Below are 60,948 nucleotides of genomic sequence, written 5' to 3'. Positions count from 1 at the left end.
CATGTTGCCTTATCATTTTTTTTGATTGGCTGACATGGTAAAATCTAACACCAATAGGGAAGGGGTGTTTTTTCTTTTTCTTTTTTCACTCGCAAGCGGAGAGTGTTTGCTAGCGCTGTCTGTAGTCTTCCCGCTGTAAACGCCACTGTTTTGTTCAGAAAAAAACATTGCATGTATTTTTTATCATAACTCTGGTTTTACATAGCCCATCGACACACTTCAAAAACTGGTATATCGTTTGAAGTCTGCACTTTTGACCCAAGTTGAAATGGAGACTCTGACTTACTGTATCTTGTAGCTGTGTCGTCTTAAATTGGTCATGTGATTTTGACGCGCCGGTGCGTCCGGCGACCCCAGAGGGTTAAAAGTAGTTTAACATAAATGTAAATGCTGTAATTTGTTTATTTTAATAAACCATGTAACTTGGATGGATTCGATGCTGGCGTGACCACAGTGCACACGTCTGCTGTTGCTCACAGTGGTCCAAGGGACCGCGCAGGGAGATTGTGTGTTCGCTCAGACACATGAAAAATTAGAGGGAACATTGGCCCTGACTACAGTTACGACCTGGGGCATTTGCACTTCCATCTTTATAAGATGATTCTTCGAGTCAAGGAACCACCATGCTAATAGTCACCTGATGATCACCTGTAAGGTCTGTTGCCTCCAAAAAAGGCTCAAGCAAAGCACAAAGGTCTTACATCTGAGCCCACTCTCGTGCTGAAAACACTAAATTCTCTGTATCGCTGCACGTTTCAGTGATGGACCTATGGTCAAGTGTGATCATAGCCTTTAACTGTCTGTAGGTGCTATTCCAGTGGGTGTTGTTTGCTGCTGGGATGGACTTATTTGAGCCAAAGTGTGCCTCAAACAAGTCTTTGTGGTTACTACTGCTGTGCTGCAGGGTTGTAAACCTGCTGGCTTTGGCAATGGCTCTAGCTATTGCCTTTACCTCTTTCATCCCATCACTGATTACGAGTTGCAGTGAGTGGGCGAAACAAGAAAGACGTTCACCCGTTGACCATGGATCAGAATCTTCTGCATCCTCCCACATTGTTTCATCATCGAGGTCATTACTGCTGTCACCTTCAGGGTGCTCTACTTCTGACATCCTGACTTTAAAGGCCCGCTTCATATTGGATGCATTATCTGTGAGAATGTAGCTTATTTTATGGCCAATGCCATACTCCACAACTATGTTGTCAAATGCTGAGGCGATTCGTTCATCACAGTGCTTTTCTGTGAAACACCTACAGTCAAGCAAAAATGATTGTAAACTGTAAAAGTAAAATTTTATTTATATAGCACATTTCTAGATAAAAGATCACAAAGTGCTTCACAAAGTATAGAACAAAAACAGACAAAAGTTAACAAAATGCAATTCTAAAAAGATGTGTTTTTAGCTGTTTTTTAAAAGTGACCACTGAGTCTGCAGATCTTAAGTTCTGAGGAAGAGACTTCTACAGTCTGGCGGCCACAGTGGCAAAAGCTCTATCACCCTTGGTTTTCAGCCTTGTATGCTGAATAACAAGTAGGCCCTGATCACAAGATCTCAGGGACATACTAGGGACATAGGGCTGTAAAAGTTCAATGATGTAGGCTGGTGCTTGTCCTTGAAGAGCTTTAAATGTCAGAACCAGTATCTTAAAATGGATTCTGAATACAACGGGGAGGCAGTGCAACTGTATAAGCAACGGTGTCACATGGGGGTACTTAGATGTTTTGGTCAGAAGCCTTGCTGCAGCATTTTGGACAATCTGCAGACGCTCCAGGGAGTTTTTGTTTAGACATGTAAACAGTGAATTGCAGTAGTCCAATTGTGATGAAATTAATGCATTAATAACAATCTCCAGTTCAGTATGAGATACTATAGGGCTCAATTTAGAGATATTTCTTAAATGATAGAAGCAGGACTGAACCAGAGATTTGACGTGAACATCTAGAGTAAGAGCAGAATCAAAGGTTACCCCGAGGTTCCTGATAGACGGTTTCACAAAATATGAAAGAGGACCAAGAGCATTCATTATGTTAGGTACATGTCTGTCCAGAGCACGTACAAGGACTTCAGACTTATCTACATTAAGTTGGAGGAAGTTGTCAGCCATCCAACCTTTGATGGATTCTAAGCACTCATTTAGAATCTGCAGCTTAGAAATATCTTCAGGTTTAAAATAAATATATAACTGGATGTCATCCGCGTAGCAGTGGTAGCAAATGTCCTCGAAGGGGCTCAAAATATGCTGGAGAGGAAGTAGATATATTGAAAACAATAAGGGCTCCAACACAGAACCTTGTGGCACACCATAGGACAGGGACATGGAAGATGACCTGTACTTAGAGACCGCCACAAAAAAGTATCGTTCATAGAGATACGTGGAGAACCACTCTAAGGCAGACTCACATTTTCCAGCATCGTTTTGCATCAGAATGTCACTGGAAACTCTAAGAAGGGCTTTCTCAGCAGAATGAGCTCTACAAAAGCCAGACTGAAATTTGTCAAAGATATTATGTTTATCTAAAACTGCTGTAAGCTGTTTAGCCACAACCTTCTTTAATATCTTAGCAATTAACGGTATTTTTGAGATTGGTCTGTAATTGCTAGTAGGAGATGGGTCCAGTGTGGGTTTTTTTTTTTTTTTTTTTTTTTTTTTTTTTTTTTTTTACAGGGGGTGTATAGCAGCAGTATTAAAATAAGCAGGGACTTTACCAGACCCCAGCGAGGTGTTAACAATGGTGAGCACACAGGGACCAATAGAATGGAAGACATTTTTGAATAACGATGCGGGTAAAATGTCGAGTGAACAGGAGGATGCTTTCGTTGCATTAACTATTTTTATCAGCTCTGGTAGTGAGACGGGTAAAAAAAAGCTTTCTAAAATTACAGGCCGAGCTGGCGTAGGAACTGAGAATGCAGATGCTGATGGGGACAATTTTTCCTTACATTGCTAAATTTTTCTAGAAAGAAGGAAATAAATTTTTCACAGTCTCCATTAGAAGAAATAATGGCAGCAGGTGGAGCAGGAGTAATAATATCAGTAATAGTGTCAAATAACACCTTAGGATTACCTCTGCTCTTTGCAACCAGATGAGAAAAATAAGCAGCCCTCGCATCCCTAATTGCATTAAAAGAGGCTAAAAGATCCTTTAAGTAAAGGAGATGAACATTTAAATGAGTTTTCCTCCACAAGCGCTCAGCTTTACGACAGTCACGTTTAATGGAGTGGATACTGTCATTTAGCCAGGGTAAGGACTTAGAAACAGAAACTGATCTCATTTTAACCAGACAGATTTCATCTAAAATTGAAAAACAATAGATATTAAATAAATCTGTTAAGAAATCAACACCGTTTTTGCAGGGATAGTGTCGTGGTCCTGAGCCTGTTGACTCAGTGTTTTGTTTCTTTATGCTTTTGGTATTCTGATTAGGTATTTCATTATCATTCGCCATTTTGGTTAGGTTTCTGTTCTCTGCCTGTCCATGATGTCTTTATGCCTGCTTGTGAGTCTGCGTCTGTGTCTCTGTCTGTCGTGTGCTTCCTGTATTATTTTGTAGGTCTGTGTCCTATGTCAGTGCGTTCAGCTTTGTGCTCTCCCTGTCTTGTCAGTGTAATCAGCGTCAGCCGTGTCTCCCAGCTGTTTCCTCTTCGCTCCGTTCACCTCTTGTATTTAGTGTCTGTGTCTTCCCCTACTCGGTGTCGCGTCGTTAACGTCTTCTACCCTGAAGTTAACTGTGTGTTCCGTCTGCTAGCCTGCCTGTCTGCTTAGTTTATTTCTGTATTCTTAGTTTAGTTAAGTTTATGTTCCTTTTCTGCCCAGCAATAAAGCTGCGTGTTTTGAGTTTATATCTGCCTCCGAATCCTGCATTTGGAGTCCTTCCTCCCTGCCTGCCTGCACACAGCCATGACAGATAGAGTTAAATTAAAAGCATCCGAGAAACTCTCCACTGTGGAGAAATTTATGATGCGCGAGATAATTGTCCTGTGAACAGGAGACAAAGGCTCATGAGAAGACGTGTTAAAAGAATACAGTGATGATCAGAGATAAAAAAAATAGAATTAATATTCAAACCCAAAGTAAAAACAATGTCAAGTGTGTGTCCTTTGTTATGTGTGGGGCCTGACACATGCTGGGTAAAATGAAAAGAATCCATAATGTTGATAAAACCTCTGGCAAAGAGATCGGAGTCGTCATCAACATGTATGCTAAAATCCCCAACTAAAAGCAGTCTGGACAACCGCATAGTGGAGGACAGGAAGTCGCTGAACTCTGATATAAACAAGCTATTTGGGCTGGATGGACGATACACCACAGCACAATAGCAGCAGCTAGAGTCCTTGTTCTTGCAGGCAACATGAGCAGTAACTCCCAGGAAAGACCGAAGCCTCCGGTCAGACAAGAGGTCTGTTGTTATTGCTGCATTTGGCTGGATATCCAGGGCTTTGATTATGTCACCCTTCACTTTAGTGACAAGGTGAGGTATCAGCCTCTCTGTCAAGGTGGTCCTAGACACAGGAGTGTATTTGCTGTATTTGAAGGACATTCGGGAAGTGTTTAAAATGTGGATTCTCAACGATAGACAGGGGGAGAGAGCGTCCAACTATAAAGTCCTGTAGGATGGACTAGGTGATGGCCTGTTGCCTGGGTGAATTTGGGGAAAATAAGTGGATGCTTGGAGCAAACAATGATAAATGAGGCTGTGTGGGATTGACCGCTATCACTGATGTTGCAGATCCTGCTTTGTACTCCAAGTACCTACAAAACAGGGAAATAGGAATCTGTAAAACATCTGTTTCTATTCAACCACAACAAACTACTGTATCTTACAAGCACAGTAATTTTAAATCTATCAATGAGGGCAGATCTTTGCATACAAAATGACCTAATCCAATTTAGTGTGACACATTTATAGATCATTAGGCACAACTAGTAATAATGAAAATACTGGAGTGTTCAGGGTTGCAAGACCTTAAATAACAAGAACAGAAAAACAGTTGAATTAAATCTACAAAAGACAAAATGTCTGTGCATTAACTTTGCATATTGCATTAAGCCTCCTCATGTCAGTCAGCTATCAGACACAGCTGTATTGACAAGAAATGAACTACTCAATAAAGTCTGAAGTTACACTAATACAAAATAACTGTCTAATAATGGCATGTTGCAGCAGCCCCTACACACTGGACTGGTTTTGTAGGGCAACATAGTAGAAAACACCTAAGAAAATCATAGTCAAAGATCCTTGAGTTTGATTTTAGAACTTTAGGACTCAGTTTTGCCATCTGTGCTATCTGGACCAAAGCCATAGACTGCTCTGATCTGAGCTTCTGAGCCACTGTTGAGAATACCGCTGTTAGCCTAGCAATGTTAAAGGGACACTCTTGAAAAGCCCGTCCTTCCTTACGAGTCAGCAACCACATAAATATGCCCATTAAAGTCGACAACAAACCACACCATACCAGCTCTTAAAGTGCTCACTGAAATGGTTTCGATATATTTCTGCTCAATGAATTCACCAAAGTACCTAAAGTTAGTGAAAACTATTTAAGTAGGTGATAGCCAGTGCTAGTGCTAGCTACCTGTACATAGCATGTAACGTTAGTTACAATCTTCACAAGTTAACTCTGCAGAGACAGTTGCAAAAAATCTGTCCCTAAATAATTTATACCGCTTGAAGAACACATTATAGATAACAATAATACATGAACATGACCTGGCCATCTGAGGTTGGAAAGGTAGGCAGAAGAGTTTGAAAATGGAAAGATGGCTACTGGCTAGCTTACCTTTGAGGGTGTTTGCGCTCCAGGCGTCTGGTGAAGGTTGAAGTAGTCCCGGCTGTATCGGTCAAGGAGACTTTGCAAAATCTGCATTTTGCCAAATGCTTCTTTTTGCATTTACCGAAAACTCTTTGTGGTCTATGAACAGACGAAGTCTCTGACCTTTCTGTAACTTACTGATCTAGCATACTGCTCAATCTAATGGGTTGTATTTAGTTGTGTTTGAGGGGTGCGAAAGGCGAAATAATAATAATAATACGCCACAATATGGAGGGATTTGAGCATAGCGAGCCACTGTGTGTCGCTGTGTGAGAGCTGAGCAGCGAAAGGAAATTAAGTGAGGAGCCGGCTCTCGGTCAATGGGAGTTGACTCTTCTATTCTCTACAAAGCACTCTAAGCACGGCTCTTAGAGCTGATGCTTTTGTGCATGACCCATTATCGAATGTTACGTTGTGTGTCATGGATACTGTTGACTCCAAATCTCCCAACCACTATGTTCATCTGAGACAGCAAAACTGAGACAGCGAGACCAAGACAAGACCGAGACCAAAGTCCGTCGAGACCAGGACAAGACATGTAAAAGTGGTCTCGAGACCGGTCTCGAGACATCCAACTCTAATGACTGCCAAAACAAACATAACTGACCTAAACATGAAATGACACACAAGGGTATATATAATGGCTGATCAGACCATAGTGACACACAAGGGATAACTAAACAAAACACAATTGTAAATAACAAACAGTGCAGTATCGTCTGGTTTGTAAATAAACTAAACACCAAAGAAGAAAATCAAAAACCACTTAACCCTAAACTTTTTTTGACAAAGGTTAGTCAAAAATCAAAGTAATGAAGTGGTATGAATACATAAGCAAACTAAATGTGCACCCTTAGAAATAGAACAAATGTATCCAAACCAATCAAAGTTATTGGAAACTAAAGTGTGTTACTGTGTTCAAATGAAGAAATGAAAATACAAGAGTTACTGACTTTAGAGTGTGGCCATGGGTTTGGCCATCACATTTGGGAATATCTGGATTATTGATGGTTTGAATCCTGTGAACATTCCTGGATATCTCAGAGCCAATCATCAAAAAAACTTCCTCTTTTTAAAACAGCAGCACTTTGAATCAACAAGAAACCCAGAGTTACACGGAGTTAACATGCAGAATAAAATGTTCAGGCTCCACATGTTAGTAAATGTTGAATAAGCAGAAGAAAATACACAAGAGTAGAAGATGTTTCACTCAGAATGTTCTACTTTATTTGATCACTTTCTGCTGTGGTCAAATTGTGGAAATCAGGTCAGTGAAACTAGACATCCTTCCTGTTCACAACATTAATATGCACCCCTGGCTCTGCAGTGCAAGTGTGCATTCTTTGTTATACTTGGATACTTATCTGCAATACTCACTTGCCACCCTCTCTTGCCCTAAAGAACTCTGGTCAGTCTAATTCTCACTCACTGTTTCTCAATGGAATATACCAAGACCTTGATATTACTGCATAATTTACACCTCACTTCTGCTCTGGCTTCTTCTCTGTCCTCTCCTGATAGAAACAGCAACTTGAACAGTTTCTCTGAAATCCCATCATACTAAAGTAATTGTAACGTATGTATATCTGTGTATATATAACCAAACTCGTCCTTGACAACTGCTTCTTTGTCTTATAATCTACATAGTGTACCAACATATAACTTCTATAAGATGATTAATTAGAATATTTACTTCAAACAAAATGTATTGTTTCTGCTTCTGTGTATTCTTATATAGAGAAACCATTTATATCACTCTGATGAAGTGTTAAGATTACTGAAAAATCAGGTGTTATTTATTTGTTTGTTTAAAAAAGTTGATAGTTTATGAAATAAATGCAATTATGATAATAATACATCAGGATATCAAACATCAGAAAACAGACTATGATAATCATGTTTGATCACATACGTGTATTTTTCTAGAAGTGATAAGGAAAAAAAAAGAGCAGCAAAAGATTATTTTGGTTTGTGAAAATGAGAACTAGCTCCAGTAGCCACCATGCTGGCTAAATTGTGATGCTCACTGAGTGAACAGACCAAACCTCCCATGATGCAGCTTCTTTCTGCTAATGGGAATTATGGCTTTGTTGACCAGAAATTAGTTGATTCTGAGTATGTAGCATGAAATTATATTATGATGGTGAAAAAAACAAGCTTAAAAACAGAAGAAGAATGCTAAAGCAGGCAATGCATTTCACAGATATTCATTTGAATCTTCTAGTGAGGCTCATCGTATTATGTGAGGAGCTGCTCACCACAGGGCTGTACTTTTTCATTTAATTTAACAGCGGTGTAACACAGTAAACTCAAAAAAGTGAAAGTAGGTGGTTTTTCTATTAACAAGAGTCAAACTTGTAATTAAAAAAATAATTTTAGGTTTCTGCTGTGAGCGTAATTAAATCATGTACGATCTGCGTGAAGTTCAACAACTTTGTTACATTTATTCTCGTTGAGATGATGTGATACAATCTAGGAAGACTGATTAGTTGCCTGGACTCTTTCATTCAAATAGTTTTCAGTTTTTAAGTGTAACTTTCTGTTCCTCCAGGTGTCTGTGGGGCTGAACTGGTGTTGCTGTAGAGAGGATCTGCCTGGTTTTTAGAGAAGTGGATGCTGGCATACTGAAGATCATCCTGTTCCTGTGGCTCCTCCTGATCAGAGAGACACTGCATAGAAAAAAAATGATCTTAGATTAGAATGGTGAATGATGATTTTTTTTTTACTGCAATTATATTTCTGGTTTCACCTGTTCTTTGTTGTCTGCTCTGCCTTCAGTCTTGGATGATTCCTTGGAATTCCTCTTTTTTCTGAGGAGTGAAATGATAATGAACAAAAGAACAACACAATGACTGAAAAGTAAAAGTTTAATGCGACAGATCTGCTCACCGAATCCAAAGGAAGACAGGGAGGGATGTGACAGACAGGAGAACAGCAGCAGTTACTCCAGCAGCTTTTATCTTCTTTGCTCCTGATCAAGATCAAAGTAAAGCACTAATAGTTAATTAAGTATTCCATAACGTTCGACCTGTGTATGACCTGAACAGTGTTGGAGTTTTAGGCTAGAGAAGCCAAGTTCTTCTCCAGTGAAAAATAAAAATAGAAATCTATTTAAACACAGCAGAGTAACGTGATCTCACTCTGTTAATCTCAAACAGTGTTTTATCATAAAGTTTCTCTCATTTCAGTTGTCTCAATGCACTTTATACTGTAAAGTAAAAACCCTACAATAAACATTCCTTTACAGTGGCAGCAGTTGGCTATTGTCTCTGGAAATAGGGTTAACTAGGGTGCCCCTTATTCCACTGAAAACTGTAGCACATCTTAATTTCATAGCCTTGTCTGCATTTGATTAAAAATCACTTCAAGCTGAGTGGCCTGCAGCTTTATCTGGCTGGGTGCACATGGGCATTATGGATAAATCCCTGGTTTTTAACAGGAGGTTAAAAATGTCACTGGCTCTGCTTTCAGTATTCTGAGATCAGTTAAAATCTGCTTTTTGCATGGAAACAGGACTAGCATTAGCAATAAACATGCTTCTTGTCATCGTGATAGATAAGTTACAATGTTGATTCTTAGGACTCTTTAGCACATGAATAAGGAAAGCCTTGACAGCAGACCGTGGGACTCCTGCCATATTCTGTTTAACCAAACAGGCAAGTTGAACAGTTACAGGTGCAGCCAGTATTTTATTTTTAATATATTTAAATTATCTTTGTAAATCAAGTTGCAGGCCTGGTTTTCTGAACTCATTAATGATTATTTTGAGATATTTGGCCCTCACAGGACAGACACCATACAAACATATGCTTTTGAAGATGTTGATGGATTAGTGTAGATTCAAAAGAGTCCAAGGAGCTTGCAAAGAAAAGCATCTGGACTTCTTTAAGTTGTTTGAAGACGTTTCACCTCTCATCTGAGAAGCTTCTTCAGTTCTAAGGTCAAATGGTGGGGAGTCCCAGATTTAAACCTAGTGGGAGTATCCCCCCACAGAGGGATAGGGAAAAGGACCCCCTGATGATCCTCTAATCGCCTGAGCCAAGGTGTGAAACTGGGTGTGGGTCCCAATCAGCCAGAGTTTCAGGTGAGCTCATTATGAAACCTGGCCCCACCTTATCATGTGAATTCCTGAGGTCAGATGGCCCAGGATTTGAGTGGGCGTTAAGGCGTCTGGGGAGGGAACTCAAAACTGGATTATAGATGGCAGACAGTTGGTGTCGTAAACCACCACCTCTGTTCAAAGATGGTCGCTCACAGTGGACATGGATGGCTTCTTTCACTCCTCTTTCAAACCATCTGTCCTCTCTGTCCAAAATGTGAACATTGGCATCCTTGAAAGAGTGTCCTTTATCCTTAAGATGCAGATGGACAGCTGAATCTTGTCCTGTGGAGGTGGCTCTTCTATGTTGTGCCATGCGTTTGTGAAGTGGCTGTTTGGTCTCTCCAATGTAGAGGTCTGGGCATTCCTCGCTGCACTGTACAGCATACACCACATTGTTAAGTCTGTGTTTTGGAGTTTTGTCTTTTGGGTGAACCAGTTTTTGTCTGAGCGTGTTGCTGGGTCTGAAATGCACCGGGATGTCATGCTTGGAGAAAACCCTCCTGAATTTTTCTGATACACCGGCTACATAGGGGATGACAATGTTGTTGCGTCTGTCCTTCTTATCCTTCTTATCCAGGCTTAGAGGGAACATGTTCTGCCCGGTGGTGTAGGGTCCTAATTACTCCAAGTTTGTGTTCCAGAGGGTGATGGGAGTCGAAGAGGAGGTACTGGTCCGTGTGTGTGGGCTTCCGGTAAACTTCGATGTTGAGGTTGCCATTCTCTTCAATGTGCACATCGCAGTCCAGGAAAGGCAAACAGTTATCCTTTGTGTCTTCCCTGGTGAACTTGATATTTTTATCCACAGCGTTAATGTGCGCAGTGAAGGATTCCACTTCATGTGTCTTGATTTTGACCCAGGTGCCGTCTACATATCTGTACCAGTGGCTGGGTACTCTTCCTTTGAAAGAGCCAAGAGCCTTCCTTTCCACTTCCTCCATAATAATAATAATAATAATAATAATACATTTTATTTAAAAATAGCGCCTTTCAGAGCACCCAAGGACACTGTACAACAGATAAAAACACAAAAACTGAAAATATACACAATAATAAAAATAACAGATAAAAGTTAAGAGCATACAGAGGTTTAAACATAAGCAATTTTAAACAGATGAGTTTTGAGGGTGGACTTAAAAAGAGGGAATGAACTAATATTTCTGAGGTCAGGGGGTAAGGAATTCCAAAGTCGAGGGGCAGAGCAACTAAAAGCCCTGCCCCCCCATTGTAATCAGACGAGCAGAAGGAACAGAGAGAGAAAGAGAAGATGAAGATCTGAGGCACCGGGATGGGAAGTACATCTGTACTAAATCGGAGAGGTATGGTGGAGAGAGAGAATGAAGAGCCTTAAATGTATAAAGGATTATTTTAAAATGGATGCGAAATTTAACCGGGAGCCAGTGAAGCTGCTTCAGGATTGGGGAGATGTGGTGGGTAGAGGAAGTCCTAGTAATAATACGGGCAGCAGAGTTCTGGACACGTTGGAGCTTGTTGATGGATTTTTGTGTAAGGCCAAATAATAGTGAGTTACAGTAATCAATTCGAGAGATAATAAGATTATGGACGAGAATGGCAGTGGCATGAGGAGTGAGGAAAGGGCGGAGCCGATTGATGTTACGGAGTTGAAAATATGCTGCACGTGTGACATTATTGATATGTGAATTAAAAGATAATGTGCTATCAAGAATGACACCCAAGCTTTTCACAGAGGGAGAGATAGGGACCAGCTAATTATTGATGGTGAGAGAGAAATTGTTAATTCTGGATAGCAATCGTTTAGTGCCGACCAGGAGAAGTTCTGATTTATTGCTGTTGAGTTTAAGGAAGTTGGAGGAGAACCAGGAATTGAGTTCAGCTAAGCAGAGGGTGAGGGAGGGTGGAGGAAGAGTAGAATCGGGTTTGGTAGAGAGGTAAAGCTGGGTGTCATCGGCATAGCAGTGGAACTGAATATTATATTTACGAAAAATATGTCAGAGAGGAAGAAGGTAAATGATGAAAAGAAGGGGCCCGAGGACAGATCCCTGGGGCACCCCAGTAGATAGAGGAGAAGGCTGAGAAATGAAGGATTTTAATTGAATGAACTGAGTGCGGTCAGACAGGTATGATTTGAACCAGGCTAATGGAGTATGAGAGAGACCAATAGAAGCTAATCTGCTAAGAAGAATGGGATGAGAGATGGTGTCAAAGGCTGCACTCAGATCAAGGAGAATAAGGATGGAGAGGAGACCAGAATCAGCTGCCATAAGAAGATCGTTTGTTATTTTTATAAGAGCAGTTTCGGTGCTATGCAGAGGACGGAAACCAGACTGGAACTGTTCGTAAAGGTTATTATCAGTTAGGTGTAGATGGACTTGAGAAGCAACTATTTTTACAAGAATTTTTGAGAGGAATGGTAGATTGGAGATAGGACTGAAATTATTAAAGTTGTTGGGATCTAGACCTGTTTTTTTCAGGATTGGGGTAATGGCAGCAACTTTGAAAGAAGCAGGAACAGTTCCAGTGGTGAGTGAAGAGTGAATAATAGCAGATATGAGGGGAAGGAGAGGGGGTAAACAGGCTTTGACAAGGACAGTGGGGATAGGATCAAGCTGGCAGGTAGAAGGTTTTGATTTGTGGATGAGATCAGCAATATCAATTAAAGTCGGAAGTTGAAAAACAGAGAGGAAGTGAGAAGGGGGTGGAATTACGACAGAGGAGCTACATTGAGCATTAGGGACCAAGTCAAGGTGTATTTTATGAATTTTTTCAGTGAAGAATGGCATTAGAGCGTCGCAGAAGTTCGATGAATAGAGATGAGCGGGCAGAGAATCAGGTGGCCTGTTAAAGGAGTTGAATAATGAGAATAGGGTCTTGGTGGAGTTCTCACTTGAACAGACAATGGTAGAATAATAGGCAGATTTAGTTTGACTGATACATTCCTGATAAAACAGAACATCGTTATTAAACATATCCTTATGAATAGTAAGGCCTGTTTTCTTATAAAGACGTTCAAGCCGTCAGCCTTTAGCTTTCAATAGTCGGAGTTCAGGTGTGTACCAGGGTGCAGAGCGAGAAAAGAGTACAGTTCTGTTTTTTTGTGGAGCAAGAGAATTCAAAATACTACTGAGGCTATGATTATAATAAAATACTAGATCCTCTTGAATAGCCAAATTGCTAAGAGACAAGCAGCTAGAGAGAGCAGAAGAAAGGATATCAAGATTTATATTCTTGATATTCCGGAAAGAAATAATACGAGGATTGTTAATTATAGAGAAAGTCATGTGAACATTAAAGGAGAGAAGTAGATGATCCGAAATTAGCAGCTCGTCAGCTGTGCAGTTGGAGGGGGTAAGGCCAGAACAACAGACTAGGTCCAAAGTATGGCCCTTAGTGTGGGTAGAGAAGTTTATGTATTGTTTAAGGCTGAAGCTATCAAAGCAGGATAAAAGGTCCTTGGTAAGAGGATGATTGCAGTTATCCACGTGGACGTTGAAGTCACCCAGCAATATTATATTAGGAGAAACAGTAGCTAGGTTGGTCAGCAGATCAGCAAAGTCACTGATAAAAACAGAATTAAATTTTGGGGGGCGGTAAATGACAGCTATAACAGTTGGAGTAGGTCCTGAGAGTTGACAAACAACAGATTCAAAGGAGCTGTAGGTAGGGACAGACAGCGGCAAGACTTTCCAGTTCTCGCGATAGATTACCGCGAGGCCACCACCACGGCCGGACTCACGAGGTTGGCAGGTGTAAACAAACCCCGGGGGGGTGGAGTCGTTGAGTTGCAAAAAGTCATTGGGCTGTTGCCATGTCTCAGTCAAGCAGAAAAAGTCAAACTTACGGTCTGTTAGGAGATCCTGGATGAGATGTCCTTTGTTCGTAAGCAAACGGATATTAAGCAGGCCGAAGTTGACGGAAGTACTGTCGGACTGGATGAGAGTGTTGGCCGACCTGGGCAGGTTAGCCAAAACATTGTGGTCAACAGACCTGCCGGGGTTCCGTTGACAGAGACCAGAGGTGGACCAGAAGGACTGAATTGGCTTGGAATTATCCTGATGGAAATACCAACGGGAGCCCCGATGTACGTACTTTCGACGAGGGAGGAAGGCAATGTCCATGTGGAGATGAAGAGCAGCCAGCGGCGGAGCAGCCAGGGAGAAGCGGAGCCGGAGGAGCTCATCAGCTGTATACTGATGGAGCCCAGTACCGAGTGGGTAGATCGATGACATAAAGATCCAGACCCACACAGACATTGCATAGATCCTGAAAGGCCACATCACAGACAGGAACAACCGGACAAAGACAGAGACGCCGGTGGGCCATAGAGACAGGAACAGGACAGGAATCCGTAGCGACAGAGGTAGCGGTGAGTAGCGGCAGCAAGTAGCGCCAGCGTTCATTCAACCGGAAGGAAGTAAAAACCATGTAAAGGTTAGCTACAATAGGTGACACGGGGGGAGCCCATGGCACAGCCATGTTTTTGTCTGTAGAAGCCTTCATTGTATTTGAAGTATGTTGTGGTAAGGCAGAGGTCTAACAGTGTGCAAATCTGATCGGGTGTGAAGTTGGTCCTGTCTTCCAAGGAGCTGTCTTCTTGTAGTCATTTTCTGACAGTCTCTACGGTCTCCGTGGTGGGTATGCAAGTGAAGAGAGAGACTACATCAAAGGACACCATCGTTTCATCTGGATCCAGGGTTTCTGGACCTTGTCAGTAAAGTCGGTGGAGTTATTGATGTGGTGTGGGGTGTTCCCCACGAGAGGAGCAAGGATGGTAGCAAGGTGTTTTGCAATGTTATAAGTGGCTGAGCTTATGCTACTGACTATGGGTCTGAGTGGGACAGCTTCTTTGTGGATTTTAGGAAGTCCGTAAATGCAGGGTATGGCATCCCCTGGGTAAAGGTGGTGATATGTAAGGCGGTCAATGATTTTGTCCTTTTCAAAGTCTTGAAGGCAAGATATAACTTTCTTTTTGTAGCTGCTTGTGGGGTCTCGCTTTAAGGCTTCGTAGGTATTGTTGTCACTGAGGAGAGTAGTCATCTTTGTATGGTAATCTGTAGTGTTTAGGACCACGGTGCGTCTTCCCTTATCTGCTGGTAAAACAGTGATGTTGTGGTCTTTGCTCAGGGAAGCGACGGCCTTCTTTTCTTGTATTGTGAGGTTGGACCGAGGGACTTTGGCACTGGAGAGGGTGGCTGAGACTTTCATCCTGATTTGCTCTGCTTCTGTCTGTGATAATTTATTAATCCGTATGGCGGATTCTGTGGCTGTGATGAGGTCCATTATGGGCAACTGTTGTGGAGAAATGGCAAAATTGAGTCCTTTGGCTAATACTCTTTTCAGGTTCAGTGAGATTCCGGTCTGAAAAGTTCTTTACCCATTTCTCCTGACTGTCTTCAGGTGTGTTTTCTTCTCTGGGTTGCGTAGGTTCAGAATGAGGAGTGTGTGTTTTTGAAAGCAAGGTGTGAAATTTCCTGCGTTGTCTTTCTTTTCCTTTAGAGTGTTGGGCCAGATCAGCTAACCCAATCAGCCAGATTAAATCTATTATAAATTATTATTTATTATTTATGTTATTATAAATTCTAGTGCCATCCAATAAATAGCCATAGCGCATGAATGTAGATTGTGCCTGACTTTTTGAGTGTATCCAGTATGTATATATAAATGATTACCTGGCACAATGGTCTGCTGTAAGGTGGAGTTATGACGTCCCAGCTTGTTCTGGGCTTCACAGTAATAACGCCCACTGTGCTCAGGTCTGAACTTGGTGACGGTGAAGTTCTGTCCAAATGCTTTTGGTAAATTTTCATCCTCCTTGTACCAGGTGTAGTTAGCTGCTGGGTTAGCATCACTGCTACAGGTCAGAGTGACTGAACTGCCCTCCACTATCTCAGCAGAGGGACTCACTGACACAGAGGGAAGCTTTGGAGCATCTGGAGGAGAGATAAGGACAATGACAACATGGTTGGTTATAAATATACTCAAGCCTTTGCAGGCTTCTCACAACGCTACAAAAATTATGAAAAGGTAACATTCAGAAACCTTACTTATTTCCTTGTCAAACTTCCTCATATTGTAATAAACAGACATGATTGTGCAGTAAATCTGTTTTCACTCTCCATGATGATGAATTAAATCTTCTCTCTAAAGTTGATGTTAACTGTTTAATCGAGATCAAAGAATTTAAAACTTATAAATGTATTTTACTCACATTTCACATCAATAGTTCTGCTTTCAGATCTCTTTTGTCCCAGGTTATTATCAGCTGTACAGTAATACTTTCCAGAGTCAGAGGGCAGGATGGAGCTGAAAACATGTTGGTTTTGGTAACTGAGAGGGTTGATGACATCCTCCTTGTACCAGGTGTAGTTAGCTGCTGGGTTAGCATCACTGCTACAGGTCAGAGTGACTGAACTGCCCTCCACTATCTCAGCAGAGGGACTCACTGACACAGAGGGAAGCTTTGGAGCATCTGGAGGAGAAATAAGGACAATTACAACATGGTTGGTTATAAATATACTCAAGTCTTTGCAGGCTTCTCACAACAAAAATTATAAAATAATAATATGTAGAAACCTTCCTATTTCCTTGTCAAACGTCCGTATATTGTAATAAACAGACATGATTGTGCAGTAAATCTGTTTTCACTCTTCATGATGATGAATTAAGTCTTATCTCTAAAGTTGATGTTAACTGTTCAACTGAGAACAAAGAATTTACAACTTATAAATGTATTTTACTCACATTTCACATCAATGGTTCTGCTTTCAGATCTCTTTTGTCCCAGGTTATTTTCAGCTGTACAGTAATACTTTCCAGAGTCAGAGGGCAGGATGGAGCTGAAAACATGTTGGTTTTGGTAACTGAGAGGGTTGATGACATCCTCCTTGTACCAGGTGTAACTAGCTGCTGGGTTAGCATCACTGCTACAGGTCAGAGCCACTGAACTGCCCTCCACTATCTCAGCAGAGGGACTCACTGACACAGAGGGAAGCTTTGGAGCATCTGGAGGAGGAAACATAAGAATGACGACATGGTCATAAAAAACAAATGTAAAAAATGTATATTCTAAAAAGAAAACATTGTAAACCCCCTAAAGAAAGGATTTTGACTAAAGTAGCATACAAACACATTCCCGTAAATAAAGAAAAATTAAATATAATTCCTTTAATGAAACAAAAAGTAGTGAACTCACACACTGCTGGAGAAGGGAATGTCTCATATCCTTTCACAGCACAGTAAAGACTGTCTACAGAATCAAATGTGTTCAGCTGTAAATATTGTTCGTCTGATGAAAGTTTGTGTCCATTCCTGTACCAGATGTAGGACGATTGATCAGGTAGCTGACAGTTGTTGTGACATGTCAGCTCTGTCCAGTTAGAATAAGAGTTTACTGTTGATCTCCTCACATGTACTTGGAGCTGTGGATCTGGGAGTAAAAAAAAACAATGACATTATATCAGAAATACCTCAACGTCTGCACAAATACACATGGAAATGTTTAAAGTTCCAGTGGAAAATATTTCACCTGTGACATTCAAAGCAACTCCAGGTGATCCAGTATATTTCCCTTCTGGATTGTTTGTTATGAGCATGAACTTGTACTCAGCTGAGTCGCTCTCTCTCAGGTCTGAGATTCTCAGAGTGCAGTTGTTGTTTTCACACTGATACTGAACTCGATCTCTGTACTCTGACTCTGTTTTTAGATCGACAGGCTCATTATCTTTGACTGTAGTAAACCAGAACATTTTCTGGATTCTTGTCTTTATGTCATTTATAGTCGATAGGTATCTGAATTTGGAGTGTATTTCTGCTGTTGATCCTTTGAAGGCGCAGACCTGAGTAGAAGTGTAAGTCACCACTGTAACACAGAGCCCATTATAGAAAAATCAGAAAACAGACTAATTTATATTCACTTTCATAGATCTGAATTCAATTTCTAAGATTCCATTTAGACATGTTTCATAGAAAACGAGACAGAATACAGCATAATACTGTTATTTAACGTGAGACTGGAACCCGTCAAGAATCTCAAATATGTTTGCAAAAGGTTTAAACTGAAAAGACCCAATTACAATGAATATTGTGTCCAATAATGTCCCAAATGTCTGTGAATAAGGGAGAGAGGACAATAGTGGGATTATTTTAATCATAATTAAAAAATTATAATAAAAATTTACAGGTGCAGGGAAAGCATTGCACCTCTGTCCTCTCCTGGCCACCTGACCATCTACCAGTATATCAAAAGCCAGGATGGTCCACTTGGGAAAATAAATCTGTTGGGCATTTTTCCTGGTCTTCAGACAATAATTCTGATTGCTACAGTGCTGGAAAGGACGGGCAGAAAAAGGACAAAACAGAGAGAATTGTAGAAAGACTGGCATCTTTTACTATGAATTTTAATCTAATCCCTAATTTGCAACATTTTAACAACAAGCTATAGGATGAACATATCAAGAATTGTTATTATTCTGAAAAGAAACTTACCATCTACAACCAAAATATTTTCAGTGTGATATGAATCAGAAGATAAAGGGTCCCCGTAACCACACCTGTACTGTCCCGTGTCAGACTTGGTCAGATGTCTGATGGTTGCTTGAAGTTCAAACCCAGATCCTTTTGTGTATTCAATGCTGTACCTGCCATTCTGAACTTTGTCATTAGTTGTGTCAATGAAGATATTTCCTTCTTTCTCACACGGATTCTTACAAAGGAACTTCCTCTGTGCCTGGACAGCAGTGGGACATGGAAATGAGATTTCTTCTCCCTCACTCTGTGCACGGGAGAATCCAGAGTTTTTAGCAATTTCTGTTAAATAGATGAACATCCATGAATTATATAATAAATAAAGTGACTGAGTTTAAATAGGACTGCATTTAGCCTGAGAGCTTATGGAGGTATGAGAGTAGGTGATTGGTTTCCCAATTTTGACTTTAGTAACTTTTAGTAGAAACTCACCATTTGAAACTCTGACCTCAAAGTCTGAGTATGAATCTGGAGCTGAAGATTTACCCAAACCAAACCGGTACATTCCTGAGTCAGACTTTCTCATATTTGTGATGGTAAAGCTCAGCCTTCCTCTTCCTGAAGCTGCATCTTTGTATTCAATGCTGTATCTGCCGCTCTGAGCTGTGGTTTCATCTGTTTTAATGAGGATGTTTTCTGCTCGCTCACATTTTTCCTTGCAGAAGAACTTTGTGTTTCCAGACACAGTGAAAAGATTGTAAAGTGAAAGATCCCCTCCTTCACGTACAACCCAAATGCTGGCAGACCCAGCTGTACCTGTTGGACAAGATTTTCACTGTGAATAAATAAATAACTTAATCCAACTGGCAGATACTCATGGATACAAACACTGCAGGCTCTAAACAAATGAGGCACAGAGCAAGAGGGAGATCAAAACAACAGACAGAGTGAGAGAGCCAATATACAGGAGAGAATCAGGACAGAGAGTCTTACATTTGGGTCCTAACCTACCTGCCTGCCACATCTGGGGAACACAGCTGAATAAAATCTAACTGACGAGACTTTGGAAGCAAAATTGAACACAATGTACACGGGACAAGAGACTGTCAACATTTCAATTTCAATTCAAATCAATTCAATTCAATTTTATTTATATAGCGCCAAATCACAACAAATGTCGCCTCAAGGCGCTTCATAGATACAGAGAAAAGCCCAACAATCATATGACCCCCTATGAGCAAGCACTTTGGCGACAGTGGGAAGGAAAAACTCCCTTTTAACAGGAAGAAACCTCCGGCAGAACCAGGCTCAGGGAGGGGCTGTCACGAACGGGCGGACTACGCACGGTAATTCGGCGTGCCTGTGTGGCGTGCTGGTTAGACCCAAACGCGGGGAAGGCTAGCGATGGGTAGGAACAGACACGCAGTTAATCTAGTAACGGTCAGTGCACGAAGCGTGGCTTCGGACTGGCGTTACAGAAAAAGAATCGAGAGGAAAAACACTCACGGTTGCTGAATCAGAAGGACACTGACGTCGGCAAAGAGTTGGAGCTTCTGACATGAGGAGAACGATGTCTGAGCGGCGAACAGGTGGGTGGCGTCTCCCTTTTAAACCCGGCCCCGTGATCAGCTGGCGATCAGCTGATCACCGGCTGACAGGGGCGGCCATCTGCTGCGACTGGTTGGGGTGAGAGAAGGAAGACAGGATAAAAGACATGCTGTGGAAGAGAGACAGAGATTAATAACAGATATGATTCAATACAGAGAGGTCTATTAACACATAGTGAGTGAGAAAGGTGACTGGAAAGGAAAAACTCAATGCATCATGGGAATCCCCCGGCAGCCTACATCTATTGCAGCATAACTAAGGGAGGATTCAGGGTCACCTGGTCCAGCCCTAACTATATGCTTTAGCAAAAAGGAACGTTTTAAGCCTAATCTTAAAAGTAGAGATAGTGTCTGTCTCCCGAATCCAAACTGGAAGCTGGTTCCACAGAAGAGGGGCCTGAAAACTGAAGGCTCTCCCTCCCATTCTACTTTTAAATACTCTAGGAACAACAAGTAGGCCTGCAGAGTGGGAGCGAAGTGCTCTAATAGGGTAATATGGTACTACAAGGTCATTAAGATAAGATGGGGCCTGATTATTTAAGACCTTGTATGTGAGGAGCAGGATTTTGAATTCAATTCTGGATTTAACAGGAAGCCAATGAAGGGAAGCCAAAACAGGAGAAATATGCTCTCTCTTTCTAGTCCCTGTCAGTACTCTTGCTGCAGCATTTTGGATTAACTGAAGACTTTTCAGTGAGTTTTTTGGACATCCTGATAATAATGAATTGCAGTAGTCCAGCCTGGAAGTAATAAATGCATGAACTAGTTTTTCAGCGTCACTCTGAGACAGGATATTTCTAATTTTAGAGATGTTGCGCAAATGGAAGAACGCAGTCTTACATATTTGTTTAATATGTGCGTTGAAGGACATATCCTGGTCAAAAATGACTCCAAGGTTCCTCACAGTGTTACTGGAGGCCAAGGTAATGCCATCCAGAGTAGAATCTGGTTAGATACCATATTTCTAAGCTTTTCAGCGCCGAGTACAATGACCTCAGTTTTATCTGAGTTAAGAAGCAGAAAGTTAGTGGCCATCCAAGTCTTTATGTCTTTAAGACATTTAAGACAGTTTAACTAATTGGTGTGTGTTATCTGGCTTTATGGACAGATAGAGCTGGGTGTCATCTGCATAGCAGTGAAAATGTATGCTATGTCTTCTAATGATGCTGCCTAGGGGAAGCATGTATAATGTAAACAGAATTGGTCCTAGCACTGAACCCTGTGGAACTCCATAATTAACCTCAGTGTGTGAAGAGGACTCTCCATTTACATGCACAAATTGGAGTCTATTAGATAGATATGATACAAACCACTGCAGTGCAATACCTGTAATACCTACAGCATGTTCTAATCGCTCTAACAGGATATTATGGTCAACAGTATCGAATGCTGCACTAAGGTCAAGAAGGACAAGCACAGAGATGAGTCCACTGTCAGAGGCCATAAGAAGATCATTTGTAACCTTCACTAAAGCTGTTTCTGTGCTGTGATGAACTCTGAAACCTGACTGAAACTCTTCAAATAAACCATTCCTCTGCAGATGATCTGTTAGCTGTTTGACAACTACTCTTTCAAGGATTTTTGATATGAAAGGAAGGTTGGAGATTGGCCTATAATTAGCTAAGACTGCTGGGTCTAGAGATGGCTTTTTGAGTAAAGGTTTAACTGCAGCCACCTTGAAGGCCTGTGGTACATAGCCGATTATTAGAGATAGGTTGATCATATATAAGATCGAAGAATTAATCAATGGCAGGACTTCTTTGAGCAGTTTTGTAGGAATGGGGTCTAAAAGACACGTTGATGGTTTGGAGGAAGTAATTATTGAAGTTAACTCAGAAAGATCGATTGGAGAAAAAGAGTCTAACTTAACATCAATGGAACTAAGAGTAGCTGTAGATAATATTACATCTGTGGGATGATTATTGGTAATTTTTTCTCTAATGATAAAAATTTTATTTGTGAAGAAGTTCATGAAGTCATCACTAGTTAACGTTAAAGGGATGGTTGGCTCAAAAGAGCTCTGACTTTTTGTCAGCCTGGCTACAGTGCTGAAGAGAAACCTGGGGTTGTTCTTATTTTCTTCAATCAGTGATGAGTAGTAAGCTGTTCTGGCTTTGCGGAGGGCTTTCTTATAAAGCAACAAACTATTTCTCCAGGCTAAATGATGATCCTCTAAATTTGTGACACGCCATTTCCTCTCCAGATTACGAGTCATCTGCTTTAGGGTACGTGTTTGAGAATTATACCACGGGGTCAGGTACTTCTGATTAGAGACCTTAGTTTTCACTGGAGCTACAGTATCCAGAGTCGTACGTAGTGAGGAGGTGAAATTATTAACAAGATAATCGACCTCTGTTGGGGTAGCGTTCAGATAGCTGCTCTGCTCTGTGTTGGTACAGGGCATTGACGATGATAACAGTGGCTGGATTATATTCTTAAACTTAGTTACAGCGCTTTCAGAAAGACATCTACTTTGATAAAGTCCACTCTCCACTGCTGCGTAATCAATTATTGTAAATGTAAATGTTATCAAGAAATGATCAGACAGGAGAGGGTTTTCAGGAAACACTGTTAAATGTTCAGTTTCTATGCCATATGTTAAAACAAGATCTAGAGTGTGATTAAAGTGGTGGGTGGGTTCTTTTACATTTTGAGAGAAACCAATTGAGTCTAACAACAGATTGAATGCCATGTTGAGGCTGTCATTTTTAGCATCAACATGGATGTTAAAATCACCCACAATAATTATTTTATCTGAGCTCAGAACTAAATTAGATATAAAGTCTGAGAAATCAGACAGAAACTCTGTGTAAGGCCCAGGTGGACGATAGATGATAACAAGTAAGACTGGTTTCTGAGTTTCACAGCTGGGGTGGACAATGTTAAGCATCAGGCTTTCAAATGAATTAAAAGTCTGTCTTGGTCTTTCATTAATTAATAGACTGGTGTGAAAAATTGCTGCCACACCGCCCCCTCGACCTGTGCTTCGAGATTTCTGGTAGTTAGAATGACTCGGGGGTGTTGATTCATTTAAACTAACATAATCATCCTGCTGCAACCAGGCTTCTGTAAGGCAGAGTAAATCAATTTGTTGATCAATTATTAAGTCATGTACTAACAGAGACTTGGAGGAGAGAGACCTAATATTTAATAATCCACATTTCACTGTTTTACTCTTTGGTTCAGATGTGGATACTGTATTGTTCTTTCTTTGTAAATGTTTAAGTTGTTTGTTGCTGGTTTTTAGTTTGTTTTTTGTCTTTTTGGAAGCAGACACAGTCTCTATGGAGATGGGTTTTTGGGGGGGTAGCAGGAGGAGAGAAGCTGCAGAGAGGCGTGTAAGACTGCAACTCTGCTTCCTGGTCCCAACTCTGGATAGTCATGTTTTGAGGGGTTTAATAAATTTGTCGATATTTCTAGAAATGAGAGCTGCTCCGTCCAAAGTGGGATGGATGCCATCTCTCCTAACAAGACCAGGTTTCCTCCAGAAGGTTTGCCAATTATCTATGAAGCCCACATCATTTCTGGGACACCACTCAGACAGCCAGCAATTTAAGGAGAACATGCGGCTAAACATGTCACTCCTGGTCTGATTGGGGAGGGGACCAGAGAAAACTACAGAGTCCGACATTGTTTTGGCAAAGTTGCACACCGATTCAATATTGATTTTAGTGACCTCCGATTGGCGTAACCGGGTGTCATTACTGCCGACGTGAATTATGATTTTACTGAATTTACGTTTACCCTTAGCCAGCAGTTTTAAATTTCCTTCAATGTCGCCTGCTCTGGCCCCTGGAAGACAATTGACTATGGTTGCCGGTGTCTCTAGCTTCACATGTCTGAGAACAGAATCACCAATTACCAGAGTTTGACCCCCAGCGGGTGTGTCACCGAGTGGGGAAAAACAGTTAGACACATGAACGGGTTGGTGGTGTACCTGGGGCTTCTGTTTAGTACTATGCTTCCTCCTCACCGTTACCCAGCCGCCTTCTTTCCGCAGCTGCTTGGGATTTGCCGGAGAACAGCTAGCGGGGCCTACGCTATCTTCGGCTGCACCAGCTACAGGGGCCTGGCTAGCTAAGGGTGAGAGAAGGGTGCAAAGCCGAGTCTCCAGATCAGTAATCCTGGCCTCCAGAGCTGCAAATATGCTACATTTGTTACAGATATCATTACTGCTAAAGGAGGCCGAGGAGTAACTAAACATCTGACACAATGAGCAAGAAAGTGCAGAAGGGACAGGTGAAGTAGCCATGGTGCTAACGGGTCGGCTACGAGCTAAGCTAGCGAAACAGTACAGAGACAGTGAGTGAATACTTTGGCTATAAATTAGGTAGTGAGTACACAGAAAGTGTGCTTCGGATGAAGCACGTGAAGATTATACTGTGAAAAAAAAGAATGTATTTAAAAGTTGTTAATTAAACTGCTAAGCAAATAAGCTACTCAGAAACACCACTGTGTTTGAGCAGGAACAGGAAGCGATACTATACCACAGAGCGAGCGAACACCAAGTTCAACATAAACTAGGAAGTATGAGAAACACACAATGAGAGTCTGACTCAAAACAGAGAGAGAGAAAGAGAGAGAGAGAAAGAGAGACAGAGGGAAATATGACTGAGGAAACTAAGAAACATGGAGAAAAGACTGACTTCACAAATAACTAACACAGGAAACTAGAAAGAGGACGGGGAACACAGGGGGAGGAATGAAAACAGAAACCTCAAAACTTGACGATAAAAATAAGAATACCAATATTAAACAGAGAGATCACAACTATAATAACCAGAAAGAAAAAAGAGAGAAAGAAAGGAAAAAAATAATAAAATAAATAATAAATGTTTATAATAAAAAAATGTTAAAAGATTCAGCTCCTTTTCTAAAGGATGTTCCAACTTTTTAAAAAAAAAACGTGTTGCAAGAACCATTGGAATACTGTTTTCATTTTCATTTTCATCAGATACCGTCCTAACTCTTTTGATTTGGGGTTGTATGTAAAAATATTCTTTTTTTTTCTTTGTGGTTGTATTAATATTTTTCATGTATCACTTCTGTTTGACATTACAATAAATACTGTAAAGTAGACTTGCCTGTTAAACTGAGAAGGACAAGAAGTCCACAGGTTGCAGCAATTAAACTTATAGCTGTTCCTCTCATCTCTCCAAGTCCATAAAACATAACTGTTGGTTGCTAATGTGTATTTGAAGTAAATGAGTCCCAGCAACACCTTTAAATACAATCCACAATGGAGCTGTCTTCAAAGAGCTGTCAAACTTTTTTCCTGAGGTCTGTAAGTAAAAGCAGAAACTGTTAAAATACACCTGACTGTACCCTCTGTATATGTGATTAATCTGAAAGAGCTTAAAGTTCAGTACCGTGTTTAAGAAGAAGCAAAGTCAAGTCTGAGGAGCAAAATAAGGAACATGTTTACAATCCTGCTCTAACTTTCTCATGAAGAATGGAGAGAGGAACCATTTTTTAAGTAATGTAGTTAAGTCTTTGTTTGATGAGTAAGCCAAGAATCCAGTGGGAACCAGGCCTTGAATGGCCTCGCCCTTCAGAGGATCTCATAGCTCCAGAATAAACCTACTCACTCACACACACAGTGACCAGGTAAGGGGGGAGTAAGGCAGAAAGAGGAATGCAGAATAGAAGAGGAATGCATTGAGTGTCACTTAAATATCATGGTGCACATTGTGGCAGACGTGTTTGCGACGTGCCCACAACACCAACTGTATTTATTGTCTATTCGAGTGCTAATGAGTGTGGCGAATATTCAGTGCCTGTACTCAAGGGTCACGTACAGCAGAGAAGCACTTTGGGATATCGGAAAAGTTCACCATGGGCTCAGTCCAGACCTTTTGAACTGCAGCTTTCTTCTGTGTTGTGATCCTACCAACTCTAGCCGGCAGGCCACATCACCCCCGGACTCAAGTACTCAGAGTGGCCGTCCACCACACTGTAAAACAAATTGTAATATAAAAGTATTTACTGTGTATTTTACAGTTTTGTACTGTTCTTCTAGAATATCATTAAATTTACATAAATCGACTGTGATTTTAAATTTCAAATGTAAATTAACATAAAATCACTGTAAATGTAATAAAAAACAATTTCTTTCAGAGAAGAACGGCTGCTGCTGCCATCATCATCCTCATCATTTCTGCTACACTGGCAGGGCTAGGGGCCAGGACTCTACTCTTCAGCTTTTTGGGGGATGTTGCTAACTCTTGGTCCGATAACAGGCACCACACCTGCAGTATATGTGCTCGGTGTGAGGTCTCGCAGCAAGCTATCAAATACGGCGCATTTTTCGGCTTTTAAAAAAACGCTATGCGTCGCCAGGTGTTTCATCGGATTTCAGGTGTTACCTCCTTTCCACAGTATCACCTTAAAGCACTTGTTGCAGGCTGCTGAGTTTGCATCTTTTGCTGTGAAGTACAGCCAGACTTTTGACCGCTTCGCCTTGGGCATTTTTAACCTGTAGCTCTGCTCTAAAAGAACGTACGTACCTGGACCCGCCTACTATCCTCGGAAACGTAAAATGATTGGCTAGAATTCAAAGTGTATCACATCTCAGGAAAAAAAAGCACCGAAATAAAGCAGCGAAATGTGCGCTGCTTTTCGGTCTGGTTACTACCGTTTATGTCAGAACCGGTGCCATCATGGCACCGGACACCGGTACCCATCCCTAAGCAAGACACTGCTTTGTTTACGAGTGTCAGTTGTGGAGGTATGTGATAACGACAGGAGAGGTCTCAGTGTCTCAGTCACTCCAACTTTATTAACTGACTCTCAGAACATCACATATAGTTAGCGCCAAAATCTCCACCCCTCACTTCCCTTCAACTTGGGTGTGAGTGGAGCCACCTGGTGGTCCGCCACACAGTCATATTTATGTGTTTTTGCGATGCACTCGCACTCTCCTGCTCACCGTCTACCGTCTCACTCACTCACTGAGGGGTATTGATGTGATCCTGAAATATCAATACTTCCAATACCAGCGTTTCATGTTGTAGGATCAATTCCCATATGAAAATATCAATATCTAATTTGATTACATTTTTTTTATCATAAAAATGACATACAAAGAAAAGTAAACTCAGCAATTAACGGTACAGTCAGCAATACCCTGTTAATAGGAACTACAATCGCCTTCTCTCATTCACGTGCGTGCTACAGCTCCGCAAGCGTGGGAGTCAATGAGAAACCTGAGGCACAAAACACACAATCTTGACTTTGTTCACAGATCATAACTGCGCTTATGTTCAGCATAGCTGTGTGCAATGTATGTGGGAAGAGTTAAATATTGTGGCAACACAACAAACCACATGTTTAAAAAAGTGGGGAACCGGTGCCAAAAAGTGATCGCCTGCCAAAAACGGATTTCCAACGTTTCCGTGTATTTTTTTTAAATGTGTAATATCTTTACATACATTGGTTTACAGACTTCGGTGAACATGGTTTACAAAGCTGTTATATATCAAATTTAAAAATGACCTGTTTTTGAAGTAGCCTATCTTTGTAACTCTGTGTTATTGTACTTACATTATAACCAATCCGGCCCTTTTTGTCCACTTAAAATATGTTTGCAGAACTATTGTTATATTTGTTGCAATTTCTGATGTCCTTTTGAACAGATCAGATTTGTCAAAAGATTAAGATTACTCTTAAAAAACACATTTTTAAGAGATTTTTTAAAAACCGGATAAATGAAGGATAAGTCACTGCTAAAAATTGATTGCACCTTCTGCCTTCTTACCGGAATGTTGTTTGTGCCTCAAAATGACTTCATATCATTCACGAGGGATACATTTGACACATATTATACAGCAACAAGTTATTTATAGCAGTTTAAATACGAGCAATCTGCTTTTGGGAACCACCGGAAATCAGTTTTTGGCAGGCGAACACTCTTTGGCACAACACCTGTTCTCACTCGATGGGAGTTCGCTCTTGCTTATGACACATCACTACAAGAGAGGCGAGCTACATGTTAAACTGAAGGCTAGAGCCACACGACCACTGCTGCCTAATGTTGTGCTCTGATTTTTACGGAAATACGGCAAGTACGCCACACTCAGGCATTCCGCTACAAACACATTCCGGGCATCACGGAGACCGCACATCTGCCTCCGGTAAAAACAGCCTTGGCGGTGTATGCGTTTACGTCAACAACAGATGGTGTGTGGACACTCAGGTGGTGGAGAAACACAGTTGTGCGGACTTCGGAGTGCAGACCATTTTATTTACCAAGGCAGTTCAACGCTGTGTTTCTGTTGGCTGTCTACATACCGCCGCGGTCCGAACGGACCACAGCGCGTGGACTACTGCACGACGTCATCAGCAAACACGAGACCGCTCACCTAGATGCCGTGTATGTTGTTGCCGCGGACTTGAATCACTGCAACGTCAGGACTGTGCTTCCAAAGATCCATCAATAAGTGAGCTTTCCGACAAGGAATAACAACATCCTGGACCACGTCTACAGCAGAGTAAGGGGCGCATACAAGGCAGTGCCCCGCCTCCATTTTGGACCACTTTTGTGTGTCCCTCTATCCAGGCTGCAGGCTCCTCAAACAAGCGCCGTCAGTAAGTAAAATGATTAAAGTTTAGAGTGAAGAGACTGATTCAGGACTGCTTTGATGCTACAAACTGGGGTATTTGCTTAAGACTGCTGCCTTGAGAGAGGACTGTTCTGTGGATTTAGAGGAATAAGCATCAGTGGTTACCAGCTACATCAGCACATGCATTGATAATATTGTCCCCACCAAATTCTTATAAAACTTATCCAAATCAGAAACCATGGTTGAACTGTGAGCTGCGTTCCATGCTGCATGCACGCTCCACTGCATTTGTCCCTGGTGACGCAGAGGGTTACAAAAAGGCCACATATGACCTACGTAGATCCATCAGGGAAGCCATGAGGCAGTACAGACTGAAGCTTGAAGGATACTACTTGGCTCAGCTGGTGTCCTGATGCCTGGAAAATAATCTCTCCTTGAGAAGACTAAGGAGATAATTATTGACCCGAGGATAAGGAGAGACCAGCACCCCCCACTTTACATCAAAGGGATTTAGGTGGTGGGGGGTGAAGACCTTCAAATTCCTCTGCAACCACATCAGTGAGGATCTCACGTGGACCTATAACATACAGCGGATCATCACGAATGCTCAAAGACGACTCTTCTTCCAAAGGAAACTGAGAAAATTTGGATTAACCTCCAAACTGCTCAGCAACCTTTACAGATGCCCAGTGGAGAGAGTATCCTGACAAACTCCATCATAGTGTGATATGGGAACTGCACCACTCAGGACAGGAAAGCTCTCCAGCGTGCCATTAAAATGGCAAAACTCATCTGTGGAGTACCCGTCCCACCACTACACCACATTTACAACACTCAGATCAGGAAAAGGGCACACAGCATCATCACCCACCCACAGCACACACTGTTCACAGTCCTGCCATCTGGCAGATGCTACAGGAGTGTGAAAGCAAGGACAACCAGACTAAAAGACTGTTTCTATCTACAGGCCATCAGGCTACTAAATCACTGACTTATTGTTGAACAGTGATTATCTTTGACCTGTAAATTCGCAAATTTTGTACATTTATATGCAATATAATACAATACATACAATACAATTTTAATATTGTATATTCTGTAGGTATCACCACTGTGACAATGTTGCATAACTACTTGCACTTTAAATTCTGACTACACTCACACATAGTTACATAAGCAACAAGTGCTACATAAGCACTTGTTTTACTTGATTTTTTATTTTCTATGCTCAGAGTTAGGTTTATTCTTTATTTTAGTTAGTTGTTTATTTAGTTGTGTGAAGGGAACTCTTAAAGTAAGAATTTCATTGCTCTGCTCTGTGTAACCACTTGTGTTTTGTGGCATGACAATAAACTTCTTGAATCTTAATGTACACCAGACCAGTTTAAAATAAACATGATTTGTCACTTTCTCCTTCTGTCCTCTTCTTCAGGTCACCTGCTAATCATCAGTGCAATAAACTGCTCTGAGAAAGGATCAGCACGGACTCCAGATTATCAGCTCACCGTGGGTGGTAGACTTGTTTCGTTTTGCTCTCTCTGATGATCTGTTCCTCATGTAAATTAGTGCCTTTTATTATTGTCTGCAGTAAGGTCGCCAGCCTGTGTTATTTCTCTAAGGGAAGAAAGAATCTCAAACTACACTCTGCTTCTCTCTGTCATGCCCGGTCCAACACTTGAGCCCTACAGCTACTGTTTGCTAAAACTTGACAGCAGCTAAATCAAGCAGAATGGTTCATATACTCATTACACATATATGTTAACAGTCACCAGAGGGTTTATAATATGTGTGTGTGTGTCCTCCTTCCATAGTAATAATATTCATTATAAAGTAAAAATGGGGACATCACAGGGAATCTGGGTTTGTGACTCAGGTGTATAAATCTTGATGTACGTTGAAAAGTTGACTGATTGTTGAGATTCCAATCAGTCCTTACTTGGAGAATGTGGAGAGAGGGTGATGGGGGGAGCAGCTCGCCAGGGTTGGAGCCATCAGTGGGTGGCCATGTTGGTGAGTCTGAGAGGTGAATATTGAAACATTTCTTTCCAGATATAGACTGGCTTGATGATGAGTAAGTGTTGTATATAGTGAACTCTTCAGCCACAGAGCTATAGAGGAGTCTGGTTACTGTTCTGCGATTGATGACAGTCTCTTATATTTATTTTATGTGCATTACAGATTCTCTACTGGTGTAATATGTTTTATATGTGGAGGTTGCTATGTGTACTTTGCTAAAACCCGTGAATGGAGCGCAAACTTTGTGTCACATTGTCCAGGGAATATCCATGTATTAATTTGGTGATGTAGAAAGTATATAAAGTCTTTCTATATGTGATTCTAATCTGCTGCTGCGTCTCTTAGATTGCAAGACAGAACACACAAGAGTACCTGTTCGGTCAAAAAACACAATAAACTTATCTTTTATCTGTAACAGACTAAAGCAATTTCCACATCTCCTTTATTTGGCTGTGGGAGGGGAAGCTGTAACATTTAAATAGATCCAATTTAAAATTTTCTAGCAAAATCTGGCTAGCACTACAGAAGAGGAAGCAAGAAAGGAGTGACGGTTTTCTAAATGTCAGATTGTTTTTCAATTTTTGTTGAGTGAAGAAGTTGCTTCAGTACGTCAGCTTTTACTGGAATATTTACTGGATCCTATGACATCTCCAGTATTCTGGTAACTTACAATCTGAAATCTGAAATGGAGTAATTTGAATAATTCAATTATAAAAAATTCTCAACAGAAGTTGTTTGTTCATCTTATCTTAGTTTAACACGCAGCTCTGTAGATTCAAGAGATTCAAGATTCAAAGTGTTTATTGTCATGTGTCCAAAGGAAAAAAGGGATTTCTCTGTGCAATGCAATTCTTTCTTTGCTGTCCCCACAGAGATGTCAATTAATATATACAATAGAAGTAGAACATATAAAATACAAATAGTACAAATAAATAAATCAAGACAAAAAGAAGACGATATTAAAGTGTGAAACAGAGATGTGTGCAAAAGAACTATGACCTCAATATGTTGGCTTAGTATGCAGGATGACCTGATGTCCAAAAAATTATTATTACTGTTCAAAAATAGGTCCGCTGGTCAGGAGTGCACTGATGTGATAAACTCCAGAGTAGGAGTGCTGTAGCAGTACCTGCAGCAAACAGTGGTGAGTTTAAAGGAGGGCTTGTATTAGACCATATTCATTTTAAACATTTTTTAGATTGAAAGTAAAATAATGTAAAATAGTGTGCTATATAAATTGTGTTAATATTTTTTTGTTTGCTTGCTTTTCTTCATTGCAGCCACCACATACTCCTTTAAAGGGTTACAGACACAAACTCCTTTATTTACTTGTACACTTAAACCTGCAGACACACACATTCACAAAAACTCATAAAAATGAAAACATGCCTAATCTACCTCATTAATGTCAGAAAGCTGCCTAAGAAGATAAATGTACATTTTTATGTCTTAGTTTAGATTGCAATGACTTTGATCTTTGATTTTTTTTTTTGCTTTAAAAATGGTTTTCTTTAAAAAAAAATGATATGGTTGGTATTAAATTACCTAAAGGGGTTTAGTTGTTGTTGTTGTTGTTTTTTGACAACCATTATATCCAGTTAAAATTTAAAACATTGCATTTTCTGAAATGGAAGTCAATGAGCAATTCATTTTAAAATACTCTCTTTTTTATTATTGCTCAGACATAAGTATTTCTTATCTGAACAATCGATATCTGCAGCCCTACATAGCACTAGCCTACATAAAGACAATTATACTTACAAATGACACAACAGGATCCACTATAGGTGTTAGTGGAAGGCTGGAATGGTACTGGGGAGCCATATCAGATGTAGGGTTGCCTGGCAGTAATGTCTCCTCACCTCACTATCCTGCCTGCCTTCCATTTGGTTACACATTAGGTGGGGCTCACAGTCATGACACTGATTTATTAAAAAAAAAATCCAATCAGACAAATAGAAAGTAATTGCTCCCCGAACAGGACATTGGGGGACATACCTATGTACTGAAATGATTTGTATGTATTACTCATTATATATGACAGGGGAAGAAAAAAAAAAAAGCATGGTTTCTAGTTAAGTAGGGGTCATGTGACCTGTGGGCCATGTGACCTGTGGGCCAGCCCGGTTAGGGGGGATTTGGGGCAAGGTCTGTGCTTACTGTGGAATTAAATCAGACCTTAAGGTGTTTGTTATCAATATACAAACAGGTTTATTTATTTTGAATGGCCAAATTCTTTAAAGGATTTTTCACCCAGGGAGAGTGGAGAGAGTACTGAGAGATGAAACTCAAAGCTGCAAGCTAACATTTGATCACTAGAGGGCAGTAAAACAAAAGAAAGAAAGAAAAAAATCAGGACCATTTTAAGAGTTTCCTCTCTTGAGACACTTTGCCTGGTCTTTCTTGCAGCCACCTTTAGTAGCTGTTTCTTTGTGGGTCTCTCTGACTTCAGTTTTGTCTTCTGTAACTGAAAAGGATGCTCCTAGGTGTTAAGATCAGCTGGTGACTTGGCCATTGATGAATACTGAGAAACTCTCCAGTTGCTTTGATTCATTATCTATTTGCAATCTGAAGGACCATCCAATTGGTTTTGCAGCATTTGGTTGAATCTGAGAAGAGAGTGTATACCTGTACTCAGAATTCAGTCTGCTGCTTATATCCACAGTCACATCATCAACAGTGGCAGCCACACCCAGCCATACCATAATAATTCCTCCACCATGTTTGGTGAAGTTATTTTTTCTTATCCAAACACGTGTCTATTTTTGGCCCAACTTGGGAAGAGCTTTTGTCTATGAAGAAAGCTAGCTGTACAAGTGCATTTAGTGTTGTCTTTATGATAAATCCCAACATGTGGGATTTGTAACATCTGACTGATTATTGTGAGAGTCGTGTATCTCACTAATTAGTGATTGTGTCTTTTTGTAACCTGAAGTTCTGTCACTTTAATAATGTATGTTGTTTACATTTCAAGGCATTTTTTGGTGCTTTGTTTTGGTGGTTTTGACAGTGTTCATTTGCACAGAACACAAAATATAGCAGTAAATTTACAAATAAATGTAGCTAAATGATTTTACTAATGTGTCTTCTACTGTATGGGACAATCATGATACAAAGAGTTCAGTTAAAGATGTACCTATGAACTCTCTCTTTGCCCCTTGACCCAGTTTGTGACAATACATAAAGGGTTTTTTACAGAGAATTTGTTGTGAATATTTCTGTTAATCACTATAATTTATATTTTTTGTAATGAATTTAATGTTATTTTTGTAATTTTCTTTCAAAACAAACACATTTCACCATTTTACCTAGATTCAGATCGTGTACTCTGTTTGGATCTGTTATATCAAATAACCAGTCAGCATTAACATGACATAACTTGATATTATACAATTTTATTGATACAAAAAAAAGTACCACGGAAAATTAAAGTCACATAGAAGTTGAGATGTATCAGAGTAATGTTTTATAAACCATTTATATCACTGTGAGACATCAGAGTGATGAAGTGCTTTGAAAAATCAGGTGTTATTTAATGATTTGTTAAAAAAGTTAATCATTTAAAAAAGTCAATTTCTTTGTGCAGTTTGAAATAAATGTGATTATGATAATAATACATCAGGATATCAAACATCAGAAAACAGACTATGATAATCATGTTTGATCACATACGTGTAATTTTCTACAAGTGATAAGGAAAGAAAACGAGCAGCAAAAGATTATTGTGGTTTGTGAAAATGAGAACTAGCTCCAGTAGCCGCCATGCTGGCTAAATTGTGATGCTCACTGAGTGAACAGACCAAACCTCCCATGATGCAGCTTCTTTCTGCTAATGGGAATTATGGCTTTGTTGACCAGATCTTGTTGACTGCAGGGTGCAGCCTGGATGGATCCTCTTCATCAATGACTTTTGGTTCATAGACAAAAATTAGTTGATTCTAAGTATGTAGCATGAAATTATATTATGATGGTGAAAAAAAAAGCTTAAAAACAGAAGAAGAATGCTAAAGCAGGCAATGCATTTCCCAGATATTTAATTTGAATCTTCTAGTGAGGCTCATCGTATTATGTGAGGAGCTGCTCACCACAGGGCTGTACTTTTTAATTTAATTTAACAGCGGTGTAACACAGTAAACTCAAAAAGGTGAAAGTAGGTGGTTTTTATATTAACAAGAGTCAAACTTGTAATTAAAAAAAAATTTTATGTTTCTGCGGTGAGCGTAATTAAATCATGTACGATCTCCGTGAAGTTCAACAACTTAAAGATTGTTACATTTATTCTCGTTGAGATGATGTGATACAATGTGGTTATTTGCCTGGACTCTTTCATTCAAATAGTTTTCAGTTTTTAAGTGTAACTTTCTGTTCCTCCAGGTGTCTGTGGGGCTGAACTGGTGTTGCTGTAGAGAGGATCTGCCTGGTTTTTAGAGAAGTGGATGCTGGCATACTGAAGATCATCCTGTTCCTGTGGCTCCTCCTGATCAGAGAGACACTGCATAGAAAAAAAATGATCTTAGATTAGAATGGTGAATGATGATTTTTTTTTACTGCAATTATATTTCTGGTTTCACCTGTTCTTTGTTGTCTGCTCTGCCTTCAGTCTTGGATGATTCCTTGGAATTCCTCTTTTTTCTGAGGAGTGAAATGATAATGAACAAAAGAACAACACAATGACTGAAAAGTAAAAGTTTAATGCGACAGATCTGCTCACCGAATCCAAAGGAAGACAGGGAGGGATGTGACAGACAGGAGAACAGCAGCAGTTACTCCAGCAGCTTTTATCTTCTTTGCTCCTGATCAAGATCAAAGTAAAGCACTAATAGTTAATTGAGTATTCCATAACATTCGACCTGTGTATGGCCTGAACAGTGTTGGAGTTTTAGGCTAGAGAAGCCAAGTTCTTCTCCAGTGAAAAATAAAAATAGAAATCTATTTAAACACAGCAGAGTAACGTGATCTCACTCTGTTAATCTCAAACAGTGTTTTCATAAAGTTTCTGTCATGTCAGTTTTGACTTGATGCATTCTCAATCATCCAGGAATGTAAATCTCCAAAAGTTTATTCTGTTCATCTGGACGTAGTGTTTTGTGGGAGAAATGTTTCGTCACTCATCCAGGTGACTTCTTCAGTCTCAGTTGACTGCAGGTTTCCCCAACCTTATAAACAGTACATTTGCACAATGACTGAAACCAGCCCACTGAGGAACAATGGGCTGGGAGGCCTGTTCCTTAATCTTAATTATGCAAATTAAGATTTGCAGCTCTGAACACCACATCCAGAACACCCTGGATTTTGTGATGAGAGATGTCATTATGGAGGCAGATGAAACCATGATCTCTTATGACGTTACATCTCTCTTCACTTGCATCCCAGTCACGGAAGTGTTGGAGGTAGTCCGTAAGAGATTACAGGATGACACCAACCTCAGCAACAGGACCCCTCTCAGCATCGACCAAATGTGTTTCCTTATGAACTGTGTCTTCATGTGTGTCTTCAAGGGTCAGTTCTACAGGCAGAAACATGGGTGTGCCATGGGATCCCCAGTTTCACCCATCGTGGCCAATATGTACATAGAAGAAGTGGAAAAGGGGGCTTTGCTATCCTACCCTGGAATACCACCCAGCCATTGGTTCAGATATGTGGATGACACCTGGGTGAAAATCAGATCTCAGGACGTACCACATTTCACGGATCACATTAACTCGGTGGACCGACACATCAAATTCACCAGGGAGGATATGAAAAGTGGCAGGTTAGCCTTCTTAGACTGTGAGATTTCCATCAGTAATGGGGGACGTTTAAAAGCTGACGTGTACCGTAAACCTACACATACGGATCAGTATCTAAGGTTTGACTCTCATCATCCACTGGAGCACAAACTGGGTGTCATCAGGACGCTACAACACAGAGCGAACACCATCCCCACTGACACAGCGGCCAGGGAGGCAGAAGAACGGCACATCAAGAAGGCCTTGATTAAATGTGGTTATCCCAGCTGGACTTTTGTCAAAGCGGGAAAGGCACCTAAAGAAAGCTCCAGCCGATCCAGGAGAGAAGGACAACCGCTGCCCAAGCGAAAACCTGTAGTGATCCCATATGTGTCAGGAGTATCGGAACAGCTGAGACGCATTTTTTCTAAACACTGGGTCTCTGTGGCTTTTAAACCCCAAAACACGCTGCGCCAAAAATCGGTCCACCCCAAGGATCGGGTCCCCCGACACAAACAGATTAACATAGTGTACGCTGTTAAGTTTCAGGAGGATTGCCAGGATTTATACATCAGGGAAACCAAACAACCTCTGGCGAACACAGAAGAGCTACCTCGTCAGGCCAGGACTCTGCAGTCTATTTACACCTACAGGCCAGTGGACACTCTTTCAATGATGAGGATGTACACATCCTGGACAGGGAGGAACGCTGGTTTGACCGTGGAGTCAAGGAGGCCATTTACGTGAAAAGGGAAAGACCATCTCTGAATCAAGGAGGGGGCCTAAGGGTTCATCTTTCACCATCTTACAATGCTGTGATTGCAGCCATTCCCCAACTCTCTGTGAATGGTACTCATGGCCATTGATCAGTGGGTTTTGGTCAGTGGTTGTTGATCAATGGTCATGAGAATTTGCATAATTAAGATTAAGGAACTGACCTCCCAGCCCATTGTTCCTTCAGTGGAGCCGGTTTCAGTCATTTTGCAAATGTACTGTTTAGAAGATTGGGGAAACCTGCAGTCAGCTGAGACTGAAGAAGTCACTTGAATGAGTGACGAAACATTTCTCCCACAAAACGCAACGTCCAGATGAACAGAATCAACTTTTAGAGGTCTCATGTCAGTTGTCTAAATGCACTTTATACTGTAAAGCAAAAACCCTACAATAAACATTCGTCCTTTACAGTGGCAGCAGTTGGCTATTGTCTCTGCAAACAGGGTTAACTGGGCGCGCCCCTTATTCCACTGAAAACTGTAGCACATCTTAATTTCATAGCCTCGTCTGCATTTGATTAAAAATCACTTCAAGCTGAGTGGCCTGCAGCTTTATCTGGCTGGGTGCACATGGGCATTATCGATAAATCCCTGGTTTTTAACAGGAGGTTAAAAATGTCACTGGCTCTGCTTTCAGTATTCTGAGATCAGTTACAATCTGCTTTTTGCATGGAAACAGGACTAGCATTAGCAATAAACATGCTTCTTGTCATCGTGATAGATAAGTTACAATATTGATTCTTAGGACTCTTTAGCACATGAATAAGGAAAGCCTTGACAGCAGACAGTGGGACTCCTGCCATATTCTGTTTAACCAAACAGGCAAGTTGAACAGTTACAGGTGCAGCCAGTATTTTATTTTTAATATATTTAAATTATCTTTGTAAATCAAGTTGCAGGCCTGGTTCTCTGAACTCATTAATGATTGTTTTGAGACATTTGGCCCTCACAGGACAGACACCATACAAACATATGCTTTTAAAGATGATGATGGATTAGTGTAGATTCAAAAGAGCAAAGTTTTTAAAATCAGCTCTGGTTTAATTATCTGCAGCAGCACTATGAGTCCATACAACACTGAAGGGGAAATGTTTTGGCAAAATAAATACTTGTACATGTGTACATTTAGGTAGTAATACAGTTCTATCTGTGCTGAGGTATTTTGACAGTGATCTGTTATTATAAATTCTAGTGCCATCCAATAATTAGCCATAGTGCATGAATGTAGATTGTGCCTGACTTTTTGACTGCACTCCTTTCTGAGTGTTTCCAGTATGTATATATAAATGATTACCTGGCACAATGGTCTGCTGTAAGGTGGAGTTATGACGTCCCAGCTTGTTCTGGGCTTCACAGTAATAACGCCCACTGTGCTCAGGTCTGAACTTGGTGACGGTGAAGTTCTGTCCAAATGCTTTTGGTAAATTTTCATCCTCCTTGTACCAGGTGTAGTTAGCTGCTGGGTTAGCATCACTGCTACAGGTCAGAGTGACTGAACTGCCCTCCACTATCTCAGCAGAGGGACTCACTGACACAGAGGGAAGCTTTGGAGCATCTGGAGGAGAGATAAGGACAATGACAACATGGTTGGTTATAAATATACTCAAGTCTTTGCAGGCTTCTCACAACACTACAAAAATTATGAAAAGGTAACATTCAGAAACCTTACTTATTTCCTTGTCAAACTTCTGTATATTGTAATAAACAGACATGATTGTGCAGTAAATCTGTTTTCACTCTTCATGATGATGAATTAAATCTTCTCTCTAAAGTTGATGTTAACTGTTTAATCGAGATCAAAGAATTTAAAACTTATAAATGTATTTTACTCACATTTCACATCAATAGTTCTGCTTTCAGATATCTTTTGTCCCAGGTTATTATCAGCTGTACAGTAATACTTTCCAGAGTCAGAGGGCTGGATGTAGCTGAAAACATGTTGGTTTTGGTAACTGAGAGGGTTGATGACATCCTCCTTGTACCAGGTGTAATTAGCTGCTGGGTTAGCATCACTGCTACAGGTCAGAGTGACTGAACTGCCCTCCACTATCTCAGCAGAGGGACTCACTGACACAGAGGGAAGCTTTGGAGCATCTGGAGGAGAAATAAGGAGAATGACAACATGGTTGGTTATAAATATACTCAAGTCTTTGCAGGCTTCTAACTACAAAAATTATAAAACAATAATATGTAGAAACCTTCCTATTTCCTTGTCAAACGTCCGTATATTGTAATAAACAGACATGATTGTACAGTAAATTTGTTTTCACTCTTCATGATGATGAATTAAATCTCATCTCTAAAGTTGATGTTAACTGTTCAACTGAGAACAAAGAATTTACAGCTTATAAATGTATTTTACTCACATTTCACATCAATGGTTCTGCTTTCAGATCTCTTTTGTCCCAGGTTATTTTCAGCTGTACAGTAATACTTTCCAGATTGAGAAGGCCGGATGTATCTGAAAAAATGTTGTTTTCGGTACCTGAGAGGGCTGATGACATCCTCCTTGTACCAGGTGTAACTAGCTGCTGGATTAGCATCACTGCTACAGGTCAGAGTGACTGAACTTCCCTCCACTATCTCAGCAGAGGGACTCACTGACACAGAGGGAAGCTTTGGAGCATCTGGAGGAGGAAACATAAGAATGACGACATGGTCATAAAAAAACAAATGTAAAAAATTTATATTCTAAAAAGAAAACATTGTAAACCCCCTAAAAGAAAGGATTTTGACTAAAGTAGCATACAAACACATTCCCGTAAATAAAGAAAAATTAAATATAATTCCTTTAATGAAACAAAAAGTAGTGAACTCACACACTGTTGGAGAAGGGAATGTCTCATATCCTTTCACAGCACAGTAAAGACTGTCTACAGTATCAAATGTGTTCAGTTGTAAATATTGTTCCTCTGATGAAAGTTTGTGTCCATTCCTGTACCAGATGTAGGAAGATTGATCAGGTTGCTGACAGTTGTTGTGACATGTCAGCTCTGTCCAGTTAGAATAAGAGTTTACTGTTGATCTCCTCACATGTACCTGGAGCTGTGGATCTGGGAGTAAAAAAAAACAATGACATTATATCAGAAATACCTCAACATCTGCACAAATACACATGGAAATGTTTAAAGTGAATTCCAGTGAAATATTTTTTACCTGTAACAGTCAAAGTGACACCAGGTGATCCAGTATATTTCCCTCCTGGATCGTTTGTTATGAGCATGAACTTGTACTCAGCTGAGTCGCTCTCTCTCAGGTCTGAGATTCTCAGAGTGCAGTCGTTGTTTTCACACTGATAATGAACTCGACCTGAATACTCTGGATCTGTTTTCAGGTCCACAGGCTCATTATCTTTGACTGTAGTAAACCAGAACATTTTCTGGATTCTTGTCTTTATGTCATTTATAGTCGATAGGTATCTGAATTTGGAGTGTATTTCTGCTGTTGATCCTTTGAAGGCGCAGACCTGAGTAGAAGTGTAAGTCACCACTGTAACACAGAGCCCATTATAGAAAAATCAGAAAACAGACTTATTTATATTCACTTTCATAGATCTGAATTCAATTTCTAAGATTCCATTTAGACATGTTTCATAGAGAACGAGACAGAATACAGCATAATACTGTTCTTTAAATCTGTTCTTTAAAGTGAGACTGGAACCCGTCAAGAATCTCAAATATGTTTGCAAAAGGTTTAAACTGAAAAGACCCAATTACTTTTTTTTTTTTTTTAATTGACATTTAGGAATCACTGTACAATACCATCAACTTCAACAATTTGTCACTACATGTATTTTTCTTTTTTCTGTATTTAAACAACTAAAATATCCATACAAAAGGAATGAAAGAAGAAAAAAAAGAAAAAAGAAAAAAAAGAAAGAAAAATAGAAAAGGCATGTAGGGAGTGTGTTTTTGTTTCCATTAATATAACTAATATTTCCTCTAGTGTTCTAGTAGTTAACACCGTCAAAATCAAAAAATGGCCTGCGTTTTTTAATATAGTCCATCCATTTCTTCCATCGTGATACAAACAGGTCCCTCTTGTAGTTCTCATCTGCGCTCATTTTTTCCATCCTGTAAATGTCCATTGTGATGTTTATCCACATGTTCATAGTTTGGCTCTCAGAAGAATTTTTTGTAATGGCTTTTTTTGGCATCACAAATTTTTTTTACACCAACATATCATAGGCCTTAATTTTTCTGCCCAATAATAATCCCTAAGAGAAGGTAAGCCCCACCCCCCTTTTCCTTTGTTAAGTTGTAAGGTTTCAAATCTAATTCGGGGCCTTTTTCCTTGCCATATGTATCTTGACAAAATTTTATCCCATTCATTAAATTGTTTCTGGTTAATTTCTATTGGTAATGTTTGAAATAGATATAATTTTAATATATATATTATATTTAAATATATATTTTAATTGAGTCTATTCTCGAATATAAATCGCTATATCTTCCTGGATTTTCTTTTGTATTAAGTAATTTCGTTTTAATAGTTCTGTAAGATCCTTAGGTATTATGACTCCCAGATATTTAAAGTACTCTGTTTGCCATGCTAATTGGTACTTATTTTTAATTTCTTCTGATGGAATATAGTTGTACTTATGCAATTGTGTTTTACTCATATTAACTTTATATCCTGATAGTCGACCAAAGTATTCAAATAATTGCATTAAGTTAGGTAGAGAGTTTGATGGTTGACCCAAAAATATTAAAATATCATCTGCATAGCAGGCTAATTTATGCTCCTTCTCATGGATATTAATACCTTCTACTTCTTTGTTTTGCCTTATATAGTGAGCCAATGGTTCCAGATATAACGCGAATAATAATGGTGAGCATCCACAGCCCTGCCTTGTTCCTCTTTGCAGCTTAATACTATTTGATAGGTAGCCATTAATTTTAATCCTTGCCGTAGGGTTATCATAAAGTGCCTGTATTGTCTTAATTATTATTTCATGCAAGCCAAATCTACGCAAGACTCCATAAAGAAAGTTCCAATTAACTGAATCGAATGCTGAATCGATACTGATTACCATTGCTTCTACTTTATTCTTTTGAATATGGTTAATAATTTGTAGTGTCCGCCGTACATTATCTTGTATTTGGCGCTCTCGAATAAAACCTGTTTGATCATTATGAATTAGACTATGTAAGAACTTTTGTAATCGTCTAGCCATTATAGATGTAAACAGCTTATAATCTGTATTGAGAACAGATATTGGTCTATATCATAGGTGTCAAGCTCTGGCCCACGGGCCAAATTTGGCCCGCAGCCTAATTACATTTGGCCCGCGAAGCCATACAAAATTTATATTAGAGCTGGCCTGTCAGTATTATACAGTGCATGTACTGCTAATACTACAATTCCCAGAATGCTCTGCTGGTGTTTTGGCACGTCAGTCATGACAGGACCCATTAGCACCCTCTCCTCTGTTGACCATAGTCATAGCAACCATGCAAATACTGCCATGCTACCTATCCCAAAATGGCAAAAAGAAAGGCAGAAAACAGGAGCTTTCTGGACAGGTGGGAGAATATAATGAAAATTTGATAAATGATAAAATGATAAAAATTTAATTCAGAAGGCTGCAAATACATTTTTTATTTAAGAAATGAATTCCACTGATGTGTTATTTAATTGGAATTTTGATTTTGCATGTGTGCAATATTAAGTTATATATACGATTATATAAGTTATATATATTGTTTAGTATTAAGCTTTGCTTTCCATATTCAGTTTTTCAGCAAAACTTGTTTGAGTCCATAAGAAAAGATTCCTTGTTATATTTGGAGGAAGATTTTTTTTCAATGAATATTAATGTTAGCCCGCGGCTTTGATCCAGTTTTGAATTTTGGCCCACTGTATATTTGAGTTTGACACCCCTGGTCTATATGACACACATTCTAATTTATCTTGTTTTCTTTTGGGATAGCAGAGATAATTGCTTCTTTCCAGCTAGAAGGTACTTGAGCCTTCTTTAAGACCCAATTCAGTGTGAGAAGCATCACTGGTATTAATTCTTCTTTTAGCTCCTTATTGCTATTCTTAGTTCCTTTTCTGTTATATCTTCAATCGAAGTTTTATTCTGTTCTTCATTCAGTACTGGTAAATCGAGAGAGTCTAAAAAACTGTTCATTTCAACTATACTACTCTCTGTCTTATTAGCATAAAGAGTCTTATAAAATGTTTCAAATGCACTCTGAACTTCTACTAGTTTATTTTTTTTTTATTAATTTTGTCACTGGATGTTTAATTTTGTGAACTGTATTATCTGCCATTTTCTTTTTTAGTTTCCAGGCTAAAACATTCATTGCTTTAGATCCTCCCTCGTAATACCTTTGTTTAAGAAACATTATTTTTTTTAAATTTCATATGTAGTCAAATCATTTATTTCATTTCTTGTTTTGATGATTTCCTCCAATATATCCTGTGTTGTTTTTCTTTTATGCCTTTTCTCTAATTCTTCTATCTTATTTTGTAGCTCTTCTAATTTTTTATTTCTCATCTTTTTTTTTTATAAGCGGATATTGCTATAATTTTCCCTCTCAGGACAGCTTTTAAAGTATCCCACAGAATAGGAGGAGACACCTCACCATTATCATTAGTTTCCATATAGAGGTGAATCTCTTTCTTAATTTGTTCTTTGAAGTGTGGATCATTCAGTAAGCTTGAATTTAATTTCCAATTATTGAGTTTTGGTTGCAGGTTTAAATCAACAGACAGGTATACTGGTGCATGGTCGCTTAAGTCTGTTGCTCCAATTTCACAAGTGTTTATTCTATCTTTATTTTCCCCAAAGGTAATAAAATAATTTATTCTTGTGTGTAACGAGTGCGGTGAGGAAAAATAGGTATGATGCAAGTTTCTCCATATATCAATTAGTCCCACCTCCTTCATCAATGTATTTATATTCTTAATTAATGTTTTGGTATTCTGTGCTTTTCTATTGGAAATATCTAGCTTTGGTTGTAGATGTATATTTAAATCTCCTCCGCAAATTAGAAAACCTACTGTCTCTGTTACCATCATGTCTATAATTTTCTTAAAGAAATAAATATCGCTTCCAGGGGGCGCATATATATATTTAACAACGTAACTGAAAAAGACCCAATTACAATGAATATTGTGTCCAATAATGTCCCAAATGTCTGTGAATAAGTGAGAGAATCATAATTAAAAAATTATAATAAAAATTTACAGGTGCAGGGAAAGCATTGCACCTCTGTCCTCTCCTGGCCACCTGACCATCTACCAGTATATCAAAAGCCAGGATGGTCCACTTGGGAAAATAAATCTGTTGGGCATTTTTCCTGGTCTTCAGACAATAATTCTGATTGCTACAGTGCTGGAAAGGACGGGCAGAAAACGAACAAAACAGAGAGAATTGTAGAAAGACTGGCATCTTTTACTATGCATTTTAATCTAATCCCTAATTTGCAACATTTTAACAACAAGATATGAACATATCAAGAATTGTTATTATTCTGAAAAGAAACTTACCATCTACAACCAAAATATTTTCAGTGTCATATGAATCAGGAGATAAAGGGTCCCCGTAACCACACCTGTACTGTCCCGTGTCAGACTTGGTCAAATGTCTGATGGTTGCTCGAAGTTCAAACACAGATCCTTTTGTGTATTTAATGCTGTACCTGCCATTCTGAACTTTGTCATTAGTTGTGTCAATGAAGATATTTCCTTCTTTCTCACACGGATTCTTACAAAGGAACTTCCTCTGTGCCTGGACAGTAGTGGCACATGGAAATGAGATTTCTTCTCCCTCACTCTGTGCACGGGAGACTCTGGAGTTTTTAGCAATTTCTGTTAAATAGATGAACATCCATGAATTATATAATAAATAAATAAAGTGACTGAGTTTAAATAGGACTGTATTTAGCCTGAGAGCTTATGGAGGTATGAGAGTAGGTGATTGGTTTCCCAATTTTGACTTTAGTAACTTTTAGTAGAAACTCACCATTTGAAACTCTGACCTCAAAGTCTGAGTATGAATCTGGAGCTGAAGATTTGCCCAAACCATACCGGTACATTCCTGAGTCAGACTTTCTCATATTTGTGATGGTAAAGCTCAGGCTTCCTCTTCCTGAAGCTGCATCTTTGTATTCAATGCTGTATCTGCCGCTCTGAGCTGTGGTTTCATCTGTTTTAATGAGGATGTTTTCTGCTCGCTCACATTTTTCCTTGCAGAAGAACTTTGTGTTTCCAGACACAGTCAAAAAACCATAAAGTGAAAGATCCTCTCCTTCACGTACAACCCAAATGCTGGCAGACCCAGCTGGACCTGTTGGACAAGATTTTCACCGTGAATAGCCAGCTCGTTCTCAAAGCAAAACATAAGAAAGACAAAATATGATCTATTAGTTGTGAATTTTCATCAGTACAACTTGTATAATAAAAATATTTAGGGGGAAACTGATGGGAATATTGAGGTTACATAGAAAGGAAGCTTTAAATGTCATGAAGTACTGTGTGTGGCTGGCAGGTAGGTCAGGACTCAAATGTAAGATTATCAGGCTGGACTGAACAACAGCTTCATTGCTGGAAAATAAAAATAACTTAATCCAACTTAACTGGCAGATACTCATGGATACAAACACTGCAGGCTCTAAACAAATGATGCACAGAGCAAGAGGGAGATCAAAACAACAGACAGAGTGAGAGAGCCAATATACAGGAGAGAATCAGGACAGAGAGTCTTACATTTGGGTCCTAACCTACCTGCCTGCCACATCTGGGGAACACAGCTGAATAAAATCTAACTGACGAGACTTTGGAAGCAACACAATGTACACGGGACAAGAGACTGTCAAAATAAATTAGGAAGTATGAGAAACACAATGAGAGTCTGATTCAAAATAGAGAGAGAAAGAGAGACAGAGGGAAATATGACTGAGGAAACTAAGAAACATGGAGAAAAGACTGATTTCACAAATAACTAACACAGGAAACTAGAAAGAGGACGGGGAACACAGGGGGAGGAATGAAAACAGAAACCTCAAAACTTGACGATAAAAATAAAAATACCAATATTAAACAGAGAGATCACAACTATAATAACTAGAAAGAAAATAGAGAGAAAGTAAGGGAAAAAATAATAAAATAAATAATAAATTTTTATAATAAATGTTAAAAGATTCAGCTCCTTTTCTAAAGGATGTTGCTTTTTTAAAAACTACTTCAAAGGAGAAACTCTGTATTTTCTACCAGTAAATACTGAATTTGAACTAATAATATATTCCAAACTAAGTTGTGTGTATATGTGGATATGGAGAGAGAGAAAGAGAATTTGTGCATCTACACAAGTGGATAATGAGATTGTGTTAATCACTTTTCCATGAATGTTCAGGGCTATATTTTGAGCTTTTGTGCTAAACAGTTTATCATCCTACATTTTAAAGATAATAAAAACCCAAATCACAAAAAGTTGGGACAGTGTGGAAAAACAAATAAAAGAAGAAAGTACTGATTTCTAGATATACTTTGACTTATTCATTGCAGACAATATGAACACAAAATATTTCATGTTTTGTCTGATCAGCTTCTTTCATTTGTACATATACATCCTTTCCTGTCATTCAGACCTGCAACACATTCCAATAAAGGTTTAGACAGGAGCAATTTAAGGCTAGTAATCAGTTAAATTGGTTAAATAATGAATTGATTTGAAACAGGTGATGTCAACAGATGATTGTACTTATGATTTGGTTCAAAAGCAGCATCCAGGAAAGGTCTAGTCCTTTAGGAGCAAAGATGGGCCGAGGATCGCCAGTTTGCCGACAAATACGTGAGAAAATTATAGAAATGTGTAAAAATAACGTTCCTCAAAGAAAGAAATGAAGAGATTTAGATATTTCACCTTCAACAGTGCATAACATAATTAAAAGATTTAAGGAATCTGGAGGAATTTCAGTGCGTAAAGAACAAGGGCAAAACCCAAAGCTGAACAACCGTGATCCTCTACTGTTCATAACCATCATCTTTATCATTGCATTAATCATCATTTCATCAAAGTATTTATTGAAGCTGTTGGCATTATGTTATAATTTGTATTACAGGTGTTATCATAATCACATCAACCTTTATTACAGGTGCAGTTATAACCACTTTAAACTGTTGAGTTTAAATTTATAATCTTAAATGCTTATATGCTGATTATATTGGGTTATATAAGAAGGGCCCAACTCTGAGTACAGTCTGTGCCAAAAGTCTTGACAGGAAATTGCATGCTTTTGCAGAGCGTGCTTTTGCACCCAGAAAGTGAAACTAAGCAGAGTGTAAGTGACGTGGAGCTTAGAAGGTTAATCTTACAGTAAAAATAGTAGCTGAGCAAAGGCCTGAGTGTATTCAGCAACCTGCTGCATTTGAGTTTGCTTGGTAACAGATGACTCAGAATCAGTCAGGAAGTGTACTTCTAAAATGTCTTTGTTTCCTCTGTAAAGTGTGCATGTTTTGGTGGTTATTTTGAGGAGCTGTCTGGATGATGCTATTTGAATAACCAGTTTATTCATTATTATCTTTTATTCGTTTATATTCTTTTTTATTAAGGTTTGAGTAGTGGCATTTAATTAAAGCATTTATTCAATATATACATATATAGTTTTACTTAGATTGTTACACATATGAGAGTGGCCTCTGTCTGGTTGTGAGTTTTAGTAGGCGAGGTGAGAGGTGAAACAGAGTGCTTGCAGAATTGACAGTTTTGTTGCAGAGCATGCATCTGAGGTTTTGGAGAAGCAAGAGCGAGATGAGCTACAGGAAGCATCTGGCTTGGAGGCGAAGAAAATGTTCTTTTCAAACTGTGTCAAAAGTCATTAACAGAACATTTGTGCTTTTGAAACTTATGCATGTGATGTATCTGCTTGACGCATGAGGGGGTGTCATAAATAATACCCTGATGCTATCAAAACAACTGCTGGTGTATTTTTGGGTGGAGATCGACGCTGAGTGTGTTCATTAAAATCATCGTTTGACCTAACCCTCCCGCAAAATGTGACAACAAAGATCCCGTACTGTTGCCCACCTTAAGACTTGTTTGCAGAAGAATGGGAAAAAGTTACACCTGAAACACTTCATTACAGAGGCTACATTCACACTGCAGGCGAAAGCGCATCAAATCCGATTTTTTTGACCCTATGCGACCCATATCCAATCATGGTATGACAGTGTGAACGGCACAAATCTGATATTTTCAAATCCGATCTGGGTCACTTTCGTATGTGGTACTGAATCCGATACATATCCGATGTTTTAGAAAGCGACTGCTATTTGATTGTCATGTCGCATTAAATCCGTCTTTTACGTCACTGACACGAGACAGACGCCTATTATCAGCGCCGGAGAAGCGCCCGAGTAGACATTGCGAACGCTTCCTGGCCATCCAGTGTAGATGTTAGTGAAACTGTTGGGAACACAACGTCGGAGAAACGTGAACATTTTATTTGTACTGTATAATCTGCAGATTCTGACAAAAATCTGCAACTATCCTTTTAAGCACCACTCCTCTAAAACAGCAATAAGGATCATTATTAGGTTATTTACATTAAGTTATTTTATTATTTACATAATAAAGCAAAAATTGGGAAACGTAAAGTCCGAAGTATTTATATTAAGGGCCATCAGTCCAACAATACTGTTTGCTCTGGGTCTAAACAGAGCGCGTTGTGTGTGACATCTTCTTTTGTGCATGCGGGCCGCTTTGAACGTTCACACTAGAGCGCGTTTGCTGTCGCATTTTATTTGTAGTGTGAACGAGCAGACAAAAAAATCGGATTTGATCAAAAAATCGGAATTGAGCATTAAGACCTGCAGTGTGAACGTAGCCTTAGTGTCTTCAATCCCTAAACGTTGTTTAAGTGTTGTCAAAAGGAATGGAAACATTACAAAGTGGTAAATGCTTTACTGTTCCAATGTTTGTTTGTTTTTTACAATGTGTGGCAAGAAACAAAATTGGAATATTGTTTTCAGTTTCATTTTCATAACATACCGTCCTAACTTTTTCTGATTTGGGGTTGTATGTAAAAATGTTCTTTTTGTCTTTCTTTTCTTTTAAGAAAATAGTAAAATAGTGGTTGTGCAAATATTTTTTCTGTATCACTTCTGTTTATTTTAGAATAAATACTGTAAAGTAGACCTACCTGTTAAACTGAGAAGGACAAGCAGTGCACAGGTTGCAGCAATTAAACTCATAGCTGTTCCTCTCATCTCAATAAAACATAACTGTTGGTTGATAATGTGTATTTGAAGTAAACGAGTCCCAGCAACACCTTTAAATACAATCCACAATGGAGCTGTCTTCAAAGAGCTGGAAAAAATTGGCTTTTTCCTGAGGCATGTAATTAAGAGCAGAAACTGTTAATACACACCGGACTGTAGCCTCTGTACATGTGAATAATTCTGAAAGGGCTCACAATTGTTTAAGAAGAAGCAACGTCAAGTCTGAGGAGCAAAATAACGAACATGTCTACAATCCGGTTTTTAATTAATGTAGTTAAGTCTGTTTGATGAGTCAGCCAGGGTTCCAGTGGGAACCAGGCCTTGAATGGCCTCGCCCTTCAGAGGATCTCATAATTCCAGGATAAACTAACTCACCCATACACACAGTGATACATACACAAAGTAAGGGGATACTAAGATTAAATAGAGAGAAATGCAGAGAAGAAAAATGCATTGGCTATCACTTAATGTACCACAGACAAGTTTTAAATAAACACGATTTGCTGTTATGTATCACAGTATGTCCTGCTTTGAACTTTTATCTACTGTGTGAACTGAGGTCAGTTGTAAAAGTAAAGTAAATCTTGCAGGCTTAAATTAATCACGTCCTTCTGACTCATGTGAATAATTTTTCTTCCCTTTTTGTTCTTTTCATCTTTTTGTTTGTTAATCTTATACAAAGAGTCCTCCCACTCCTTTCACAAGGTCACACCCTTCATCCTTGAAAAGCAGGAGCAGCTGAAGAAGGGCACACTACCCTTGCTGATGTAAGTGGTGCCACCTGCAGGCTAACGGCTCTATAAAAATACTGACTCCAGTGTGTTTATAAGCTAAAAGCAGATTTAATAAATTGGATTAATTAATAATCTTGATGACATAGTAATCCATATTTACTTCACAGTATTGTGAGAGAGTGAAGAAATGTCTTCATGACTGAAATTGTACAGTTTGAAATACTCATTTTGATTTTGACAAGCAGAATAAAGAACAACTTGTTTCTCTATAACCATTTAACCACATTCAGTTAATTTTGAAATGTTATTATATAACAGGAGAACAAATATGATAAAATACAAAGTGATGACCATGTTTTCTAATAACAACTGTGTTGATCATATTTGTTGGTTTATATCTTGAAAAAGGGGGCAACACAATCTGAGTGAAAGCCCACACACACTCGTCTATGTCTTGTGAAGTGAAGTAGTTCTCTTAAAAGCTATTAAAATATTCACACCCAAATTCAGCTGTTAAAAATCTTTGCTATAGTAAAATATAGATTATATGGCTGATTAGCCACATAACATAAATTGGCATTTAGAAAATATTTCCAATCAAGTACACTTTCTGATGTAAGCAAATGTAATCACAGCTCCCGCAGCTGTGGTTCTCTTCAAAACGTGTGATGATGCTCACTGTAACAGTGGGATTCATCGCACACTGTACTGCCAGACAAGGGTATGTTTATTTGCTGTGATAACAGTCAGTTTGCTTGTGTAGCTTTCTAGCTGCCATCCTTCATTTCAGTCCAGTACTGCTCAGGTTGTGGCATCCTACTCAAATAGGGGAGGCATGTTTAGGTGATGGAAATCCACTGTGTTGGTCAGCCTTTTGTGGGGATCAGGGAAATAATTTTACTGCTACTGTTCATAACCATTATCTTTATCATTGTATTAATCATCATTTCATTAAAGCATTTATTGAAGCTGTTGATATTACATTAAAGTCTGTAATACTAATAGGTGGTATCATAATCATATGATAATCTTTCATTGCAGGTGCAACTGTAATCATTTTATACACATTGCATTTTGTGCCTATGAAAGAATTGTGGCTCAGTCTATTAATTGAAGGTCAAAAGCTTTGGCTGGCGATATGTCCAGCCAATCTATTGTGTAAGGGGCTTAGAGCTATGGAAGGATTGCATACACGCTTACAATACATATATCACATATAATCTAGAAACAGGCCTGAGTGTGTTCAGCAACCTGCTGCGTTTAAGTTTGCTTGGTAACAGATGACTCAGAATAAGGCAGGAAGTGTACTTCTAAAATGTCTTTGTTTCCTCTGTAAAGTGTGCATGTTTTGGTGGTTATTTTGAGGAGCTGTCTGGATGAGGCTATTTGAATAACCAGGTTATTCATTATTATCTTTTATTCGTTTATATTCTTTTTTATTAAGCTTTGAGTAGTGGCATTTAATTAAAGCATTTATTCAATATATACATATATAGTTTTACTTAGATTGTTACACATATGAGAGCGGCCTCTGTCTGGTTGTGAGTTTTAGTAGGCGAGGTGAGAGGTGAAACAGAGTGCCTGCAGAATTGACAGTTTTGTTGCAGAGCAGGCATCTGAGGTTTTGGAGAAGCAAGAGCGAGATGAGCTACAGGAAAGACACCCACATGGGATACGCCCTTAATCCCACATGGGATACGCCCTTAATCCCACATGGGATACGCCCTTAATCCCACATGGGATACGCACACACAAAATATACAAAGGGGATAAATAGAATAAAAATAAAAATACAAGTGAATAGCACATTTCAAGTATTGAAGTCTATTGCACCGTTGACTATTAACAAAAAGTATTGCACAAAAGGTAATTGCACAGTGAAGTGGAGAGGCACTACAGCTTAGTTGTTCCTCCCTCCTTTGTCCCCCTGTTTCTCCTCCCTCTCCCCTCCTGAGAGGAGTTAAACAGTCTGATGGCGTGTGGGACAAAGGAGTTGGTTTGTTGGTTCTTGACTTTGGGAGAAGCAACCTGTCACTGAACAGACTCTTCTGGTTGATTATGGCCGTGTGCAGAAGATACCCAGCATTGTCTATAATGTCCAGCAGTTTTTTTTAGTGTCCTTTTCTCTGCCACTGACACCAGAGTGTCCAGCTTCATGCCGACCACAGAGCTAGCCTTCCTGATCAGTTTTTCCAGCCTGGATGAGCCCTTCTTTGCTGTGCTGCTCCCCCAGCACACCACAGCATAGAAAAGTACTCCAGCAACCACTGACTGGTAAAACATCCTCAGGAGCTTCCTGCAGATGTTAAAAGACCTCAGCCTCCTGAGGAAGTACAGTCGGCTTTGTGCTTTTTTATACAGGTGCTCTGTGTTGCATGATCAGTCCAGTATATAGCATATATGCAATAATAATAATAATAATAATAATAATAATAATAATAATGGATTAGATTTATAAAGCGCTTTTCAAGGCACCCAAAGCGCTTTACAATGCCACTATTCATTCACTCTCACATTCACACACTGGTGGAGGCAGCTACAGTTGTAGCCACAGCTGCCCTGGGGCAGACTGACAGAGGCGAGGCTGCCATATCGCGCCATCGCCCCCTCTGGCCAACACCAGTAGGCTGCAGGTGAAGTGTCTTGCCCAAGGACACAACGACTGAGACTGTCCGAGCCGGTGTGGGCGTTAGAGTGGGATTAACACAAATGTGGATGTCACATTATGAAACTGTTTTTATTGCACCTTGTAAATAATCTCACTGTCTTTGATTTGATTAAGAAGTCCTGCAGTTGAGTCCTGCTTTTCTTGACAGCATTTATGGACTTTTGTTTATCAGTGTCTTTTCATATTATATACTCTTTAGTCTCTCTTATTTTAAATGCTAATTATTTGCTTAGTCATTAGGTTTGTTTTTGTGTCTCTGTGTTTGTCATTTCCTGTTTTATTTCAATGGTCTCTTGTCTCTGGTGCTTTTTATTTTGTTCCACTTCCTTCCCTCATTACCAGGTGTTTGTTTATTGTCCGAGTCGCTGCTTGTCATTTGTCACATCCACTCTCAATGCTGTGTGCTCCCTTGTTCTGTTTCCCTAGATTGCTAGCCTTCCTGTCATGTTTGGGTCAAATCTGAACGATTTACAACTTAAAACACTCATAAATATTGTGTTTTACATGTGATTGCCTCAAGGTATTATGATATCCTGGGCTCCAGTGCTTTGGAACAACCTTCCTCTTCATATTAGACAAGCGTCTTCAGTGCAGGTCTTTAAGTCCAGATTGAAAACCTATTTTATTCCCTGGCTTTTACCTCGGCGGGAAACTGACATCCTTCCTTATTATTTTATACTCCGTTTTGCTTTTCTTTGTTTCTGTATCGTTCAGCACTTTGGTCTGCCTGGTGCGGTTTTTAGAGTGCTATATCAATAAACGATGACGATGATGATTATGATGATATCCTGGACACTATGCACTTGAACATATAAACGTGATGATCACCTCTTTCATTGAATGTTGTATGTTTTAATCAACCTTGTTACATCTGTGGTGTTCCCGGTCAAAAGGACCGCTATAGGAAATGAATGGGAATCTCCTCACTCACTGACTGGATGACCAACTGAACTGAATTTGGTGGTGAGAAATGTTTTTGTGCTAATTTAAGTTAAGTTAAAACAGACCAATCAATTCTGACTGGGAACACTAAAGTATGGGGCAGAAGGTGAACACGACAGGAGGGCTAGTTTTGTTTTTGTAGCCCCAGCCCTGCCTTGTTTTGCATTTTTGTATTTTGAAAGATTTCACCATTAAAGTTGTTTTGAGTTTGTTTCTTGTCTCACAAATCTTAGACTTAGCTCCAAATGCTGCCTGCCACATGACAAAAGGACATGACCATTACTGCCCACCTACATGTATGGTGTTGGAATAAAACAACACAGAAAATTAAATGATTAAATTACAAAAAATTTGAACTTCTGACAAACTTCTCAGTGTTGTTATTTCACAGAAAAGGATTACAATATACTCATAATGTTTACTTTTAGTGATTAATCAAAATTAAATGTTAAAAATGATTCCCTCCCTTCCTTCTCATCCTTTTCACGCATGGAGGCTCAGATGCTAGTAGATATAATTGAAAGCAATAAAACTGTTAAGTGACTCTGTTATTGCAAAGCTTATATTATTAAGTTCATTTAAGTTCAGTAAACCAGGGGTAGGCAACTCCATGCCTCGAGTGCCGGTGTCCTGCAGGTTTTAGATGTATCCTTGATCTAACACAGCTGATTTAAGTGGCTAAATTACCTCCTGAATATGTCTTGAAATTCTCCAGAGGCCTGGTAATGAAGTAATCATTTGATTCAGGTGTGTTGACCCAGGGTGAGCTCTAAACCTGCAGGACACCGGGCTTAGTTACATTACTAGTTACTTCTATCAAAAGTAACTCAGTTACTTCAAGTTACTCGTTACTTTCAAAGTAACTAGTTACTAGGGAAAGTAACTTTGGTTTTACTCAGAATTCTCTTGTTAATGTGTTGCTTCCATAACTTTGCCAGTCTTCTAGCTTGCTTACTTGCCACAAGTGCACTGTGCCACCTACCAATAGAAAGGAAAAGATAATGTGCATATTTCCACGAGAGAAATCCCACGCCTGGACCGTCAATGACTGCTGCCATGATTCTAGCCTACGTCACAGCGTCATGTGCGCCTTTTACATCCAACACAAAAACTGCAGTCGTGATGCTTTGATTGTACTCAACTTACTGTACTGTAACTCGGAAATTCTGCCTTCTGAATAGGAAGATGTAGGTAACACCAGACTGCAGATGAGCTGCATACAGGGCTGGACGGGGACAAAAAAATCGGCCCGGGCATTTTGACTAGAGACTGGCCCACCATTATAGGAAAAATCATAAAGCCTTTGAATGAAAACAAACGCTGTTGTGACAGTGATGTTCACTGTTTTGATGGTATATATGCATCAATCGTTTGTTGTAAGATTGAGATAATTATTTTTTAAAAGCTAGACATTTTAAATGAGAATAAGAAAGAAAAGTATTTCTTTGTGCCCCCCTCTCCTTGTTAATGCCCTACCTGGCCCCCCTGGCAAAACTTTGCTAGATCCGCACCTGCACAGTTACCAGCTGTCAGCTACCTAAAAAGGATCCTGGGGTTATCTGTCTCTCAGAAACAGTTCATAACTTCCCTTCAACTCATTTATGTCACCTAAAAGGTAAACCTGTTTCTCCATCACCTGTTCAGCTCTGATGATTCAGTAAGGACATCTCCTGGTTTCATCTTCATGTTTCCCTCTCACCAGATAACCAAACCGACATCATGACCAGCAGCTTTACAGCTGTGGCTCCAGCAAACATCAGCTGATACTAGAAATTAATATTAAATAAATTCTAACAACAGCTGATCAAGCTTAAAAGTGCTGCTGTTGTTTAGCGCGACATCGGCTGGTTTCCTATTTCTGGCGCAAAGTGGGCGATAAACAAACAAGAGAGACGATCAGCTGATCATTGATCAGTTTTCATGATTGAAGTAGAAACGGGAGAGGGAGGGGGGAGAATGAAAGAAGAAGATGCAGCTGTGCAGCGTAAAGACAGAATAACTCCAGCTTTGTGTCTTTTTCATTGTAGCTGAATTACGGGACAAACTGTTCCTTTTCGCCTCAATAAGAAACACGTAATATTTTCTCTGAATACCAGACGGGATGGTTGGCAACTCTAATAACTTATGAACAAAATAAAGTTCAACATCATTAACTTCATAGCACCCACCCAGCTATATAGAAACTCCGTCATGCTAGCTAGTACGCAGTATGGAAAAAGTCAGAATAACAAAAATAAACTCCACCTAAACTTGGTTTATATCTGACCCTGATAGACTGCAGGTCATAACTTCTTACCTGAAGTTCAGTTCACACTTGGACCGGCGGCCGCCTCGGGTCTCTTTTCCTTCTGCGTCCCCTTTCCCTCATCCACCTGCTTGCCTCCACCACTGCCAATGTTACAGAATCTGTGGAAGCTCCGCGATAGCCACCGCACGAAGTAACGAGTAACGACCCTATCTAAATCCCAGTAACGACTAACGCGTTCCTGATTTTGGCATAATAACTAGTTACCGTGCTCGTTACCACAATAATAACGTAGTTACTGTAACGCGTTACTTAATAACGCGTTAGTCCCAACACTGCTGATCACCTGCCACAGCCAGTGTTACATCCTCTGATGCTCGGGACAGCAAAGTAATAACTCTCACTGTGTTCAGGTCTGAAGTCAGAGATGGTAAAGTTCTGTCCTGTCCTCTGGTTATTTTCTGCAGAAGGATGTACTAGTCCGTAGGTGGATTCCGCAAGCGTTGGACTGTGTTGGAAGTCCAGTTGTCCAGATTGTGGTTCCGACTAAATACTGTGACGAGGTGTTGAAGTGTTCTCATGACAAATATGGGCATTCGGGAGTGACGAAGACTTACAATTAAATCTTCTTTTGGCCACGTCTTAAGCGTGATGTTTCAGCTTACATTGCTTACGTTAAGACCTGCCATACTTGCCAAATTGTAGGTAAGCCAAATCAGTCTATTAAACCTGCTCCACGTTGTCCCATCCCTGCTGTGAGTAACCCATTTGAACATTTGATCACTGTGTGGGCCCCCTTCCTAGATCAAAATCTGGTTCGGAGTATCTTTTCACTGTGATGTGCCAGGTTACGCGTTATCCTGCTGCATGTCCGCTGCGTACCATCACAGCCAAGTCTGTGGTTAAGGCTTTGACACAGTTTATTTCTATATTTGGCATACCGAAGATTATTCAGAGTGACCAGGGATCAAACTTTTCGTCAAATCTATTTGCACAAGTTCTCAAGCTGTTGAACATCACACATAATAAAGCCTCTCCTTATCATCCACAGAGCCAAGGTGCTTTAGAGCGCTTCCATCAAACACTGAATTCCTTGTTACGTGCCTATTGCACCGAAATGAGGAGTGACTGGGAGGAAGGTTTGTCGTGGCTTCTGTTGGCAGTGCGAGAAGTGTGCCAGGAGAGTACTGGGTTTAGCCCAAATGACTTGGTCTTTGGCCAGTGGGCTGGTCTTGTGTTTTGCTTTTTCTGTTACCTGTTTCTTGCAGGTAGGTGGAGCTGACCCAATTATAGATGCATCACACCTGAGAAGGCCATTCCCAGTGTATATAAAGACACCTTCACTGAACCAGCTGACTCTCTTGCTCTCGCTCTCGCTGTCTGGCACCCATCTTGTTCATTTGGAAGTTTCAGTTATGGCTGTTATGGTCTTTAAATTGTGTTTAAGTTGCTTTACCTTATTTTCATTAAATATGTCTTACAGCCTTTAAAAACCTGTGTGTGGTCTCCCACTTGCTTGTCACTTCCTGTGAGCCGGGTTGTGACAACATCTATGCATTTCTCAGAGCCATTCATGAATATAACTTCCTCTTTTTCAATCACCAGTAATTTAAATCCAAAAGACCCCTCGAAGAACATGTGGTTCACTAGCTAGGACCACATCCTCATTTAGATTTGAAAGTAGATATTGGTCGATGCAGTAAGCATGAATTGAGGCTGCAGTTTGAGGAAGGCCTCATACGGGACTGGCAGCAGGGGCATAATAATGAGAACAAACAGCTTTGAGTGCAGGAGGCACACACATATGTTGCAGTACATCACATTCCACACACTGAGAATCTTGTTGTATCCTTTTAAAAACAGAAAAGGATGTCTAGGTGAAACAGAAGACATTTATTATATGGAAATGACCTGCCCATTCCTGATCCAGAGATAGAAAAGGCAATCAGGCAGACAGCCTGACATTTCAGCTGTACCTGGGTATCATACTGTTGGCCCGCTGATGTTATCATATGCACCTTGAGATCTCAAAAACACGAAAAACCTGAGATGCAATTTATCCTCTTACATAAACACACAGATTGTATTTAAAATGTAAGAATTATTTGAGATGCATTCGTGGTTTGTTATGAATATGAACTCTCTCAGGTTACTCATTGTCAAAATGAAGCCTTATTGAGTAAAATGGTAGTCATCATGATCTGTGCAGTCAGGCTGTTTTCAGATCCACAGATGCATAATGTTTTCCTTTAGTAAATCACATCTGAGTAGACGTGTAGCCTTTATGACTCTGTACCACTGCAACACAGAGGAGATCAGAAAACACAATTAAAATGAAGAACTTAGTTACTAAGACTACAGATAAAATGTGGGGAAGAATCTAAATTCTATCAAGTAGAAAAAAGTGAACAAAAAGTTCACTATTGTTAAGGAACTGAAACATCATGATTAGCATATACTAAAATAACTTGGTGTCAGGCACATCAATAACAACTCAAGTGTCTGACAGTGTCACCCTCCACCACCCGTGGGTGACTTCACTCAGCTAAATATAGCTGCAGTCAGACACAACTCTTCTACTCAACAAACAAGTTTATATTTCTCAAGAGAAAATGGTCTTGATGGAGCCACATTAGACATGATGGTGTTGGTGTCTCTCCATCCTTCTCATCTGGGCTTTCTTCATTAACATTAAATACCTCTGTATGATACATTATGATAGTCTGAACAAACCTTGAGTTTAAGTTCCATTTTCGAGCTGCAACGGATGAAATATAATATTTCACTACTCCGTAAAGGAAATTGGCACATTTTGTAGACTTGTTCAAAAATGCTGCAATATCCTTCAGAGTCTTCAAAAAGATTTACACTCTGGTATAATCTTTGCAGACTGTGTCAGAACATGGTTCAGCTTATGTCCATACCTGTGAGTTAATACTCTTTCTATTTTTTTTATAACTCCATATAGGTTGGATATTATAACAAATATGCTATTATATCTTTGTGGAATCAGGTTGTATGCACAGTTGAATGTCTCCATAATGCGTAATTAGTAATTGCTTTTCTGTCTTCACTGACCTCATCATTCAAAGCTGAGATAAGCCTCCTTCACCAATTTACCGGATAGGTAATGAAGAATGATGGAGAGTTGAGCCTTGTTTGCAATGTCTGTTGTTTCATCAACCTCCACTGCCATAACCTGAGCTAAACTCACTTCCGCTTTTATGTTCTCCTTCAGAACATATTCAGTAGTTTCAATTAAGTCATTTTGCATTTGTTTTGATGTCATGGACCCGGTTCCGGGGACCCGGGATCCGTAAACAGTGTGGACCTTTATTATTATGATTATGATTATCATTATTATTATTGGGTGTATGTTTGCTGCACTGTGCTCTTGTGTTCCATGCTGGTGTGTGTACGTGTGTGTGTGTGTCTGCAGGTGTGGCTGGAGGATGAAGGACAGCCACCTGCAGGCCTGATGGGTGTGGTAACACAACCTGGGTCTGGGTGCAGTTCCACCCTCCAGGGGCAAGGGTACCTAGACCCGGTTCGTAGAGTACGCTTAGGGAGTGTGATTGTGTGTACAGCGTCTCTTTACAGTGGGGCAAAAAAGTATTTAGTCAGCCACCGATTGTACAAGTTCCCCCACTTAAAATGATGACAGAGGTCAGTAATTTGCACCAGAGGTACACTTCAACTGTGAGAGACAGAATGTGAAAAAAAAAATCCATGAATTCACATGGTAGGATTTGTAAAGAATTTATTCGTAAATCAGGGTGGAAAATAAGTATTTGGTCAATAACAAAAATACAACTCAATACTTTGTAACATAACCTTTGTTGGCAATAACAGAGGTCAAACGTTTACTATAGGTCTTTACCAGGTTTGCACACACAGTAGCTGGTATTTTGGCCCATTCCTCCATGCAGATCTTCTCAAGAGCAGTGACGTTTTGGGGCTGTCACCGAGCAACACGGACTTTCAACTCCCGCCACAGATTTTCTATGGGGTTGAGGTCTGGAGACTGGCTAGGCCACTCCAGGACTTTCAAATGCTTCTTACGGAGCCACTCCTTTGTTGCCCGGGCGGTGTGTTTTGGATCATTGTCATGTTGGAAGACCCAGCCTCGTTTCATCTTCAAAGTTCTCACTGATGGAAGGAGGTTTTGGCTCAAAATCTCACGATACTTGGCCCCATTCATTCTGTCCTTAACACGGATCAGTCGTCCTGTCCCCTTGGCAGAAAAACAGCCCCATAGCATGATGTTTCCACCCCCATGCTTCACAGTAGGTATGGTGTTCTTGGGATGCAACTCAGTATTCTTCTTCCTCCAAACACGACGAGTTGAGTTTATACCAAAAAGTTCTACTTGGGTTTCATCTGACCACATGACATTCTCCCAATCCTCTGCTGTATCATCCATGTGCTCTCTGGCAAACTTCAGACGGGCCTGGACATGCACTGGCTTCAGCAGCGGAACACGTCTGGCACTGCGGGATTTGATTCCCTGCCGTTGTAGTGTGTTACTGATGGTGACCTTTGTTACTTTGGTCCCAGCTCTCTGCAGGTCATTCACCAGGTCCCCCCGTGTGGTTCTGGGATCTTTGCTCACCGTTCTCATGATCATTTTGACCCCACGGGATGAGATCTTGCGTGGAGCCCCAGATCGAGGGAGATTATCAGTGGTCTTGTATGTCTTCCATTTTCTGATGATTGCTCCCACAGTTGATTTTTTCACACCAAGCTGCTTGCCTATTGTAGATTCACTCTTCCCAGTCTGGTGAAGGTCTACAATTCTTTTCCTGGTGTCCTTCGAAAGCTCTTTGGTCTTGGCCATGGCGGAGTTTGGAGTCTGACTGGTTGAGGCTGTGGACAGGTGTCTTTTATACAGATGATGAGGTCAAACAGGTGCCATTCATACAGGTAACGAGTGGGGGACAGAAAAGCTTCTTACAGAAGACGTTACAGGTCTGTGAGAGCCAGGGATTTTCCTTGTTTGAGGTGACCAAATACTTATTTTCCACCCTGATTTACGAATAAATTCTTTACAAATCCTACCATGTGAATTCATGGATTTTTTTTTCACATTCTGTCTCTCACAGTTGAAGT

General features: G+C 39.9%; 2 protein-coding genes and 1 pseudogene across 2 annotated transcripts; all 3 read right to left on the bottom strand.

Annotated features, from left to right (window-relative positions):
- Positions 1-610: 610 nt before the first annotated feature.
- LOC148102405 (zinc finger BED domain-containing protein 6-like) lies at positions 611-6,059 on the bottom strand (annotated as a pseudogene).
- Positions 6,060-8,338: 2,279 nt separating this feature from the next.
- Positions 8,339-45,768, bottom strand: LOC118455962 (basement membrane-specific heparan sulfate proteoglycan core protein-like). The gene is made up of 15 exons (XM_087842391.1): positions 45,756-45,768; positions 44,995-45,318; positions 44,520-44,840; positions 40,176-40,508; positions 39,839-40,072; positions 39,386-39,646; positions 38,853-39,113; positions 38,321-38,574; positions 24,613-24,631; positions 16,633-16,893; positions 16,100-16,360; positions 15,561-15,821; positions 13,879-14,154; positions 13,599-13,762; positions 8,339-8,482 (listed from the first exon to the last, which is right to left on the bottom strand). Exons 1-15 carry the CDS (start codon positions 45,766-45,768, stop codon positions 8,339-8,341), a joined length of 3,387 nt encoding a protein of 1,128 aa, XP_087698517.1.
- Positions 17,294-19,378, bottom strand: LOC148102404 (polymeric immunoglobulin receptor-like). The gene is made up of 5 exons (XM_087842366.1): positions 19,366-19,378; positions 18,847-19,170; positions 18,376-18,696; positions 17,424-17,749; positions 17,294-17,317 (listed from the first exon to the last, which is right to left on the bottom strand). The coding sequence occupies exons 1-5, from the start codon at positions 19,376-19,378 to the stop codon at positions 17,294-17,296; spliced, it is 1,008 nt and encodes a 335-aa protein (XP_087698492.1).
- Positions 45,769-60,948: the final 15,180 nt, after the last annotated feature.

This window comes from Neolamprologus brichardi, chromosome 6, assembly GCF_056152115.1.
Source record: "Neolamprologus brichardi isolate AB-2024 chromosome 6, ASM5615211v1, whole genome shotgun sequence".
NCBI lineage: Eukaryota > Metazoa > Chordata > Actinopteri > Cichliformes > Cichlidae > Neolamprologus > Neolamprologus brichardi.
Note: the sequence above shows the minus strand (reverse complement) of the source record. Positions and strands in the feature narration are given on the sequence as shown.

Coding starts and splice junctions, on each gene's coding strand:
- LOC118455962 (XM_087842391.1), bottom strand. Junction 44,841..44,994: donor TGAGGTCAGAGTTTCAAATG/GTGAGTTTCTAC, acceptor TCTATTTAACAG/AAATTGCTAAAAACTCCAGA. Junction 14,155..15,560: donor ACAGCAGACCATTGTGCCAG/GTAATCATTTAT, acceptor GTGGCCTTTCAG/GATCTATGCAATGTCTGTGT.
- LOC148102404 (XM_087842366.1), bottom strand. Junction 17,750..18,375: donor AAATATTTTGGTTGTAGATG/GTAAGTTTCTTT, acceptor TCTGTGTTACAG/TGGTGACTTACACTTCTACT. Junction 17,318..17,423: donor CACCTGGAGTTGCTTTGAAT/GTCACAGGTGAA, acceptor TTTTACTCCCAG/ATCCACAGCTCCAAGTACAT.